General features: G+C 31.5%; 2 protein-coding genes and 8 pseudogenes across 4 annotated transcripts in view; all 10 read left to right on the top strand.

The window, feature by feature from the left end:
- Positions 1-6,901: 6,901 nt before the first annotated feature.
- On the top strand, positions 6,902-8,886 carry LOC149516333 (beta-galactoside-specific lectin 3-like; annotated as a pseudogene).
- A 5,311-nt stretch (positions 8,887-14,197) lies between these two features.
- LOC111292532 (abrin-b-like) lies at positions 14,198-15,934 on the top strand (annotated as a pseudogene).
- Positions 15,935-19,201: 3,267 nt separating this feature from the next.
- Positions 19,202-21,181, top strand: LOC149516334 (abrin-b-like; annotated as a pseudogene).
- Positions 21,182-25,900: 4,719 nt separating this feature from the next.
- On the top strand, positions 25,901-27,972 carry LOC149516335 (abrin-b pseudogene; annotated as a pseudogene). Its single transcript, XR_016345518.1, has one exon. The product of XR_016345518.1 is annotated as an abrin-b pseudogene (transcript).
- A 4,614-nt stretch (positions 27,973-32,586) lies between these two features.
- On the top strand, positions 32,587-34,677 carry LOC149516336 (beta-galactoside-specific lectin 3-like; annotated as a pseudogene).
- Positions 34,678-39,749: 5,072 nt separating this feature from the next.
- LOC149516337 (abrin-b-like) lies at positions 39,750-41,789 on the top strand (annotated as a pseudogene).
- A 9,102-nt stretch (positions 41,790-50,891) lies between these two features.
- Positions 50,892-53,382, top strand: LOC149516338 (abrin-b-like). The gene has a single exon (XM_089767260.1). The coding sequence runs from the start codon at positions 51,187-51,189 to the stop codon at positions 52,957-52,959; it is 1,773 nt and encodes a 590-aa protein (XP_089623386.1). The 5' UTR covers positions 50,892-51,186; the 3' UTR covers positions 52,960-53,382.
- A 2,038-nt stretch (positions 53,383-55,420) lies between these two features.
- Positions 55,421-57,580, top strand: LOC111292315 (abrin-b-like). The gene has a single exon (XM_022884623.2). The coding sequence runs from the start codon at positions 55,543-55,545 to the stop codon at positions 57,346-57,348; it is 1,806 nt and encodes a 601-aa protein (XP_022740358.2). The 5' UTR covers positions 55,421-55,542; the 3' UTR covers positions 57,349-57,580.
- An 8,710-nt stretch (positions 57,581-66,290) lies between these two features.
- Positions 66,291-68,646, top strand: LOC111292752 (abrin-b-like; annotated as a pseudogene).
- The window catches only part of LOC111292553 (abrin-b-like), a 14,576-nt pseudogene continuing 10,542 nt past the window's right edge, over positions 68,056-72,089 (top strand). The window contains exon 1 of the transcript XR_016345455.1: positions 68,056-68,159. The product of XR_016345455.1 is annotated as an abrin-b-like (transcript). The remainder of the gene's footprint in view (positions 68,160-72,089) is intronic.

Genomic DNA, 72,089 nt, shown 5'->3' on the forward strand with positions numbered 1-72,089 from the left:
GTTATTGTTTTGTGTTTATTAAGAACTAGTAAAATCCATTCAAATTTTAGAAACTAGTGTGATCTATTGCGTGGGAGAAGATGGGTATTTATACTCGTAATGGAGTTTTAAATGACTAAAGCAATAGAGATATAATGAAAACTCTACCTATATAAACATAGAAGTGGTGTCGCTTTAACAAAAAAAATTAGGGTCACTCTTATAAATGTTTATGAATAAGATAAGCATATGACCATAATAGTGCTAAAAGTGGTTATAAACCTTTGATAGAAGACTAAATAAGTATTATGTGTGTTATATCTTCAATTCTAACACTGTAAATTTAGATTTAATTTGCAAACACTATCAACTTCGTTAGAATTCTAAGAAATATACGCTAAGTTTAAATCGAGAAATATATTTTTGTATTCATAATATTTTTTTGTGTGAAAAGTTAAAAATTAAGCACCAACATTTCAAACTAGTAGGAGATTGTTGGTAGTTTAAAATATGATGCATCTTACATTTGATAGAAAGATTTAATTATTGATGAATAAAATTAATTTTTGTATTAATTTTATTAGTATTATAAATAATTTTGTTTGAATAGAAATAATTATCATATGACAAATGCTCATAATTATTTAAATATAAATATATTATTATTCATAAAGGTTATGATTATATAAAAAGTCTAACAATCTGAATAGAAATTTATGTCTGTTCATTTATTATAAATAAATCTTTTAGTATAATCATTTTTACTATTTCTTATTAGAGAGTTTAAGTTTTTGTTGTATCTTAAAAATATAATTATCTTTAAAAAAATATTTTTCACACCTCAAAATTAAAATTATTTTATATTATTTTTCATCTCTTATTTATTTTTTCTAACATTACAAATAATCTTTCAATCGTAGTTTTTACGCAATTTAAATAAGATGTCTTAATTAAAGTGTATGGACCATAACATGATCCTTGCATTTAAGCACAAATTTTCAATTATAGCATCTGGTTGTTGGTGTGTACATGAGGATTATTATCTATTTAACTAAAAAATTTAAAACATTCTTAAAAATTGACTATAATGTAAGGAAAATAAAGGACTAGGACAAAAATTGAAAGTTGTAATTGCTTAAATAAATGCAAGAATTTATATAAAAAAATTGATAGAATTCAATTGGATTGTAAAAAGTTACTGATTATAGATGGCTAGTGTTAGTCTAAATTAACGGCGTTTCTTAAATTGCTAAATTTTAAAATGATTGGCTATTAATTTGAAATAATTAAAAGGTTGGGATTTAATTTAAAATAGGGCAAAGGTTCGTTTTTTTTTTTTTTTTCAATTTATCCTTTTTTTTGTGAAAAGTTGACTGATTTTAAATGTAATCTAATATATATATATATATATATATATTATATTACAACATATAAGATTACATGATTAAAATTACTTATGTAGATGTTTAAGTGAATAATCTCTTTTAATGACACATTAGATAATATTTATATTATTTCATTTATCAAATAAATTTTTTTAATAAATTAGTTAAATTCAATATTTTGGATAATTATTTAAATTGAAGTCAATATCTATCTAAGATTGAAAATTTTGCATAAGATTTGAATTCAAATATATTAAATCATAATTTATCTTTTTTTTAATTTAATGGCAATTCTAAATATATATACTTAATGAAATTTTATTTTTTGTCAAATAATTCTATTTAATGAATTATTTAAATTTAATATTTTTAGATAATTATTTAAATTCAAATCAAAATCTATCAAAAATTAAAAATTATTTAATAGATTATTTAAATTTAATACTTTTAGATAAGTTAATGAATTATTGACTAGAAGCATGTATTTTTATATTATATTATAACATACAAGATTACATGATTAAAATTGCTTATGTGAATGCCTAGGTGAATAATCTCTTTTAATGATATATAGGATAATATTTATATTATTGCATTTATCAAATAAATTTTTTGAATAAATTATTTAAATTGAAATCAATATCTATCTAAGATTAAAATTTTTGCATAAGATTTGAATTCAAATACATTAAATCATAATTTATCTTTTCTTTTTAAATTTAATGGCAATTTTAAATATATATACTTAATCAAATTTTATTTTTTGTCAAATAATTCTATTTAATAAATTATTTAAATTTAATATTTTTAGATAATTATTTAAATTCAAATCAAAATCTATCAAAAATTGAAATTTATTTAATAGATTATTTAAATTTAATACTTTTAGATAAGTTAATGAATTATTGATTAGTAAGTATGTATTTTTAAAGTAATAAAAGCTTACATCTTTATATGAAAATATGAGACATTTAAATGTTGATAAAAAAGTTAGATAAAAATATGTTTTTACTTTGAAAACAAATATAATGTTTTATTTATGTTCTAATTCAGATATTTTATATTATATATTAGGTTAATTTATTTGTTTCTCTTTAGTCCATAAGTTTTTTTAATTTTGCTTAGATTGATTATAATTAACTTTTTGTATTATATAGTTTTTTTGTTTTATTTATTTCTTCAATGTTTTTATTCTCTGTTAATTTATTAACGTATTTATTTTTGTTATTGTATATATTTAATCTTGACAAATTAATATGTAAATTTATATTTTCTATTTTCTTTTGCTCTTTTTATTATTGAATTTCTTTGTCTATAATAGATGATATGAAAATAATAATTATCACTACCATATCTAACTCACAAAAAATACTATCAATTATATTAGAAATAATTAAAAATAAAAAAAATATTTCAAAAAAAAGTTTATAAGCATAACATAAAGAATTATTATTCCTTTTTATCTAAAAAATAACTTTATTTTGTTAACATATATAGAAATAATTGTTAGTCCAATATATTTGTGTAATAATTACTTGAAGTATATAAAAAAAAAGAATTAATAAAAAGCAAATAATTATAAAAAAAAAATAATTATGATTTGTTGTTTAATCAAATATATATATATATATACCACCTAATCAACATTATGATAAAAACAATTATTAATCTTAACTATTTAAATATTGATTATTGATTTTTTATCAAATAAAAAAAAACAGTAGCAAAATTTTTAGTATTTAGCAAATAAATTGAAGACAATATTTTTTAATAAAAAAAATATTTTTATAATTCTTGAAAATTTACAAAAGTTTAAACTTTGCTTAGATTAACAATATCATTTATAATATATTATGTATAAATTATCATTTAATGTAACTTAACATTTATAAATATATAATTATATATTAGATAAATAATTAAAAAATAAATTTAAAATTATGAAAATTTTAATAAAAAATTTCGTACATGTACGGGTTAAAAAAGCTAGTTTATAATATGAATGACCACCAAATGTTGTGAGTTGTGACCTTGTAATAAGGTACTCATTAAGCTTCATTAAATAACTTGGACATTCTAATTGTGTCAATGTCGTATTGCGGGGCTAAATCTATGCAAAATAAAGACTTGGTTACTTCAGTTAAATATTAAAGGACTGAACTGACCATCAACTAATTTGGGAAATAGGCACAAATTTATTGCACAAGTAATATAAAAATTGCTACTTAGGATTTTATTGTTAGAAATTTAACAGTTTAATTTACTAGTTGAAGCTCACTTTTTGTGCTAAATTTTTTTTACCACTCAAACATTTTCATTTCGGAAGATAAAAGTGAAACTTCTATTGAATTTATCTTTTTTCTCTACATGCAAACAAATCCAGTCTCTGCACTTCGGAGAGTCCATTACGCCATGCTTCTTCAGCCTTCCATGAATGCTGCAATCACATTCCCAATATAACTTGAATAGGGAGATTTTACAAATTCTGCGGCACTAATTCAAACTACATATGGGGTCTTGATTAGTAGCTAAACTCTATCAAAACACAAAGTGAGTTATTTTACTTTAAAATGACAATTGGGCTTTAATACTATTTTTCTTTGCTTTGTTGGGTGCCTTGTTGCTTGTGCGATACTAGGAAAGACCCGTTTTGTTTGATGAGCTTTTGAAGCTCAAAAGGCACGACAAATTCCGACCTGTCCAACAACAATCCATTTAAGAAAGGCTTTTTCAGCTTTTGATACATATCTGTTTTGGCCCATTTTGTTTCACAATCTTCATCCAGCACTAGCTGGACGGGACCTAATTCATGGTGCAACGGGCATTGTCCAAAACTCCAAGAGCTGTGCGTTTGCGGTCCTTTCTCATAAACGGGCCTAATCCATTTTCTGTAGTGACCCAAATATTTTACTGTGACTCCATCCAACATTCGTTTATATGCAAAGCTTCCCTGTATTATTTTCGTACGGCATGGCATGGCATGGCATGGCAGGGCGCGGCGAGGCGAGGCGTTGCAATGCGTGCACGCTTGTTGAATGGAGTAGCATTCCAGTTGACTGTTGAGCCATTTTGGGAAATGGGGCCTGAACTTACAGTCTTTTCAAACCAAAGTGGGACGTGCCCACTTTGAAGGTTACTGCAATGCAAGTTTGCAAAACCAACAAAAGCATGAATATCATGAAAATAACTTTGATAAGAATAGCATGAATATCATCCAATTGTACGGTGTCCATGGAATTGGGTACATCACACGCCAAAATAGTGAGCACGATTATTTCACGGTTTGAAAGCTCTGAGCTTTTTCTATTGAAATCGTTATTCATTAACAACTTCCAAACCATGCCCCAAGAAACGGTTCGGCAACTGTGCGGTCCAACGAGTTTTGAACCTTAAATCAAAATTTAGAAGCACGTGCGATAACTGCGATAGCCACTAACGGGGTCTTGGTTTTGTCATTTTTCTTTTGAGCTTCACCGGTTACAATTACACTCAACATAAGTAACTTTTAGATCCAACGATAAAGAACGGAGCCATGAAATCATACGGTCTGTGTGAGAGGACCTCACAGGACTGCACCATAATAAACCTCACTCTAGTCATCACCCCACGAATAATTGATCACGATAATTTCCTGGTTAGAAAGCTCAATAATTGGATTTTTTTTTTTGTCTATTGGGCGAATAACAAAATGGTGTGGTCCTGTAAGAATATTTATTATTTGATAAGGAACAACAATTTATGTGGATTTCATGCTTTGAAAGCTCAATAATTTCATTACATACTGCCAAGGAAAATTTATTAGGAATGGCCGATTTCTATCAAGTTTAAGTGAAAAGAATCGGAGTTCTATCAGTGGCTTTCAGCCCTTACCGACTAAAATCATACACGCCCACTTACAAATGCATGTTGAATTTTCTTCACAATTCCTCCTCATTGGCCCAACCGATCAGATGGGTTCATAGTGCTTAGGATTGCCAGATGGCTGGGTTATAATTACAATATAAACTATAAACTCAAAAAAGATCTTAAAATTAAAATCTAAAACTGCTAGAAAGTATTAAAAAATCTACACAAAAAGTTTAGATAAATTGGATTTTACAAAATTAAACCTGGAAAAGAAAAGTAATTAATTAAACTAGAAAAAAATGATATAATATATTTTTTGTCCTTTAATTTGATTTGATTATTATTATTTATTATGTTTCATTAGGTCATTTAATTTAAATTAAAATTTTATTGCATTTACTAAAAAAAAGTAAAATTTTTTAAAAAAAGCAATAATCATAATAAAATTATATTGCATTTACTAAAAAAAAGTAAAAATTTTTAAAAAAAGCAATAATCATAATAAAATTATTGTTGAAACCTCCTTAATATCATAAATTTTTTAGGAAATTTGTAGTAACTTTTTTCAAAAATATATAAATAATACAATAGTAAGAGACATAAGAATTATTCCATCGTATTAATTAATTTGAAAAATCAATAAAGAGGAATATAAAAAAATAAAAATAAAACATATTAAGCAGGGTGAAATATGAAAAAAAAAAAAAAAAAAGAAAAAGGATAATAGTATAAATGACATGGTATAATTTTTAAAAAAAATTACAAAATGACAACTTTTTTAAAGAAAGCTTATTAGGTTAGGAGATATTTTAAAAATTCCATCAAGGTGTGGAAAGAATTTAAAAATATTGTATTTGCTATTAAATAAAATTGACAAATGATCAACATAAAAAATTAAAAAAAGAAATAAATAATAAATAAAAAAATTAATAGTAATATATCTATATTTCAAGTGCTAATTATATTCACTGCATTCTATTTAACTTTATATCTCTTTAATTAATGCTTGCCCAAGCAGGAAACGGAGCTTTAACAGTAGCAAGAGTTTCATGTTTTTCTCTTTACTTCAGTCCAGTGCTTCTAGGTAATGCCACCATCTATCTTCATGGTTGATATTGATTGCCTTGAAAAGGCTTCGATTCAATTGCTGAAATATTTAGTTCATGATAATTCCCTACATGCTGCAGGCAATTATTATTCTTTGGTAATTCTTAAAAGAACTGTAATACTTCCTTGTCCCTTTGGCTATCAATTGGGTGCTCAATATGAATTCTTGGCCGAGATAGGCTTAGAGAAATTGTTGGAGAGGTGGATTTTGTTCACATTTACAGGGAAACTAACTCTTTTACTGGTTCCTTTGACGAAAAAGGGTGGTGTTGTTGTTTCCTCTGTATTATTTCACGCCTGTCTATGAATGCTATTGGGTGATTTGGACTTGAAAGTGAGGATTAGTCATCGCCACAACTTGGATAAAATTTACTTAAAATCTCGTAAAATTCGTGAAATTTTTTATTAAAAATAAATAAATAAAAATTTTAATAAAAAATCACATTGATTAAGATGATTTAATGCTTTGAAAGCTCAATAATTTGAGTTTTTTCTATTGGGTGAATCAATAATTTCAGTACGTACTGCAAAGGATAATTAATTTATTAAAAACGACCGATACCTATCAAGTTTATGTGAAAAGAATCAAAGTTCTATATATTGTTATAAAAGGTGCTCTCCTCTAATAAAGCAAAGCACCTGCAAAAATTTCTCTACCTACTCTCGTCTTCCACCAAATAAAATACTTCCATAAAAACTTTCTTGCACTGTGTGAAATGAAAGTTTCCCCGTATCAACAAAAAATGAAGGTTTGGGTTGTATTGGCTGTATGGGTTTTTTGGATATCCATTGTTGAACCACAGTGCTGCATCGCTGCGACAGAAAAAGAACACAACCTCAAGATTTACAAGCCGGGATTCACCACTAACGGTGCCACCAGAAACTCGCATATGAGGTTTATGGCGCATCTAAGCGGAATATTAACAGTCCGTGGAGATATAAGTGGAGACATACCAGTGTTGCCTCCCCCATCTGCGCAGCCTACTGATCCCGAGCAATATCTTCTGGTGGAACTCTCAAATGGGTACCAAACCGTCACATTAGCTTTGAATATCAGTAATGTGTATATCTTGTGCTATCAACCAGGTGGAAGTGGACGCTCCTACTTCTTAGAGATGTTCCCATTGATGCGCGTAGTGTTTTTTTCCCAAACACTCAGAGAGAGTCTCTTCCATTTACTGGCATATATAGGGCACTTGAAGATGCTGCAGAAGTGGGTGATAGAAGGGAAATCCCTCTGGGAATTGACGAGCTACGCCAACATATTGAGAACATGAATTATCTCCAACCCAGTTCCTCTAGTCGCCCCATCGCTAGAGCCCTTATAGTTTGTATCGAGATGGTTTCAGAAGCTGTGCGATTCAGAAACATCCAGCAAGAAATACTTGCAGTTGCAGAGCCTCGTGCAGATCGAATTTATGGAATGTTTTATCCAGATAGTTTACTGACGGAGTATAAAACTAACTGGGAGCACATCTCCTCTGCCATCCAATCTGCAACAGATGGAATCTTCACAAGAGCAGTCCGTTTAGTATATGAGGGCCAAGAATTGGTTTTGAGCACCTTGAGTCAAGTGCGTTTCATTATTGCAATAATGCCATTAACATGCAGAAACACAGGAGCTAATCTGGAGCTTTTGCGCATGCCAGCATCAATATCATCGTATGAGTTTTCTTCTTTGTTGCCTATGGCTATGAGATCCATTGGCCTGGAAGACAAAGGTGACATTTGTGAAAAAGCATTAGCGCCAACCTTGCATATTACTGGACAAAATGGTCTCTGTGTTGATGTATACCAGGGAAGCTACCACAATGGAAACAAAATAATCTTATGGGAATGTGGACAAAATCAGGCCAATCAATTATGGACGTTGAGAACAGATGATAGCACAATTCGATCTGGTGGAAAATGCTTAACTACTTATGGATATAGCTCCGGAAACTATGTGATGATCTATGATTGTGACACCGCTGTGTCTGATGCCACCAAATGAAAAATCTTGAGCGACGGAAGCATAAGAAATCCCAGATCTGGGCTAGTCTTGACGGGAAGTAAGGATAGCTCAGGCATGATTAATCTGGTTGTAGATAACAACTTTTATGGTTCTAGGCAAGCTTGGTATGCCAGTAATAATACGAAGCCATCAGTGACCACCATTATTGGTTAAAATGGTCTGTGCTTGCTGGCAAGTGGAAGTCGGGTGTGGTTGGAAAAATGTATGAGCAACGATGCCGAACAACAATGGGCAGTATACCCAGACGGAACCATCAGGCCTCAGAAGAATCGTAATGGTTGTCTCAAGTATGCAAATGCAGGTGGGGACTTAGTTACCGGGGGAACATGCGATGGATGGATTGAGGAAAGGTGGCGATTTCAGAGTGATGGCACCATTTTGCATGTGGTGACTGAACAGGTGATGGATGTAAAAGATACTAGTGCCACCCTTACTGAGATTACGGTCCATGATTACAGCGATGAACGAGCAAGCCAAATTTGGTTTCAGGTGTAGCTGTGAAAGTGGAGGCACTACTAGCATATGCATAAGCATGCACTAGTATCCTTTGATGTATTGACATTACAGGGCATTAGGCTTGTAGTAGCATTCTTTTTCATATTTAGCGTCATTTGTCTGACAAACGCTGCTAAAAGTGTCGCTTATACCTGGATAAGAAAAAATAACGGTAATTTTTAAAAAATGTTGCTAAGTTTTATCATAAAACGTCGTAAGTTTTATCATAAAATGCTATTAAATATAGAGACGTTTATAGTATAAAATGTCACTAAATTTAGTGACGTTTATAGTAGAAAGCACCGTTACATTTTAACATTTAGAGGTATTTTTAGGTATAAATGTTGCTAAATTAAGAAATTTATTTTTTAAAATTTTTTTTAATATTGATTATTATCATTAAATAAAAATATTTAAAAAATAAAAATAAACTTAAATTCATAAACTGAATATTATAAATACATAATTTGTTCCAATATGGATGGAATATAAAGTTTAATAAATGCAATAACATTCAAATTATTTTAGTACATTAACCAAAAATTTAAAATATATATAATTAATGACTGCATATATTTGAAATACTACCATTTGATGAAAGATTTTTCTTACCTTGATCACTACCATATTCAGTTGTTGAAGGTTTTTATGCACAACGAATCCTTTCAAGTAAGATTAAGTCGTTTCATCAAATACCATGATCTGAAAAAATAAATAAAACAAATGCCAGGATGAGATGAAAAAAAAAAAAAACATAACAAACTACTTCAGAATGGTTTCCTAAGGATATTATGAATGAATCAATAAATTTATGTTAACAAGTAACAATTTTTTAGTAATTTAAAAAATATTTTGTTGAAAAAAAAATAGACCTAAAGTTTTATTCGTGTTTGTAACTAAACTCAATATTCAATTTCAAGTTTTTCAGAGAAAAATCTTATTTTTTTACTTTTTGTTTTATCTTGAATTTTTCTCCCTAACGAAACAAAACCAAACTAAGAATTGCAATAACAAAATAAATTGATAAAAAAAGAAAAAAAGTGGCTAAACACTGGAAATTGCTAATATTGAAATTGAGCTTACCAATAGAGCTTGAACAGCGGTAGAAAAGCAACAAATCAAATAAAAAATTTAGGAATTTGACCTAATAAATCAGACAGAAAGTTTAAGAATTTAATCCAAATTGCAAGAAAGTTAACTTGAAATTTACAAAAATAAAAGGAAAAAAGATGAAAATTGGCCACAAAATGATTGAAACTTAGGCAGAAAATGAGATGAAAGCAACCTAAAATGAACAAAAATGAAAGAAATGAGTAGGGGAAAGAAGTGCAAAAATGGGGTTTCGTGGGTTTGAAATTTAAGAAAAATTTAGCAGTAGAAAAGTATGATTATTGAATGTATTTTTTACTAAAAACACCTCCAATAATCCCTTTCAATTATTTTTTTAAGATTATTCAAGACATTTCTACAAAAAATGCCTTTAATAATCCTCTCCATTTTTTATGAGAAGATTATTGAAGGCATTTCAGGCAAAAAAATATTTTCAATAATCTTCTTAAATTTTGATAAAAAAATTATTGAAGGCGTTTTTGACTAAAAATGCTTTCAATAAGCCCTTTCAATTTTTTAGAAATAATTATTGAAGGCGTTTTAGGCAAAAAAACGCCTTCAATAATCCTTTTCAATTTTTTAGAGGAGATTATTAAAGGTATTTCAAGCAAAAAATGCATTCAATAATCTTCTTAAATTTTGATAAAAAGATTATTTAAGGAATTAGAGGGGATTATTGAAGGCCTTTTAGACAAAAAACACATTTAATAATCCCCAATAAAAAAGTATTGGGGATTATTGAAGGAGTTTTTTTGCAGAAAATGCCTTCAATAATCCTCTTATAAATTTCAAATAAAAAACGCATTCAATAATGCTTTTTAATTTTTTAAAAGGGATTATTGAAGGCATTTCAGGCAAAAAATACTTTTAATAATCTTCTTACAATTTTAATAAGGAGATTATTGAAAGCATTTTTGACCAAAAATGTAAAAATGCTTTTAATAATCCCTTCTAATTTTTTAGAGAGGATTATTGAAGGCATTTTTTTGTGCCTTCAGTAATCCCTTCCATTTTTTATGAAGGGATTATTTAAGAAGTTTCAAGCCAAAAATACATTCAATAATTTTCTTAAATTTTTATGAGTAAATTATTTAAGGTGTTTTAGTGAATAAACGCCGTTAATTTCTATTTTTAGTAGCATTTATAACTACAAATATCTCTATTTGAATATTTAATGGCGTTTTGATAAAAAATGCTACAAGTTTTATAAAAATACGAAATTTAATGATGTTTTTAAGTGAAACGCTACTAAAAAAATGCCACTAATTTTTCATTTTCTTGTAGTGTGAATAAATAAATGTTGGATGTAAGCATTACTAAATAAATAAATGTTGAAATAAAAATAAACTATTAAAGTCTACATATGAGTTTCTTATGGCTTTATATTGAAGTTGGGTATCTCCACTTATTAATTAATTAGTTTTAAGTTAGATGTTAAAATAATATTAAAGCTCATGTTATGTTCTATTGTTATTATTTGTTATTATTGTGTGTTATCTCTTTCAATGCATATGTAATGAAGCCTTTTAATGTGATATTATCTCAAATCTGATAAGTATTAAGTGTTTTTTTCACTTTTTTATTAAAGTTAAAACTATTTATTTATTATCAATTGATTTTATTTTTGATGCTTGACATAACTGCTATGGCCTTTCTCCTTCACAGCAAGACACTACAAAGTGCCTTCGGGGCTTATCATGATTTACTCATTAATTTTATACATGATCTTTCAATTATAGCCTCCGGGCCTTATAATGATCATGCATTTTATGCATGATCTTTGAACTCATATACTTAAACATTTACTCTGTTATGAGAACTATTAAAGAATGAATACTATTGAAGTTTTAGTAAGGACTCAACGGCAAGAAGTCCTTTTTTTAAGAAAATTTCAACATCTAGAATCAGTGTAACCCATTGGAATCAATATCAATTAGCATCCATATTATCCCTGAAGTCCAAAGAAAGTTGAAATCAAAATATTAAATAGTTCTAACGATCTCAAACAAAGGACAGAATTAGTTATCCATTTTACATGAACAGACTACAATATCTCTAAAGCAAAGGACAAACAACTAACAAGTCCTTTTTGCAAATAAACCTGCATATATAATGCAAAAGGCAAGGCATGTTCAAGCATTAAACAGTTCACCAGCGACCATAATTGTCCACATAACAAGTAGAGTGGATCATAGGGTTAACCTTTCGCGGTGGCCTAGAGTTGAAAAAATCATACGGAGGAGGCACCAGTGGTGGAGGCGGTGGGCCCGAAAGGATGATATGGAGGTGCTGATGGCCTTCCAAGCGGAGGATATGGCTCAAAGGGTCGATAGTATGGCCTAGGACCAGCGTATTCAGGCATAGGTGTCCTAGAAAATTGCCATTTGTATGGTCTATTCACCATTAAGGGTTTCCCTAAATTGATTATTCCATCCATCTTCTCTTTTGCTCCTCCACTTTTCTTACAAAACAAACGCACAAACCATTTCTTGCCTTCACTGTTTGTGCTTTGCTTGTAGATGGTGAGATCAGGATGTTACCAAGTGATGTTGTCATTGCTTTTCTTCGCTGCATGTTATTCACAGTAACATGACTATGTGATGATTATCATCATCAGAATAAAAAATATAGAGCATCAGAACGACACAACAGTCTTTGTCCATTTTGGCATGTAAATCATGATCAAAACTATCAATACCTTTGGTAGCAATGCCCTGGAACATCCTGCTGAGGGGACTTTAGGAAGGGCCAAAGCTCTGCAATTTTGCCCCATTTTCAATTTTCTTTACTATAGTCATTGGGTTTACTTTTACCGAAACTTTTACCACTCCTTTGGAATCATAGACGACTGACTCCAGTCCTAGTTGTAAGCAATCGAGATTGAAAAACAAGTTTCCAACGCATTAATTAATTCTAAAAAAATCAAATAAGAGGAATATAGAAAAAAAAATAAAAATGAAACATATTAAACGGGTGAAATATGCAAAAAAATAAAAAGGATAATGGCATAAATGACATGGTATAATTTTTAAAAAAATTACAAATGACAACTTTTTTAAAGAAAACTTATTAGGTTAGGAGATACTTTTAAAATTCCATCAATGTGTAGAAAGAATTTTAAAATATTTTATTTTCTATTAAATAAAATTGACAAATGATCAACATAACAAATAAAAAAAAAAGTAAAAGGGAGTACAATAAATAAAATATTAAAAGTAATATATCTATATTTCAAGTGCTAATTACATTCATTGTATTCTATTTAACTTTATATCCCTTTAATTAATGTTTGCCCAAGTAGGGAAACAGAGTTTTAACACTAGCAAGAGTTTAATATTTTTCTCTTTACTTCTGTCTAGTGCTTCTAGGTAATGCCACCATCTATCTTAATGGTTCATATTGATTGCCCTGAAAAGGCTTCGATTTAATTAATTGCTTAAATATTTTGTTCATGAAAATTCCCTATATGCTTCCGGCAATTATTATTCTTTGGTAATTCTTAAAAGAATTGTAATACTTCCTTGTCCCTTTGGCTATCAATTGGGTGCTCAATATGAATTCTTGGCCTTGGAATCAATGGAAAGTCTTGGCCGAGATTGATAGGCTTAGCGAAGTTGTTGGAGAGATGGATTTTGTTCACATTTACAGGGAAACTAACTCTTCTATTGATTCCTTTGACGAAAAAGGGTGGTGTTGTTGTTTCCTCTGTATTATTTCACGCCTGTCTATGAATGCTATTGGGTGGTTTGGACTTGAAAGTCAGGATTGGGAGTTGTAATGTGTGAAAGCTTTCCTTTCTTGTTAGGACTTTAGGAGGAAGCTTAATTATTGTCAATGTAACTGTCATCATTCTTATCCCAAAAGCTTTTTCCATTTTGAAATCGTTATTTGTATTAACATTACATACTGCGACATAATAAACTTCACACTCGTCATCAACCCAACTAACATTGATCAACATGATTTAATGCTTTGAAAGCTAAATAATTTGAGTCTTTTCGATTGGGTTAATCAATAATTTCAGTACGTACTGCGAAGGAACATTAATTTTTTAAGAACGATAGATACCTATCAAGTTTAAGTGAAAAAAATCAAAGTTCTATATATTATTATAAAAGGCGCTCTCCTCTAGTTAGAATCACGCGGAAAGCAAAGCACTGCAAAAATTTCTCTACCTACTCAATTCTTTCACCAAATAATATACTTCCATAAAAATTTTCTTGCACTGTGTGAAATGAAAGTTTCCGTGCATCAACAAAAAATGAAGGTTTGGGTTGTGTTGGCTGTATGGGCTTGCTGGATATCCATTGTTGAACCACAGTGCTTCAAAGCTGTGACAGAAAAAGAACCCAAGCTCACGTTTTACAAGGTGAGATTCACCAATGAAGGTGCCAACAGAAGCTCGTATATGAGGTTTATTGGGCATCTGCGAGGAATATTGATAGAACGTGCCGATAGAACCGGAGACATACCAGTGTTGCCTCCCCCATCTGCGCAGCCTACTGATCCCGAGCAATATCTTTTGTGGAACTCTCAAATGGGTACCAAAACGTCACGTTAGCTTTGAATGTCAGTAATGTGTATATCTTGGGTTATCAAACCAGGTGGAAGTGGAAGCTCCTACTTCTTTAGCGATGTTCCCACTGATGCACGTAATGCTCTTTTCCCAAACACTCGGAGAGAGTCTCTTCCATTTACTGGCAGATATGGGGTACTTGAACGTGCTGCAGGAGTGGATACTAGAAGGGAAATCCCTCTGGGAATTAACGAACAACGCCAACATATTTATAACATGAATTATTCCCTACCCAGTTCTTCTCGTCGCCCCATCGCTAAAGCACTTATAGTTTGTATCCAGATGGTTTCAGAAGCCGTGCGATTGAAAAACATCCGGAAAGCAATACTTAAAGTTGCGGAGCCTTCTCCGGATGGAACTTATGGAGTGTTTCATCCAGATGGTTTAGTGATGGAGTATGAAAACAGCTGGGGAAAAATCTCTTCTGCCATCCAATCTGCAACAAATGTAATCTTCACAACGGCAATCCGTTTAGTATTTGATGGTCAAACTTTGGTTTTGAGCACCTTGAGACAAGCGCTTTTCATTATTGCAATAATGCCATTAGAATGCAGGAACAGAGGAGCTAATCTGGAGCTTTTGCACATGCCAGCATCATTATCATCATATGAGTTTTCTTCTTTGTTGCCCATGGCTATGAGATCCATTGGCCTGGAAGACAACGATGACGATTGTGAAAAAGTGTTAGCACCAACCTCGTATATTATTGGACAAAATGGTCTGTGTGTTGATGTATACCAGGGAAGCTACCACGATGGAAACAAAATAATCTTATGGGAATGTGGACAATATCAGGCCAATCAATTATGGACGTTGAGAACAGATGATAACACAATTCGATCTGGTGGAAATACTTAACCACTTACGGATACAGCTCCGGAAGCTATGTGATGATCTATGATTGTGACACGGCTGTCTCTGATGCCACCAAATGGAAAATCCGGAGCGACGGAAGCATAAGAAATCCCGAATCTGGGCTAGTCTTGACGGGAAGTAAGGATAGCTCAGGCATGATTAATCTGGTTTTGGATAACAACTTTTATGGTTCTAGGCAAGCTTGGTATGCCAGCAATAATACGAAGCCATCAGTGACCACAATTGTTGGTTATAATGGTCTGTGCTTGCTAGCAAGTGGAAGTCAGGTGTGGCTGCAGAAATGTGTGGGTGAAGATGCTGAACAGTGGGCAATATATCCAGACGAGACCATCAGGCCTCAGAACAAGGTGAAGACTTGTTACCGTGGGAACGTGCGATGGATGGATTGAGGAACGGCGGAGATTTCAAAGGGACGGCACCATTTTGCATGTGGTGGCTGAAGAGGTGATGGATGTGAAAGATACCGGTGCCACCCTTCCTGAGATTATGGTCAATGGTTATAGCAATCAATGACCTAACCAAATTTGGTTTCAGGTGCTGTTGTGAAACTGAAAGCACTACTGCAATATGCATGCACTACCATCTTTATGCATTGAATAAATAAACGATGGATATTGTAATCCAGCACCATACAAAATCTCTTCGGTAGTTGGCTTTGGTGCATACAAACTCGAAGACATGGCGGCGAGCAAATCCCAAGAACCTGAAACGCAATGCACGTTAAAAAGTATTACATATAGATTTGGGACTGAACACCAGCTTTACATGTACCAATGAAATAAACGTAAGTGCTATGGCCCTTTTGTCACGGGTTGAGACTTAAGCTCTGAACCCACACGGCTTCAAGATCCAAGTATTTACCTTTCGGCATTCAAAATCAGCCTGACCGTCATAGTTCACACCCTTATGAGATATTGTCCGCTCTAACTTTTCTGGCCTCACGATTTTATCCTACAAAAAGCACCTTACAAGGTTGAGATAGTGTAAATACCAATGGCCCTTCTATTATCACTTAGTTCCGTGACATTCTCCGGCACCCAACCTCGTGACACTCTCGTCACAGAGACTGACCACCCTGCCTACCTCCATCGAGATGCTTGACGTGGATCGAACGATTTAGAGCTGTCTCTGATACTATTTATCACGAGTCGAGACTTAAGCTCTAAACCCGGGCGACTCCGGGACCCGGGCATTCACCTTTTCGGCATACAAGATCAGTCTAACCGTCATGATTCACACTCTTGTGAGGTATTATCCGCTCTGGCCCTCCTAACCTCACGATTTTGTCCTACAAAAGACGCCTCACAAGGTTGAGATGGTGTGAACCCTTTTATACTCCAATAACCTTTCTATTATGTTCGATTTGGAATTCAAGACTCTCCTTTAAATCCGTGATACTTTCACCTCCACAACACGGCACTACAAACTACTTTATAAGAAAAATGTAAAGCTGTAATTTATGTTACTTTTATCCAGGAAAACTAATACGCCTGCCTGCACATTTACAATTTCATAAAATGGTGAAATCGAATTTCTTTTCCAAAATGAGAGAGATAAGGGGAGCACATTTGATATATTTTATAAATTTCATATTGGGTATATAACTTCTAGTCTCATTTAATTCGCCATGTACATGCCATGATTTTCAATGTAACAAGTTAGTTCATGTCCTTTCCAAGAACAAACAATGGCATAGAGAAAGTTATGTGTGTATTCTACGTATGCTTGAAGTTAAAAGAAACAAGGAAAGCAAAACTCAAGTTTAATTGGATAAGTGGTAGTAGAAGAAGTCTGATCACAAATAGTCTATAGTGAGAGAAAGAATATAAACACATGTTAATAACTTTCTCGGCTTTTGTCGCGTAGATATTATACACAGTTATTAAAAACTTTTAACTAGTTCTGTTTCGGCCCATTTGTGTTTCAGTCTTAATCAAGCACTTGACGATTGGGCCCTAGTTCGCGGTGCAATAGGCATCAACCAAAACCCCAAGCATTACGCATTTGTGGTCTTTTTGTACAAATGGGCCTAATCCATCTTCTGAAGTGGCCCAAATATTCAACTTGACTCCACCCAACATTTGGTCACATAAACGCATTGATTTCACCTCGTATTTCACTTGCAAGTTGCAAAAAAAAGCCAAGCTTCCATGTTTTATTTTCGCGCGGCGCGGCGATGCGCACGCTTGTGTCGAGTAAATCAAGGCACAAGGCTGAACTTCAGCCCTCACCAACCAAAATGGAACACGCCCACTTACAAATTCCTCCTCATGGCCGAATTGATCACATGTGTCCATGGGCTTAGGACTGGCAGATGGCTATAATATAAACTATAAACTCCAAAAAGATCTTAAAAATTAAATTCTAGAACTGAGAAAGTATTAAAAATTCTACACAGAAAATTTAGATAACATGGATTTTACAAGATTAACCCGGAAAAGAAAACGGGGCTTTAACACTAGCAAGCGCTTAAGTTGAGCTCCCTTTATGATCTAGTTTCATGTTTTTCTCTTTACTTCTGTGTAGTGCTTCTAGGTAATGCCACCATCTATTTTAATGGTTGATGATTGGCTTGACGATTCAATTGCTGAATTGTTTAGTTCATGATAATTCCCTACATGCTGCGGGCAATTATTATTCTTTGGTTCTTAAACGAATTGTAATACTTCCTTGTCCCTTTGGCCATCAATTGGGTGCTCAGTATGAAAACTCGGCCTTGGAATCAATGGAAAGTTTTTGCTGAGATTGATAAGCTTAGAGAAGTTATTGGAGAGGTGGATTTTGTTCATAAGTGTCGTTTTTTTCCCTGTTTTATTTTATGCATGGCTATGAATTCTATTCGGTGGTCTGAACTTGAACGCCAGGATTGGGAGTTGTAATGTGCGAAATCATTCCTTTCCTGATAGGACTTAGGAGGAAGCTTATCGTATTTTCTCTTTTCTTCTATTAAATAATATTATTGGCTGAGAAAAAAAAAAGCCTTGCGTATCCCTTTGAAAAAAAAAATTCGTGCGAGGCACATGGACAGGGCATGGAATTTACAAGATGAAGATTTTTTTGTTTGATAGGTTGCGAATACTACAGTAAACATGTATAAAACAAAGCGATAAAAGGGTTACTATCGTATTGATAATGTGTCAGGGCCCATAAAAAACGGAGCTACTTTGCAGGTTAAATAATTTGTTTAATTTCTGTTCTTGCTGTCATCATTCTTATCCCAAAATGATTTTTCCATTTTGAAATCGTTATTTATATTATCATTGGTCAAGAGGATTTCATGCTTTGAAAAGCTCAATAATTTATACATATATATATTTAATCTAAATCTAAAATAGATAAGTTATTTAATTTTTATATTAAAATAAGATATATTATATTTGATAATTTAAAATAAATTATTATAAATTATGTATTTAAAATAATTTTCACAAACAATCTTGATAAAATTAAAACTCAAAAATTTTTTATAAACAAAATAAACATTAATCAATTAAATATTTCGTGATCCATTTCATATATTTTATGCTTTAGATACTAAAATGGCTATCCAACGAGATAAAATTATCTAAATCAAAAGGATAGACTCATTTTTTATGTTATCAATAGGATCAATTATAAAAAGTCACACACTTAATTCCAAAAATACAAAAATAAAAAAATTTTACGTGGAACTACCAAAATAGAATAGGCTAAAAAAAATTCGAAACCATTTATTGTTAATAATGTACATACTGCATCATAATAAACTTCACTCTAGCCATTACACCAACCGACATTGATCAAGATGATTTCTTGCTTTGGAAAGCTCAATAATTTACATATTGCCAAGGAACATTAATTTATTAAGAACGGCAGACCCCTATCGAGTTAAGAGAAAAGAATCAAAGTTCTATAAAAGGCCCTCTCCTATTAGAATCACGTACAAAATCAAGCACTGCAAAAATTTCTCTACCTACTAAAGTCTTTCAACAAATAATATACTTCCATAAAAATTTTCTAAAGTTTCCTCGTATCAACAAAAAATGAAGGTTTGGGTTTTGTTGGCTGTATGGGTTTGTTGGATATCCATGGTTGAATCATGGTGCTGCATCGCTGCGGCAGAAAAAGAATACAAGCTCACGATTAACAGGGTGAGATTCACCACTAAGGGTGCCACCAGGAACTCGTATCTGATGTTTATGAAGGATTTATACAATGCATTGACAGATCGTGCAGATAGAAGCGGGGACATACCAGTTTTGCCTCCCAGATCTACGCAGCCTACTGATCCCCAACAATATCTTTATGTGGAACTCTCAAATGGGTACCAAACCGTCACATTAGCTTTGAATGTCAATGATGTGTATATCTTGGGTTATCAAGCAGGTGGAAGTGGAAGCTCCTACTTCTTTAGCGATGTTCCCACTGATGCACGTAATGCTCTTTTCCCAAACACTCGGCGAGAATCTCTTCCATATACTGGCAGATATGGAGCACTTGAAGCTGCTGCAGGAGTGGGTGATAGAAGGGAAATCCCTCTGGGAATTGATGAACTACGCCAACATATTGAGAACATGAATTATCTTCAACCCAGTTCTTCTCGTGGCCCCATCGCTAGAGTGCATATAATTTGTATCTAGATGGTTTCAGAAGCTGTGCGATTGAGAAACATCCAGCAAGAAATACTTGCAGTTGCAGAGCCTCGTGCAGATGGAACTTATGGAGTGTTTAATCCAGATGGTTTAGTGATGGACTATGAAACTAGCTGGGAAGACATCTCCTCTGCCATCCAATCCGCAACAGATGGAATCTTCACAACAGCGGTCCGTTTAGTATATGATGGTCAAGAATTGGTTTTGAGCACCTTGAGACAAGTGCTTTTCATTATTGCAATAATGCCATTAAGATGCAAAAACATAGGAACAAATCTGCAGCTTTTGGAAATGCCAGCATCAATATCATTATGAGTTTTCTTCTTTGTTACCTATGGCTATGAGATCCATTGGCCTGGAAGACAACGGTGACACTTGTGAAAGAGCTTTAGCACCAACCTCGCATATTACTGGACAAAATGGTCTCTGTGTTGATGTATACCAGGGAAGCTACCACGATGGAAACAAAATAATCTTATGGGAATGTGGATAAAATCAGGCCAATCAATTATGGACATTGAGGACAGATGATAACACAAATCCATCTGGTGGAAAATGCCTAACCACTTATGGATACAGCTTGAAACTATGTGATGATCTATGATTGTGACACGGCTGTCTCTAATGCCACCAAATGGGAAATCTGGAGCGACGGAACGATAATAAATCCTAGATCTAGGCTAGTCTTGACGGGAAGTAAGGACAACTCAGGCATGATTAATCTGGTCGTAGATAACAACTTTTATGGTTCCAGGCAAGCTTGGTATGCTAGTAATAATACGAAGTCATCAGTGACCACCATTGTTAGTTATAATGGTCTGTGCGTGCTGGCAAGTGGAAGTCGAGTGTGGTTGGAAAAATGTGTGAGCAACGATGCTGAACAACAGTGGGCAATATATCCAGACGGGACCATCAGGCCTCAGAAGAATCGTGATGGGTGTCTCAAGTATGCAAATGCAGGTGGGGACTTAGTTACCGTGGGAACATGCGATGGATGGATTGAGGAACGGTGGCGATTTCAGAGTGATGGCACCATTTTGCATGTGGTGAGTCAACAGGTGATGGATGTGAAAGATACCAATGCCACCCTTCTTGAGATTACGATCAATGATTACAGCAATCAACGAGCAAGCCAAATTTGGTTTCAGGTGCCGCTGTGAAAATGAAAGCATTACTAGCATATGCATGCTCTAGCATCTTTAGTTGTATTGAATCAATAAATGCTGAAATAAAAGAAAACCTAATGCCCTTTACCTTAACTGCAAAGCACTACAAAACTACTCCAGGTCTTATCTTGAACTACAATTTTATGAATGATCTTTCAATCACAACCTTTGAACCTTATTGTAATCTATACATTTAACATTTAATCTTTCTATTATAGCCTCCTTATTATGATCTACTCAAATTACGTAAGATATCTTAATAAGGCCTTTGGACCATAACATGATTAATGCATTAAACACAACTTTTCAATTATAGCATCTGGCAGTTAGTGTGTACATGAGGATTTGACTAAAATATAAGGAAAATGACAGATTAGGATAAAAATTGAAAGTTGTATTTGCTTAAAGAAATGAAAGAATTTATAAAAATTGATAGAAATAAATTGGAATTGTAAAATGTTTACTCATTATGGATGGCTGGTGTTTGTCTAAATTAAGGGCGTTTCTTAAATTTCTAAATTTTAAAAAGATTGGGTATTAATTTGCAAATAAGTAAAATGTTGGGATTTAATTTAAAATATGAGCAAAGGTTTTTTTTTTTTTTTTTTTTCAATTTACCTTATTTTAATGAATTTGAGTTTGGTCAAAAGTTGACTGATTTTAAATATAATTAATAGTACTATAATATCAATGACCACCAAATGTTGTTAGTTGTGACCCTGTAATAAGGTACTCATTAAACTTCATTAAATGTCTTGTTTACTTCACCTAAATATAAAAAGACTGAATCGACCATCATTAAAGTTTTAGAACTAATTTGCGAAATAGGCACAAATTTATAGCACAAGTAATATAAAACTTGCTACTTATGATTTGATTGTTAGAAAGTTAACAGTTTAATTTACTAATTGAAAGCTCACTTTTTGTGCTTATTTGCCATTATTAAACAAGTGTTCCTGTAGGGCTACGACTTGTTTTGAAGAAAATTAGACTTGTTCCTGAATTGATGCACACAAATCCATTAATTGTAACGTGTAAAGTTACAATTTTCCATAAATAAGCATTCACTCTTCCATCTTCGACCCTTTCTTTTTATGGAAAAATTATTGAAAAAAATCAGTTTTCCAAATGCCCTTTTAATTAGTAGCTAAACTCTATCAAAACATACAGTGAGTTAATTTATTTTAAAATGACAATTGGGCTTTAATACTATTATTTTTCTTTGCTTTGTGGGTTCCTTGTTGCTTGTGCGATTCTAGGAAAGACCCGTTTTGTTCGCCGAGTCTTTGAAGCTCTAAAGGCACGATAAATTCCGATCTGTCCAACAACTATCCATTTAAAATGGGCTTTTTGGGCTTTTTATGCATATATGTTTGGGCCCATTTTCGCTTCACAATCTTCATCCAGCACTAGCTGGACGGGCCCTAGCTCACTGTTCAATGGGCATCGTCCGAAACGCCAAGAGCTGTGCTTTTGTGGTCCTTTGGCATAAATGAGCCTAATACATTTTCTGTAGTGACCCAAATATTTTAGTGTAACTAGAGTTGATAACCCAATCTGTCCCGACCAATTTTGATTCAATCGATTTTATAAGATCGAGTTTTTTTATAAAAAATTGGGTTTTGAATTGGGTTAGGTAAGGTTAAGAAAAAATTGAAGTTGGATCGAGTTCGAGTTTTAGATAAACTCGATCTGATTTAATATTATATAAAAAATTATTTTTAATTTTTATTTATATATATTTATATAATTATATATTTAAATATTTTATATTTAAAAAATAATATTTTATTAATTTCGAATCGAATTGAATATAATTTATATAATATCGGATCGGGTTCGAATATGAAAAAAAAAATTTTGAATCAAATTTAAATTTAATAAATATAAAATCAAATCAAATTTAAGATTAATAAAAATTCATCTTGATCCGACCTATCGTCGACTCTAAGAGTAACTCCTTCCCACATTCGTTTATATGCAAAGCTTCCCTGTATTATCTTTCGTACGGCATGGCACGGCGAGAAGCGGCGGGGCGATGCAATGCATGCACGTTTGATGAAAACAAGCAAAACAAGCAAAGCTTCCCTGTATTATATTCGTACGGCATGGAACAGTGCGACGCGGCAATGCAACGCGTGCACTTTTGTTGAATGGAGTAGCAGTCCAGTCTATTGTTAGCCTTTTTGCGAAATGGGGGCTGAACTTCAGTCTTTTCCTGCCAAAGTGGGACATGCCTACTTTGAAGGTTACCACAATGCAAGTTTGCAAACCAACAAATACATGAAAATCATGAAAATAACTTTGATAGCATGAATATCATCCAATTGTACGGTGTTCATGGAATTGCGTACATCACACGGTTTGAAAGCTCTGAGCTTTTTCTACTGAAATCGTCATTCATTAACAACTTCCAAACCTGTCGTTCGCCAACTGTGCGGTCCAACGAGTTTTGAACCATAATTCAAAATTTAGAAGCACGTGCGATAACTGTAACAGCCACTAACGAGGTCGTCACTTTTCACTTGAGCTTCACCGGTTACAATTACATTCAACACAAATAAGTTTTAGATCCAACGATGAATAACAGAGCCACGAAATCATACGGTCTACGTGCGAGGACCTCAAAGGACTGCACCATAATAAACCTCACTCTAGTCATCACCCGAAGAACCATTGATCACGATGATTTCCTGGTTTGAAAGCTCAATAATTGGAGTTTTTTTTCTGTTGGGCGAATAACAAAATGGTGTGGTCCGGTAAGAATATTTATTATTTGATAAGGAACAACGATTTATGTGGATTTCATGCTTTGAAAGCTCAATAATTTCATTACATACTGCCAAGGAAACTTTATTAAGAATGGCCGATTCGTATCAAGTTTAAGTGAAAAGAATGGTAGTTCTATCAGTGGATTTCAGCCCTTACCAACCAAAATGAGACACGCCTACTTACAAATGCATGTTGATTTTTCTTCACAATTCCTCCTCCTTGGCCAAATCGATCACATGGGTCCATAGTGCTTAGGATTGGCAGATGGCTGGGTTATAATTATAATATAAACTATAAACTCAAAAAAGATCTTAAAAATTAAAATCTAAAACTGCTAGAAAGTATTAAAAAATTTACACAGAAAATTCAGATAACGTGGATTTTACAAAATTAAACCTGGAAAAGAAAAGTAATTAATTAAACTAGAAAAAATGATATATTATAATTTTTGTCCTTTAATTTGATTTGATTATTATTATTTATTATGTTTCATTAGGTCATTTAATTTAAATTAAAAATTTATTGAATTTACTAAAAAAAGTAAAAATTAGCAAAAAAAGCAATAATCATAATAGAATTATTGTTGAAACCTCCTGAATATTATAAATTTTTAGGAAATTTGCAGTAACTTTTTTCAAAAATATATAAATAATACAATTAGAAGAGACATAAGAATTATTCCATCGTATTAATTAATTTAAAAAAATCAATAAAGAGGAATATAGAAAAAAAATAAAAATAAGACATATTAAGCAGGGTGAAATATGCAAAAAAAAAATAAAATTAAAAGGATAATAGTATAAATGACATGGTATAATTTTAAAAAAATTACAAATAACAACTTTTTTAAAGAAAACTTATTACGTTAGGAGATATTTTTAAAATTCAATCAACGTGTAGAAAGAATTTAAAAATATTGTATTTGCTATTAAATAAAATTGACAAATGATCAACATAAAAAATAAATAAAAATAATAATAAATAATAAATACAAAACTTAAAAGTAATATATCTATATTTCAAGTGCTAATTATATTCATTGTATTCTATTTAACTTTATATCTCTTTAATTAATGCTTGCCAAAGCAGGAAACGGAGCTTTAATAGTAGCAATAGTTGCATATTTTTCTCTTTACTTCAGTCCGGGGATTCTAGGTAATGCCAACATCTATCTTCATGGTTGATATTGATTGCCTTGAAAAGGCTTCAATTCAATTGCTGAAATAGTTAGTTCATGATAATTCCCTACATGCTGCATGCAATTATTATTCTTTGGTAATTCTTAAAAGAACTGTAATACTTCCTTGTCCCTTCGGCTATCAATTGGGTGCTCAATATGAATTCTTGACCGAGATTGATAGCCTTAGAGAAGTTGTTGGAGAGGTTGATTTTGAAATTCTTATTTGTATTAGCATTACATAGTGTGACATAATAAACCTTACATTACTCGTCACCGCAACTAGCATTGATTGAACAAAATTTACATAAAATTTTATAATTGAAATTTAAAAATTTTTTTATTAATAATGAATAAATAAAAATTTTAATAAAAAATTCACATTGATTAAGATGATTTAATGCTTTGAAAGCCCAATAATTTGAGTTTTTTTTCTATTGGGTCAATCACTAATTTCAGTACATACCCCGAAGGATAATTTGAGTCTACGTGAGAGGACCTCACAGGACTGCACCATAATAAACCTCACTCGAGTCATCACCCCAAGAATCATTGATCGCGATGATTTCCTGGTTTGAAAGCTCAATAATTGGAGTTTTTTTCTCTTGGGCGAATAACAAAATAGTGTGGTCCAGTAAGAATATTTATTATTTGGTAAGGACAATGATCACTTGGATTTCATGCTTTGAAGGCTCAATAATTTCATTACATACTGCCAAGGAAAATTTATTAAGAATGGCCGATTCCTATCAAGTTTAAGTGAAGAGAATCCAAGTTCTATTGTTATAAAAAGCGCTCTCCTCCCATTAGAATCACGTAAAAAGCCAAGCAATTCAAAAATCTCTCTACGTACTTAAGTCTTTCACCAAATATTCTTTCCCTAAAAATTTTCTTGTAATGTATGAAATGAAAGTTTCGTTGTATCATCAAAAAATGAAGCCGTGGGTTGTGCTGGCAGTATGGGCTTGTTGGATGTCCATGGTTGAACCACAGTGCTGCATCGCTGCGACAGAAAATGAACACAAGCTCACGATTAACAAGGTGAGATTCACCACTCAGGGTGCCACCAGAAACTCGTATCTGATGTTTATGAAGGATCTGTACAATGCATTGACAGACCTTGCAGATAGAACCGGAGACATACCTGTGTTGCCTCCCCGATCTGCGCAGCCTACTGATCCCCAACAATATCTTTATGTGGAACTCTCAAATGGGCGCCAAACCGTCACATTAGCTTTGAATGTCAGTAATGTGTATATCTTGGGTTATCAAGCAGGTGGAAGTGGAAGCTCCTACTTCTTTAGCGATGTTCCCACTGATGCACGTAATGCTCTCTTTCCAAACACTCAGAGAGAGTCTCTTCCATTTACTGGCAGATATGGGGCACTTGAAGATGCTGTAGGAGTGGGTGACAGAAGGGAAATCCCTCTGGGAATTGAAGAATTACGCCAACATATTGAGAGCATGAATTATCTCCAACCCAGTTCCTATAGTCGCCCCATCGCTAGAGCCCTTATAGTTTGTATCCAGATGGTTTCAGAAGCTGTGCGATTCAGAAACATCCAGCAAGAAATACTTGCAGTTGCAGAACCTCGTGCAGATGGAACTTATGGAATGTTTTATCCAGATGGTTTACTGATGGAGTATGAAAATAACTGGGGACACATCTCCTCTGCCATCCAATCTGCAGCAGATGGAATCTTCACAAGCGAAGTCCGTTTAGTAGATGGTGGTCAAGAATTGGTTTTGAGCACCTTGAGACAAGTGCTTTTCATTATTGCAATAATGCCATTAACATGCAGAAACACAGGAGCTAATCCGCAGCTTTTGCGGATGCCAGCATCAATATCATCATCTGGATTTTCTTCTTCGTTGCCTATGGCTATGAGATCCACTGGCCTGGAAGACAACGGTGACACTTGTGAGAGAGCGTTAGCACCAACCTCGCATATTACTGGACAAAATGGTTTGTGTGTTGATGTATTCCAGGGAAGCTACCACAATGGAAACAAAATAATCTTATGGGAATGTGGACAAAATCAGGCCAATCAATTATGGACGTTGAGAACAGATGATAACACAATTCGATCTGGTGGAAAATGCTTGACCACTTATGGATATAGCTCCGGAAACTATGTGATGATCTATGATTGTGACACCGCTGTGTCTGATGCCACCAAATGGAAAATCTTGAGCGACGGAAGCATAAGAAATCCCAGATCTGGGCTAGTCTTGACGGGAAGTAAGGATAGCTCAGGCATGATTAATCTGGTTGTAGATAACGACTTTTATGGTTCTAGGCAAGCTTGGTATGCCAGTAATAATACGAAGCCATCAGTGACCACCATTATTGGTTATAATGGTCTGTGCTTGCTGGCAAGTGGAAGTCGGGTGTGGTTGGAAAAATGTGTGAGCAACGATGCCGAACAACAGTGGGCAATATATCCAGACGGAACCATCAGGCCTCAGAAGAATCGTGATGGGTGTCTCAAGTATGCAAATGCAGGTGGGGACTTAGTTACCGCGGGAACATGCGATGGATGGATTGAGGAACGGTGGCGATTTCAGAGTGATGGCACCATTTTGCATGTGGTGACTGAACAGGTGATGGATGTGAAAGATACTAGTGCCACCCTTCCTGAGATTACGGTCAATGATTACAGCGATGAACGAGAAAGCCAAATTTGGTTTCAGGTGTAGCTGTGAAAGTGGAAGCACTACTAGCATATGCATAAGCAAGCACTAGTATCCTTTTTTGTATTGAATAAATAAATGCTGGATATAAGCATTTGTACTGAATAAATAAATGTTGAAATAAAAATAAACTGTTAAAGTCTACATATGAGTTTCTTATGGTTTTATATTGAAGTTGGATTTCTTCACTTATTAATTAATTTGTTTTAAGTTAGATGTGTAAAATGGTATTAGAACTCAAGTTATGTTCTATTGTTATTATTTGTTATTATCGTGTGCTATCCCTTTCAACTTATATGTAATGAAGCCTTTTAATGCTATATTATCTCAAATCTGATAAATATTGAGTGTTTTTTTTTTTACTTTTTTATTCAAGTTAAATCGATTGATCTATTATCAATTGCTTTTATTTCTAATGCTTGACATAACTGCTATGACCTTTTTCCTTCACAACAAGACAGTACAAAGTGCCTTCGGGGCTTATCATGATTTACTCATTAATTTTATGCATGATCTTTCAATTATAGCCTTTGGGGCTTATCATGATCATGTATTTTATGCATGATCTTTGAACTCATATATTTAAACATTTACTCTGTTTATGAGAACTATTAAAGAATGAATACTATTGAAGTTTTAGTAAGGACTCAATGGCAAGAAGTCCCTTTTTTTGAGAAAATTTCAACATCTAGAATCAGTGTAACCCATAGGAATCAATATCAATTAGCATCCTTGTTATCCCTGAAGTCCAAAGAAAGTTGAAATTAAAATATTAAATAGTTCTAACGATCTCAAACAAAGGACAGAATTAGTTATCCATTTTACATGAACAGACTACAATATCTCTAAAGCAAAGGACAAACAGATAAAAAGTCCTTTTTGGAAATAAACCTGCATACATAATGCAAAAGGCAAGGCATGTTCAAACATTAAACAGTTCACCAGCGACCATAATTGTCCACATAACAAGTAGAGTGGATCATAGGGTTAACCTTTCGCGGTGGCCTAGAGTTGAAGAAATCATACGGAGGAGGCACCAGTGGTGGAGGCTGTGGGCCCGAATGGATGATATGAAGGTGCTGATGGCCTTCCAAGCGGAGGATATCGCTCAAACGGTCGATAGCATGGCCTAGGACCACCGTATTCAGGCATAGGTGTCCTAGAAAATTGCCATTTGAATCGTCTATTCACCATTGAGGGTGTCCCTAAATTGATTATTCCATCCATCTTCTCTTTTGCTCCGTCACTTTTCTTACAAAACAAACAAAGAAACCATTTCTTGCCTTCACTGTTTGTGCTTTGCTTGTAGATGGTGAGATCAGGATGTTACCAAGTGATGTTGGCATTGCTTTTCTTCGCTGCATGTAATTCACAGTCATTATCTTGAACATGACTATGATGATGATCATCATCATCAGAATAAAAAATATATAGCATCAGAACGACAACAACAGTCTTTGTCCATTTTGGCATGTAACTTATGATCGAAACTATCAATACCTTGGGTAGCAATGCCCTGGAACATCCTGCTTAGGGGACTTTTGGTAGGGCCAAAGCTCTGCATTTTTGCCCCATTTTCAAGCTACTTTACTATAGTCATTGGGTTTATTTTTACTGAAACTTTTACCACTCCATTGGAATCATAGACGACAGACTCCACTCCTAGTTGTAAGCGATAGAGATTTCAGGAAAAACAAGTTTCGTATAAACAAACTAAAAAATAAATAAAATTAATTGTAATTTCAACCCTGCTCTTTATATCTCAACTTTTTCTTCCTTTCTTTTGCATTTTATTAATTTCATGAGTCGTTTGAAGTAAATTAATATGGAATTTATCACACTAAATGCAAAAAAGTTTAACTTATTAGTTAAAAAATTAAATCAAAATTTTGTATTTATTACTTGAAATTAAAGTCATAATATTTGATAATATAAATACGTATGTAAATATTTTAATAATGAAACGCATATCCCGTCTTAACATAATTTTGAACAGATGAAATTTATAATAAAATGAAAAAATTATTAATCATTATCATTATTCAACGATCTAGCCATATTTGGTTTCAGGTGCTGTTGTGAAACTGAGAACACTACTGGAATATGCTTGCTTTAGCATCTTTATGCTTTGATGCATACAAACTCGAAGACATGGGGGCGAGCAAATCCCAAGAACCTAAAATGCAATATGTTGTTGCTCACTGTGCGGTCCTTAGGCATAAATGGGCCTAATCCATTTTCTGTAGTGACCCAAATATTTTACTGTAACTCCGTCCAACATCGTTTATATGCAAAGCTTCCCTGTATTATTTTTCGTACCACATGGCACGGCGAGGCGCGGCGGGGCGATGCAATGCATGCACGTTTGTTGAAAACAAGCAAAACAAGCAACCACTAGGAAAACAGGCAAAGCTTCCCTGTATTATATTCGTACGGCATGGCACAGCGCGACGCGGCGATGCAAAGCGTGCACTTTTGTTGAATGGAGTAGCAGTCCAGTCGATTGTTGAGCCATTGTGGGAAAGGGGGGCTGAACTTCAGTCTTTTCCAGCCAAAGTGGGACATGCCTACTTTGAAGTTTACCACAATGCAAGTTTGCAAACCAACAAAAACATGAAAATCATGAAAATAACTTCGATAGCATGAATATCATCCAATTGTGCGGTGTCTGTGGAATTACGTACATCACAGGGCAAAATAGTGAGCACGATTATTTCACGGTTTGAAAGCTCTGAGCTTTTTCTATTGAAATCGTTATTCATTAACAACTTCCAAACCTGTCGTTCGCCAACTGTGCGGTCCGACGAGTTGTGAACCATAATTCAAATTTTAGAAGCACGTGCGATAACTGTAACAGCCACTAACGAGGTCTTGGTTTTGTCATTTTTCACTTGAGCTTCACCGGTTACAATTACATTCAACACAAATAAGTTTTAGATCCAACGATGAATAACAGAGCCACGAAATCATACGGTCTACGTGAGAGGACCTCACAGCACTGCACCATAATAAACCTCACTACAGTCATCACCCCAAGAACCATTGATCACGATGATTTCCTGGTTTGAAAGCTCAATAATTGGAAATTTTTTTCTGTTGGGCGAATAACAAAATGGTGTGGTCCAGTAAGAATATTTATTATTTGATAAGGAACAACGATTTATGTTGATTTCATGCTTTGAAGCTCAATAATTTCATTGCATACTGCCAAGGAAAATTTATTAAGAATGGCCGATTCCTATCTAGTTTAAGTGAAAAGAATGGAAATTCTATCAGTGGATTTCAGCCCTTACCAACCAAAATGAGACACGCCTACTTACAAATGCATTTTGATTTTTCTTCACAATTCCTTCTCCTTGGCCGAATCGATCACATGGGTCCATAGCGCTTAGGATTGGCAGATGGCTGGGTTGTAATTATAATATAAACTATAAACTCAAAAAAGATCTTAAAAATTAAAATCTAAAACTGCTAGAAAGTATTAAAAAATTTACACAGAAAATTTAGATAACGTGGATTTTACAAAATTAAATCTGGAAAAAGAAAAGTAATTAATTAAACTTGAAAAAATGATATAATATAATTTTTATCCTTTAATTTGATTTTATTATTGTTTATTATGTTTCATTAGGTCGTTTAATTTAAATTAAAAATTTATTGGATTTACTAAAAAAAGTAAATTTTAACAAAAAAAGCAATAATCATAATAAAATTATTGTTGAAACCTCCTTAATATTATAAATTTTTAGGAAATTTGTAGTAACTTTTCAAAAATATATAAATAAAACAATTAGAAGAGACATAAGAATTATTCCATCGTATTAATTAATTTTAAAAAAAATCAATGAAAATGAATATAGAAAAAAAAATAAAAATAAACAATATTAAGCTAGGTGAAATATGCAAAAAATAAATAAATAAATAAAAGGATAATAGTATAAATGACATGGTATAATTTTAAAAAAATTGCAAATGACAACTTTTTTAAAGAAAACTTATTAGGTTAGGAGATATTTTTAAAATTCTATCAATGTGTAGAAAGAATTTTAAAATATTTTTTTTGCTATTAAATAAAATTGACAAATGATCAACATAAAAAAAATAAAAATAAATAATAAATAAATAAAATTAAAAGTAATATATCTATATTTCAAGTGTTAATTATATTCATTGTATTCTATTTAACTTTATATCTCTTTAATTAATGCTTGCCCAAGCAGGAAACGGAGCTTTAACAGTAGCAACAGTTTCATATTTTTCTCTTTACTTCAGTCCAGTGCTTCTAGGTAATGCCACCATCTATCTTCATGGTTGATATTGATTGCCTTGAAAAGGCTTCGATTCAATTGCTGAAATATTTGGTTCATGATAATTCCCTACATGCTGCAGGCAATTATTATTCTTTGGTAATTCTTAAAAGAACTGCAATACTTCCTTGTCCCTTTGGCTATCAATTGGGTGCTGAATTCTTGGCCGAGATAGGCTTAGAGAAGTTGTTGGAGAGGTGCATTTTGTTCACATTTACAGGGAAACTAACTCTTTTACTGGTTCCTTTGACGAAAAAGGGTGTTGTTGTTGTTTCCTCTGTATTATTTCACGCCTGTCTATGAATGCTATTGGGTGGTTTGGACTTGAAAGTGGGGATTAGTCATCGCCACAACTTGGATAAAATTTACGTAAAATCTCATAAAATTCGTGAAATATTTTATTAAAAATAAATAAATAAAAAATTTAATAAAAAATCACATTGAGTAAGATGATTTAATGCTTTGAAAGCTCAATAATTTGAGTTTTTTCTATTGGGAGAATCAATAATTTCAGTACATTATAAAAGGTGCTCTCCTCTAATAAAGCAAAGCACCTGCAAAAATTTCTCTACCTACTCTAGTCTTCCACCAAATAAAATACTTCCATAAAAACTTTCTTGCACTGTGTGAAATGAAAGTTTCCCCGTATCAACAAAAAATGAAGGTTTGGGTTGTATTGGCTGTATGGTTTTTTTGGATATCCATTGTTGAACCACAGTGCTGCATCGCTGCGACAAAAAAAGAACACAACCTCAAGATTTACAAGCCGGGATTCACCACTAACGGTGCCACCAGAAACTCGCATATGAGATTTATGGCGCATCTGCGCGGAATATTAACAGTCCGTGGAGATATAAGTGGAGACATACCAGTGTTGCCTCCCCGATCTGCGCAGCCTACTGATCCCGAGCAATATCTTCTGGTGGAACTCTCAAATGGGTACCAAACCGTCACATTAGCTTTGAATATCAGTAATGTGTATATCTTGGGCTATCAACCAGGTGGAAGTGGAAGCTCCTACTTCTTTAGAGATGTTCCCATTGATGCACGTAGTGTTTTTTTCCCAAACACTCAGAGAGAGTCTCTTCCATTTACTGGCATATATAGGGCACTTGAAGATGCTGCAGGAGTGGGATAGAAGGGAAATCCCTCTGGGAATTGACGAACTACGCCAACATATTGAGAACATGAATTATCTCCAACCCAGTTCCTCTAGTCGCCCCATCGCTAGAGCCCTTATAGTTTGTATCCAGATGGTTTCAGAAGCTGTGCGATTCAGAAAATCCAGCAAGAAATACTTGCAGTTGCAGAGCCTCGTGCAGATGGAATTTATGGAATGTTTTATCCAGATGGTTTACTGATGGAGGATGAAACTAACTGGGAGCACATCTCCTCTGCCATCCAATCTGCAACAGATGGAATCTTCACAAGAGCAGTCCGTTTAGTATATGAGGGTCAAGAATTGGTTTTGAGCACCTTGAGTCAAGTGCGTTTCATTATTGCAATAATGCCATTAACATGCAGAAACACAGGAGCTAATCTGGAGCTTTTGCGCATGCCAGCATCAATATCATCATATGAGCTTTCTTCTTTGTTGCCTATGGCTATGAGATCCATTGGCCTGGAAGACAAAGGTGACACTTGTGAAAAAGCATTAGCACCAACCTTGCATATTACTGGACAAAATGGTCTCTGTGTTGATGTATACCAGGGAAGCTACCACAATGGAAACAAAATAATCTTACGGGAATGTGGACAAAATCAGGCCAATCAATTATGGACGTTGAGAAGAGATGATAACACAATTCGATCTGGTGGAAAATGCTTAACCACTTATGGATATAGCTCCGGAAACTATGTGATGATCTATGATTGTGACACCGCTGTGTCTGATGCCACCAAATGAAAAATCTTGAGCGACGGAAGCATAAGAAATCCCAGATCTGGGCTAGTCTTGACGGGAAGTAAGGATAGCTCAGGCATGATTAATCTGGTTGTAGATAACAACTTTTATGGTTGTAGGCAAGCTTGGTATGCCAGTAATAATACGAAGACATCAGTGACCACCATTATTGGTTAAAATGGTCTGTGCTTGCTGGCAAGTGGAAGTCGGGTGTGGTTGGAAAAATGTGTGAGCAACGATGCGGACCAACAGTGAGCAGTATATCCAGACGGAACCATCAGGCCTCAGAAGAATCGTGATGGTTGTCTCAAGTATGCAAATGCAGATGGGGACTTAGTTACCGTGGGAACATGCGATGGATGGATTGAGGAAAGGTGGCGATTTCAGAGTGATGGCACCATTTTGCATGTGGTGACTGAACAGGTGATGGATGTGAAAGATACTAGTGCCACCCTTACTGAGATTACGGTCCATGATTACAGCGATGAACGAGCAAGCAAAATTTGGTTTCAGGTGTAGCTGTGAAAGTGGAAGCACTACTAGCATATCCATAAGCATGCACTAGTATCCTTTGTTGTATTGACATTTAAGGGCATTAGGCTTTTAGTAGCATTCTTTTTCATATTTAGCGGCATTCGTCAAAAATTCTACTCAAAGTGTCGCATATACTTGCGTCAAGAAAAATAACGATATTTTTAAAAAATTACCACTAAGTTTTATCATAAAACGTCATTAAATATAAAAATATTTATAATATAAAATGTCACTAAATTTAGTGACGTTTATAGTAGAAAATATCGTTATATTTTGACATTTAGAGGCATTTTTAGGTATAAACGCTGCTAAATTAAGAAATTTATTTTTTAAAATTTTTTTTTAATATTAATTATTATCATTAAATAAAAATATTAAAAGAAATAAAAATAAACTTAAATTCATAAACTGAATATTATAAATACATAATTTGTTTTAGTATGGATGGAATATAAAGTTTAATATATGCAATAACATTCAAATTATTTTAGTACATTAACCAAAAATGTAAAATATATGAAATTGATAATTGCATAGATTTGGAATATTACCATTTGATGAAAGATTTTTCTCTCCTTGATCACTACCATCTTCTGTTGTTGAAGGTTTTTATGAACAACGAATCCTTTCAAGCAAGATTAAGTCGTTTCATCAAACACCATGATCTGAAAAAATAAACAAAATAAATGCCAAGATGAGATGAAAAAAAAAAAACATAATAAACTATTTCAGAATGGTTTCCTAAGGATATCTTGAATGAATCAATAAATTTATGTTAACAAGTAACAATTTTTTAGTAATTTAAAAAATATTTTGTTGAAAAAAAAATAAACCTAAAGTTTCATTCGTGTTTATAACTAAATTCAATATTCAATTTCAAGTTTTTCAGAAAAAAATCCTATTTTTTTACTTTTTGCTTTATCTTGAATTTTTCTCACTGACCAAACAAAACCAAATTCAGATTTGCAATAACAAAATAAATTGATAAAAAAAGAAAAAAATGACTAAACACTGAAAATTCTAATATTGAAATTGAGCTTACCAATAGAGCTTGAACAACGGTAGAAAAGCAACAAATCAAACAAAAAATTTAGGGATTTGACCTAATAAATTAGACATGAAGTTTAAGAATTTAATCCAAATTGCAAGAAAGTTAACTTGAAATTTGCAAAAATGAAAGGAAAAAAGATTAAAATTGGCCACAAAATGATTAAAACTTAGACAAAAAATGAGAATAAAACAACCCAAAATGAGCATAAATGAAAGAAATGAGTAGCGAAAAGAAAAGCAAAAAGGGGCTCTCGTGGGTTTGAAATTTAAGAAAAATTTAGCAGCAAAAAAGTATGATTATTGAAGGTATTTTTCGTTAAAAACGCCTCCAATATTCCCTTTTCATTATTTTTTTAAAGATTATTCAACAAAAAATACCTTTAATAATCCTCTCCATTTTTTATGAAAAGATTATTGAAGGCATTTCAGGCAAAAGACGTCTTTAATAATCTCTTTAAATTTTGATGAGAAGATTATTGAAAGCGTTTTTAACCAAAAATACCTTCAATAATCATTTTCATTCTTTATGAAGGATTATTGAAGGCGTTTAGGCAAAAAAATACCTTCAATAATCCCTTTCAATTTTTTAGAGGGGATTATTAAAGGTATTTCAAGCCAAAAAGACCTTCAATAATCTCTTTTAATTTTTTAGAGAGGATTATTGAAGGCGTTTCAGGTAAAAAATATCTTCAATAATCATCAATAAAAAAGTATTGGGGATTATTAAAGGAGTTTTTTTTATAAAAAATACCTTCAATAATCCTCTCATAAATTTCAAACCAAAAACGCCTTCAATAATCCTCTCTAATTTTTTAGAAAAAATTATTGAAGGTGTTTCATGCAAAATATTCATTTAATAATTTCCTTAAAATTTTAATAAGGAGATTACTGAAGGCATTTTTGGCCAAAAAAAAAATAAAAACGCTTTTAATAATCTCTTCTAATTTTTTAAAGAAGATTATTGAAGGCATTTTCTATAAAAAAAAAACGCTTTCAGTAATCCTTTTCATTTTTTATGAATATATTATTGAAGACGTTTCAAGCCAAAAACTCATTCAATAATCTCTTAAATTTTTATGAGTGAATTATTTAAGGCGTTTTAGTGGATAAATGCCTTTAATTTCTATCTTTAGTAGTGTTTATAACTACAAACGTCACTATTTGAATATTTAGTGACGTTTTAATAAAAAACATCACAAGTTTTATAAAAATATGGAAGCTAATGACGTTTTTAAGTGAAACGCTGCTAAGAAAATGTCACTAATTTTTCATTTTCTTGTAGTGTGAATAAATAAATCCTGGATCTAAGCATTACTAAATAAATAAATATTGAAATAAAAATAAACTATTAAAGTCTACATATGAGTTTCTTATAGTTTATATTGAAGTTAGGTATCTCCATTTATTAATTAATTAGTTTTAAGTTAGATGTTTAAAATGATATTAGAGCTCAAGTTATGTTCTATTGTTATTATTTGTTATTATTGTGTGTTATCCCTTTCAATGCATATGTAATGAAGCCTTTTAATGTGATATTATCTCAAATTTGATAAGTATTGAGTGTTTTTTTTTTTTACTTTTTTATTAAAGTTAAACCTATTTATTTACTATCAATTGATTTTATTTCTTATGCTTGACATAACTGCTATGGCCTTTCTCCTTCACAGCAAGACACTACAAAGTGCCTTCGGGGCTTATCATAATTCACTCATTAATTTTACACATGATCTTTCAATTATAGCCTCCGGGCCTTGTCATGATCATGTATGTTACGCATGATCTTTGAACTCATATACTTAAACATTTACTCTGTTATGAGAACTATTAAAGAATGAATACTACTGAAGTTTTATTAAGGACTCAAAGGCAAAAAGTCCTTTTTTTAACAAAATTTCAACATCTAGAATCAGTGTAACCCATAGGAATCAATATCGATTAGCATCCATATTATCCCTGAAGTCCAAAGAAAGTTGAAATCAAAATATTAAATAGTTCTAACGATCTCAAACAAAGGACAGAATTAGTTATCCATTTTACATGAACAGACTACAATATCTCTAAAGCAAAGGACAAACAAATAACAAGTCCTTTTTGCAAATAAACCTGCATATATAATGCAAAAGGCAAGGCATGTTCAAGCATTAAACAGTTCACCAGCGACCATAATTGTCCACATAGCAAGTAGAGTGGATCATAGGGTTAACCTTTCGCGGTGGCCTAGAGTTGAAAAAATCATACGGAGGAGGCACCAGTGGTGGAGGCGGCGGGACCGAAAGGATGATATGGAGGTGCTGATGGCCTTCCAAGCGGAGGATATGGCTCAAAGGGTCGATAGCATGGCCTAGGACCAGCGTATTCAGGCAGAGGTGCCCTAGAAAATTGCCATTTGTATGGTCTATTCACCATTGAGGGTTTTCCTAAATTGATTATTCCATCCATCTTCTCTTTTGCTCCTCCACTTTTCTTACAAAACAAACGAACAAACCATTTCTTGCCTTCACTGTTTGTGCTTTGCTTGTAGATGGTGAGATCAGGATGTTACCAAGTGATGTTGTCATTGCTTTTCTTCGCTGCATGTTATTCACAGTCATTATCTTGAACATGACTATGATGATGATTATCATCATCAGAATAAAAAATATATAGCATCAGAACGACAACAACAGTCTTTGTCCATTTTGGCATGTAAATCATGATCAAACTATCAATACCCTTGGTAGCAATGCCCTGGAACATCCTGCTGAGGGGACTTTAGGAGGGGCCAAAGCTCTGCAATTTTGCCCCATTTTCAATTTTCTTTACTATAGTCATTGGGTTTACTTTTACCGAAACTTTTACCACTCCTTTGGAATCATAGACGACGGACTCCAGTCCTAGTTGTAAGCAATAGAGATTGAAAAACAAGTTTCCAACGCATTAATTAATTCTAAAAAAATCAATAAGAGGAATATAGAAAAAAAAATAAAAATGAAACATATTAAACGGGTGAAATATGCAAAAAAATAAAAAGGATAATGGCATAAATGACATGGTATAATTTTTAAAAAAAATTACAAATGACAACTTTTTTAAAGAAAACTTATTAGGTTAGGAGATATTTTTAAAATTCCATCAATGTGTAGAAAGAATTTTAAAATATTTTATTTTCTATTAAATAAAATTGACAAATGATCAACATAACAAATAAAAAAAAAAGTAAAAGGGAGTACAATAAATAAAATATTAAAAGTAATATATCTATATTTCAAGTGCTAATTACATTCATTGTATTCTATTTAACTTTATATCTCTTTAATTAATGCTTGCCCAAGTAGGAAACAGAGCTTTAACACTAGCAAGAGTTTAAGATTTTTCTCTTTACTTCTGTCTAGTGCTTCTAGGTAATGCCACCATCTATCTTAATGGTTCATATTGATTGCCCTGAAAAGGCTTCGATTCAATTAATTGCTGAAATATTTTGTTCATGAAAATTCCCTATATGCTTCCTGCAATTATTATTCTTTGGTAATTCTTAAAAGAATTGTAATACTTCCTTGTCCCTTTGGCTATCATTTGGGTGCTCAATATGAATTCTTGGCCTTGGAATCAATGGAAAGTCTTGGCCGAGATTGATAGGCTTAGCGAAGTTGTTGGAGAGGTGGATTTTGTTCACATTTACAGGGAAACTAACTCTTCTATTGATTCCTTTGACGAAAAAGGGTGGAGTTGTTGTTTCCTCTGTATTATTTTACGCCTGTCTATGAATGCTATTGGGTGGCTTGGACTTGAAAGTCAGGATTGGGAGTTGTAATGTGTGAAAGCTTTCCTTTCCTGTTAGGACTTTAGGAGGAAGCTTAATTATTGTCAATGTCACTGTCATCATTCTTATCCCAAAAGCTTTTTCCATTTTGAAATTGTTATTTGTTACATACTGCGACATAATAAACCTCACACTCGTCATCAACCCAACCAACATTGATCAAGATGATTTAATGCTTTGAAAGCTAAATAATTTGAGTTTTTTCTATTGGGTGAATCAATAATTTCAGTACATACTGGGAAGGAACATTAATTTATTAAGAACGACAGATACCTATCAAGTTTAAGTGAAAAAATCAAAGTTCAATATATTATTATATAAAAGGCGCTCTCCTCTAATTAGAATCACGCGGAAAGCAAAGCACTGCAAAAATCTCTCTACCTACGCAAGTCTTTCACCAAATAATGTACTTCCACAAAAATTTTCTTGCACTGTGTGAAATGAAAGTGTCCGTGCATCAACAAAAAATGAAGGTTTGGGTTGTGTTGGCTGCATTGGCTTGCTGGATATCCACTGTTGAACCACAGTGCTTCAAAGCTGTGACAGAAAAAGAACACAAGCTCGCGGTTTACAAGGTGAGATTCACCACTAAGGGTGCCACCAGAAATTCGTATCTGATGTTTATGAAGGATTTGTACAATGCATTGACAGTCCGTGCAAATATAACTGGAGACATACCAGTGTTGCCTCCCCCATCTGCGCAACCTACTGATCCCGAGCAATATCTTCTGGTGGAACTCTCAAATGGGTACCAAAACGTCACATTAGCTTTGAATATCAGTAATGTGTATATCTTGGGTTATCGACCAGGTGGAAGTGGAAGCTCCTACTTCTTTAGCGATGTTCCCATTGATGCACGTAATGTTTTTTTCCCAAACACTCACCGAGAGTCTCTTCCATTTACTGGCAGATATGGGGCACTAGAAGCTGCCGCAGGAGTGAGTGATAGAAGGAAAATCCCTCTGGGAATTGACAAGCTACGCCAACATATTGATAACATGAATTATATCCAGCCCAGTTCTTCTGGTGGGCCCATCGCTAGAGCACTTATAGTTTGTATACAGATGGTTTCAGAGGCTGTTCGATTGAGAAACATCGAGAAAGAAATACTTGCAGTTGCAAAGCCTCGTGCAGATGGAGCTTATGGAGTGTTTTGTCCAGATGGTTTATTGATGAAGTATGAAAACAACTGGGGAAGGATCTCTTCGGCCATCCAATCTGCAACAAATGGAATCTTCACAACACCAATCCGTTTAGAATATGATCGTCAAACTTTGGTTTTGAACACCACGAGACAAGTGCTTTTCATTATTGCAATAATGCCACTAAAATGCAGGGACAGAGGAGCTAATCTGGAGCTTTTGCACATGCCAGCATCAATATCATCATATGAGTTTTCTTCTTTGTTGCCCATCGCTATGAGATCCATTGGCCTGGAAGACAACGATGACGATTGTGAAAGAGTGTTAGCACCAACCTCGTATATTATTGGACAAAATGGTTTGTGTGTTGATGTATACCAGGGAAGCTACCACGATGGAAACAAAATAATCTTATGGGAATGTGGACAAAATCAGGCCAATCAATTATGGACGTTGAGAACAGATGATAACACAATTCGATCTGGTGGAAAATGCTTAACCACTTACGGACAGCTCCGGAAGCTATGTGATGATCTATGATTGTGACACGGCTGTCTCTGATGTCACCAAATGGAAAATCCGGAGCGATGGAAGCATAAGAAATCCCGAATCAGGGCTAGTCTTGACGGTAAGTAAGGATAGCTCTGGCATGATTAATCTGGTTTTAGATAACAACTTTTATGGTTCTAGGCAAGCTTGGTATGCCAGTAATAATTCGAAGCCATCAGTCACCACAATTGTTGGTTATAATGGTCTGTGCTTGCTAGCAAGTGGAAGTCAGGTGTGGCTGCAGAAATGTGTGGGTGAAGATGCTGAACAGTGGGCAATATATCCAGACGAGACCATCAGGCCTCAGAAGAATCGTGATGGGTGTCTCAAGTATGCAAATGCAGGTGGGGACTTAGTCACTGTGGGAACGTGCGATGGATGGATTGAGGAACGGTGGCGATTTCAGAGCGATGGCACCATTTTGCATGTGGTGACTGAACAAGTGATGGATGTTAAAGATACTGGTGCCACCCTTCCAGAGATTACGGTCAATTATTACAGCGATCAACGACTAAGCCAAATTTGGTTTCAGGTGCCGATGTGACAGTGAAGGCACTGCTAGCATATGCATCTGCATGCCCTAGCATCTTTAGGTGTATTGAATAAACAAATGCTGGATGTACCGTTTACGCATTTGTATTAAATAAATAAAGGCTGAAAAGTGAAAATTATCTTATACGCCAACAATGAATAAAGTTATTTTTAAATGTGCAATATTGCTTTTAGGGTCCATTTAAAGGAATGATAAAAATGATTTTTGTGATATTAAAAATAATGATGGTGACATTAAATATTGTAACAATAAAACTAAAATTAATAATAAAATATATTTTTAGATGAAAAAATATCGATGATGATAAGATAAAAAAATAATTATTAGAGATATTAATTTAAAAATAAAATAAAAATTATTTTGATGCTTATTTTAATTTTATTTAACATTTAAAATATTAAAAAAAATTAGTTATTTAAAGATAAAAAATAATGAGTAGAAATTTAATGTTATTTTTAAATTTACTAAAATTATATTAATCTTAACAAATTTATTAGTATAGATAAAACTGGAATAAAAAAATGTTGCTAGGCAAAAATGTCCAGTGGCTCCCACCAACAAAAAAGTTTCTTTCGCACCGATCCCACGTAAGCATAATCCCATCATAATGTTCCGATCTAAAGAATCAACTGTGACGCAATTGCATTAAAAAAAAGTGCTAAATTGCATCGTGCCATTGCTACAATGAAATCTAAATCCAGCCTTATTAGGCTTGCCTACTTCTTTGGATTAATAAAATTTTGATTTATCCAAAAGAGAAAATTTTGAACTCTACAAATTAGAAAATTAACAAGTATTTTATTAGACTATGTTTATGAAAATTAAATAAAAAATAAATATTAAACTATCATCTATAAACTTTTTATCTCTTTTAAAATTTTAAAACTTGATCGTTAATGTATAAAAGTAATTCTGAAAAAAAAAAATTGCATAATCAATCTTATATTATCATCAAAAAAATTTATATAAAATAACAACTCCACATCAACATATATTTTTTTATTCAAATCATATCATATAATCATATTAATAAAAAAAATTAATCATTTATTACAAATCATATGCATAAATTTATTAAAATTAATATTTATAATTTAATTATGACATGTAATGTATAATAAATAGTTGATCTTTTTTAATTGTATGATTACATGATATAATTTGAATGAAAATGATATATGTTGACATGAAATAATTATTTCATACAACATTTTCTCTATCCTTATGTATAATACGAAATGTTAGGAGCAAAATGTGGAGCCTCAAATAGAATTAAGATGTTTTCAAACAAGAAAAAGAAATAGAATTAAGACTATCATTTCAATATTGCTTCACATATAATATCTCATTAGGCTATTTATTCTTTTCTTTTAATTATTTATTCTTTTAATTTCTAAAAATTAAAAATAATTATGAAATCATATTTCTATTTTATAAAAGATTAATCAAAAACTACTAAATATTTAATTTTCAATAACATACCCAGTAAATTTTATCATAAATTTAGTATTTAAAATTTTCAAAACTAAAAATTTAGTACTTAAATTTTAATATTTAATTTGTTAAATTTATAAAAAAAAAACACTTTAGTGAATAGAATCCTTCACAAGAAAACAAAATTCACAATTAAATATTTTAACTTTTATTGTGTCATCCACTTTAAAATCTCTAACTAATACTATTAATTAATTTGCTGATATAACATAAATATCTAATAAAATACTAGCAAATGTAAAAAAATCTAATGAACATTATATCATTAATGTCACTCAGCATTAAAAAAATTAAAAATTTTCTCAAAAATTATTTTTTTTTTTAAATAAAAAAAATCCACGGGAATTTCACATAGCTCAGTCATGATTAATCTGATAGTAAATAACAACTTTTATGATTCAAAACAAGCTTGGTATGCCAGTAATAATACGAAGCCACCAGTGGCCTTGTTGGTTACAATGGTCTACGCTTGCTGGCAAGCAGAAGTTGGGTGTGGTTGGAGAAGTTTGTTAGCAACGATGCTGAACAACAGTGGGCAATATATCCATAAGGTGCCATCAGGCTTCAAAAGAATCGAGACAGGTGTCTCAAGTATGGAGATGCAGGTGAAGACTTGTTACCGTGGGAACGTGCGATGGATGGATTGAGGAACGGCGGCGATTTCAAAGCGACGGCACCATTTTGCATGTGGTGACCGAAGGGGTGATGGATGTGAAAGATACCGGTGCCACCCTTCCTGAGATTATGGTCAATGGTTATAGGAATCAATGACCTAACCAAATTTGGTTTTAGTTGCTGTTGTGAAACTGAAAGCACTACTGCAATATGCATGCACTACCATCTTTATGCATTGAATAAATAAATGATGGATATTGTAATCCACCACCATACAAAATCTCTTCAGTAGTTGGCTTTGGTTCATACAAACTCGAAGACATGGCGGCGAGCAAATCCCAAGAACCTGAAACGCAATGCACATTAAAAAGTATTACATATAGATTTGGGACTGAACACCAGCTTTACACATACCAATGAAATAAACGTAACTGCTATGGCCCTTTCACCTCCACAACACGGCACTAGAAACTGCTTTATAAGAAAAATGTAAAGCTGTAATTTATGTCACTTTTATCCAGGATGACTAATACGCCTGCCTGCACATTTACAATTTCATAAAATGGTGAAATCGAATTTCTTTTCCCAAATGAGAGAGATAAGGGGAGCACATTTGATATATTTTATACATTTCATATTGGGTATATAACTTCTAGTCTCATTTAATTCGCCATGTATGTACGTGCCATAATCTGCAATGTAACAAGTTAGTTCATGTCCTTCCCAAGAACAAACAATGGCATGGAGAAAGTTATGTGTGTATTCTACGTATGCTTGAAGTTAAAAGAAACAAGGAAAGCAAAACGCAAGTTTAATTGGATAAGTGGCAGTAGAAGAAGTCTGATCACAAGTAGTCTATAGTGAGACTTTGCAAGAATATATACAAATGTTAATAACTTTCTCCGCTTCTGTCGCATATCTATTATACACAATTGTTAAAAACTTTTAACTAGTTCTGTTTCGGTCCATTTTTGTTTCAGTCTTCATCAAGCACTAGACCGATGGGCCCTAGTTCGCAGTGCAACGGGCATAGTCCAAAACGCCCAGCACTGCGCATTGTGGTCCTTTTGTACAAATGGGCTTAATCCATCTTCTGAAGTGGCCCAAAAATTCAACTTGACTCCACCCAACATTTGGTCACATGCACGCGTTGATTTCACCTTGTATTTCACTTGCAAGTTGCAATAAAAAAGCCTGGCTCCTATGTTTTATTGTCGTGCGGCGCGGCGATCGGCACGCGTGTGTCGAGTAAATCAAGGCACGAGGCTGAACTTCAGCGCTTACTAACTGATATAGGTACATGACCACTTACAAGTGCACGTTGAATTTTCTTTGCATCTAGTTAGTTATTCGTAAGATGTATGAATTATTTTATTTAATTAATTATTTTTAATTGTAATTAAAATTTTTTATTTTTTTAGGAAATTTAGTTTGTAATGTTGTAAGTTAAAAGTTACCTATCATTTAATTTAATTATTTGTTATCTATTTAATAAAGTAATCATAAATAATTTATGTGTGTAAAAAAATTTATCTTTATAATGACATGTAAGATCATTTTTAATTTTATCTTATTTATCAAATAAATATATTTAAAAAACTATTAGTTATTCAAAATTTTAAAATTTAAAAGAAAGACAAAATCATATATATCTAATTATTTATACTTGAAATTAGTTTATGGTTAAAATACAATGGATAAAATCTTATAAATTATGGTTAATTATAAGGTTTTTTTAAAAAATCACAAATTATTTTTTTAATTTTAATTTTTTTCTTACCAAATAATCTCATACACTTTAAGTAGGATAATATTATTTATCATATGAAAAATAAATAATTTTATATCAATTAAATATTAGAAAGTTAGTTAAATAAATTTAATTTAATTTAACTAATTAAAATAAATTAAGAAAATACATATTTTTAAATTCATATTCATGTTTGATTAATGAATGTTTTTCAAAATTCAAGCAAAGGAAATTAAAAAAAAAAAACACATAAATGGACTATAATTAAATATAATTTTTTAACTTTATTAGGAAGTAAACCGGTTCGTTAATTGGATTTATGATTTTATGCATAACTTTTTAAGTATGGATTCAAAATATTATTATATTAAAAAATTATTTAATTTTAAATTTAAATTATATTTAATATGATAAAATTTTAATATTTTAATAATAAATATAAATTGAATAGGTGATTTGAGTTAAACTTGAAATAAAATCTAAATTTTGAAAATGTTTATAACTGGATGCCATCAAATTCATAGACACTTCTTAATTTTTTAAATTCATATTTTTTTTAAAATTATATTTAAGAAAATATCAAGTGCTTACTAAATAAGATTTGATTTGAAAAATAAAAAAGAATGAAATCAAATTGGATTTCAAATATTCCTAACTTTTTTATAAATAAAAAGAGTATTATAACTTTGAAGAGGAAGAAGTATAGCATATTATAAATTTTTATACGAAATCATAATTGATGCGCTAATTATATTACATTCATAAAATATGATTTCAAAACTCAATTAGTTCGTGTTATTTGTAACAATATTTTGATATAAATAGTATGTTCAAATCAATGTAATTAAGCAAATTATTAATGAAAGTATTTTTTTCATATTGTAAGAAAGCTAAATTAAGAGAAAAAATATTATTTGATTAAGTGAAGAGTTAAATATAAAGAAAAAAAAGTTTATAGATAATACCTACAAAATAAAGGAAAAAAATATTTTCTGTAACTTTACACCTTATAATATATGAAAAAAGAAAGCTAATTGAAAGAAAAAATATTATCTAATTAAGTGAAAAATCAAAAGTAAAGAGAAAATGTCTGGAAATAGCATCTACAAAATATAAGAATATATATGTTTATATAATTTTACATCTTGTAATATATATTAAAAAAAGTCAAAGTTAAAGACTATGTGTTTACTATAAATATCTATAAAAGAAAAGATAAATGCTTCTATAACTTTCACTTTTTAATATAAAAAGAAAAGGAGTTAACACAAAAATGGAGAACAATGACCAAAAAAAAAATCAAATCGATGTTAAAGAATGATATTAAACAATCATTTATAAATTATTAGATTAAATTTGTTCCTTTCAAAGAATGAAAGATTATCATGAAATCTGTTAAGATAAAATTATATTTGATATTTTTAAAATTTAAGATATATATAAAAAATTAATTTTAAAAAATAAAAAATAAATGTTATTGTTCTGATTGAAAATGTTATGTGAAGTTTTTTATACTCTATGGGCAAACTTTACAATTATTAATATTATAAATTTAATTGTAAAGGCAACAAAAATATAAACATTCCAAAATATAATACTAATTACAAATCAAGAACAATTATGCTTTTCCACTCGCTATTTGGTCATTTAGTACTAATTTCATGTCTAGACCTATACATATAACTAATTATTAGAAAATTAAATTTTAAAAATAAAAAGATATATTTAAAGGTGTATATGACAAATAAAGATGATTTTTTTTTAGTAAAAAGAAAAACTTAGGATAATTTAAAATTTTCAAATAAATATATATTAAAAAGATTTGGATAACCCAATAATTTTTTAAATAAATTTATTTAATCCATAAATAAAAAATAAGAATTAATTTTAATTATTTAAATAAAATATTACCAAAATAAAAAATAATAATTTTATCTCTGTTAACTTTTAATATGAGATGGTGATCCAAGATGAGGGTGAATTGGATCTCTTCAAATTATTTTCAAACAAATAATTTCAATATAATTGAATGAAAATTAAACCAATAAGCATTTTTTATAAAAATATAATGCAAACAATAACAATTAATGAACTTAAAATCAAATATAAACAATAATAAATTGTAAAAAGATAGAGATAGAGAAATCAAATACAATGATTTATAGAAGTTCAGTCATTCTCTACAAAGCACCTACGTCATCTCTTTTAGTTATCCACACAAAGGCTTCAATCAACTAATTAAAAAAAAATTCTTACAAGATACAAATCTATCTTTTACTAAATCTCTATATTTTTTTTTAAAACTTAGATAGTAACCTCTACCCTTACAATATCAAGAGGATATCCCATCTCTTACTTACAAGATAATCTAAATAATTTTTGCAAACTAAAATACCTCGCAAAATTGAGTATTTGCCTAATGAAGTACAAAGAAAATGATGAATGAAAATACAACAATATTTTGGATACAAGAAATACAAAAGATATTGAATTTAAGCTCTAAAACTTTTAATTTATTTGAGAGAATAAAAATATGACTTGTTTGATCTTGCTCTCTTGATTCATCAACATTCTTGATGTGTTGGAATGGCTAATATATAGAGAAAATGAGAAGCTAACCGTTGGAGATACTTGGGAGAAGAGAATAGCCATTGAATGCTTGAAAAACTAGTCATTGGACACATCCTAGGCATGATCTGATTGATCCCTTCCATGAGGGGATCGATTGGTTCGTGTTTTGTACCAATTCACACTTGAAAATAGCCTACCCAATCGATCCCTTTCTGTAGGGGATTGATTGGTTTAAAAAGGTGATCAATTGCCTACACAAGATGATTGATCCCTTCTTCATGCACGAGCACAAACTTGTATTTTATAAGAAAAATCAATTGATCCCTTCTCTGAAGGGATTGATCCTGTCCAAGCTGGGTGGTTGTATCCTGTTTTGTACTCTACTCACTAATTTGATCATATCTTGAGTTATATAAATTCAAGTTACAAACTGTTTGAAGATTTAGAAACTAGACTTAAAGGGCTTTCTATCAATATAAAGTCATCACCAAATTCATTGTGTACAAATTATAGTAAATTTTTAAATCTACCCTTTGTACAATTTTTAGATAACTATAGAGTGTTTAGTAAAAATTCAAAATCTTTTCTTAGAAAATTTGGATGTTGATTTTGTTTGATCCATTAGAAAGTAGACTCAAAGAGATTTTTGACCATTTAAAATTCAAATATTAAAACTTTGTGAATTAATACAAAAAAATAAAAAAATTTTAATGTTGAAAAACTTTGTTTTTGTAAAACAACTTTCTTAAGTTAACCTATTTCTCAAAATCAATATTATCAAAATTGTATTAAGTTCAAAATGAATAAGTTCACTTTAAAAACAACACTTAGACTTTCATTTAAGCTCAAATAAAAAAAATGTTTAATGATACTTTTGATTTGAGAAATAAGAAAACATAAAAAAAGTTATGTTTAAACTTTAAAAATCATATTATTTATTTAGTATCAAAATATAAAATTTAAAAACATGTACTAAATAAATCTTTTTCAAAATCTTGATTAAGCATATTTGGCTTAATGTTTTGTCATTTCAAAATAAAGATCAATTCAAGGCTAACAATCCCTTTAATTATTTTAAATCTAAATTGGTTTTTCATTTAAATTTTAAAAGTTTTGGATAATTAAATAAATTTTGAAATTTATTTTTTGATAAAGAGTCTAAAATTTTAAAAACTATATCTTATATATCATTATAAAGAGAAATTTTAACAATTTTCTTAAATGTCAAAAAAAAAAATTATTTACATAAGTATCTACATCAACAAATCTTATCTGGTAACCATATATATTGTAATGTAATATATATATTCGATTGCTTCCCATTTGCCGAATTGATCACATTTGTCCATAGGGCTTAGGATTGGCAGATGGCTGGGTTATAATTATAATGTAAACTATAAACTCAAAAAAGATCTTAAAAATTAAATTCTAGAACTGAGAAAGTATTAAAAATTCCACACAGAAAATTTAGATAGCATGGATTTTACAAAATTAAACCTGGAAAAGAAAACGGGGGTTTAACACTAGCAAGAGTTTAAGTTGAGCTCCCTTTATGATCTAGTTTCATGTTTTTCTCTTTACTTCTGTCTAGTGCTTCTAGGTAATGCCACCATCTATTTTACTGGTTGATGATTGGCTTGACGATTCAATTGCTGAATTATTTAGTTCATGATAATTCCCTACATGCTGCAGGCAATTATTATTCTTTGGTTCTTAAACGAATTGTAACAACTTCGTTGTCCCTTTGGCCATCAATTGGGTGCTCAGTATGAATTCTCGGCCTTGGAATCAATGGAAAGTCTTTGCTGAGATTGATAAGCTTAGAGAAGTTATTGAAGAGGTGGATTTTGTTCATAAGTGTTGTTGTTTTCTCTGTTTTATTTCATGCATGGCTATGTATGCTATTCGGTGGTCTGAACTTGAAAGCCAAGACTGGGAGTTGCAATGTGCGAAATCTTTCCTTTCCTGATAGGACTTAGGAGGAAGCTTATTGTATTTTCTCTTTTCTTCTATTAAATAATATTATTGGCTGAGAAAAAAAAAACTTGCTTATCCCTTAAAAAAAAAAATCGTGCAAGGCACATGGACAGGGCATGGAATTTACAAGATGAAGATTTTTTGTTTGGTTGGTAGGTTGAAAATATTGCAATAAACATGTATAAAACATAGCGATAAATGGGTTACTATCGTATTGTTAAATGTGTCAGGGCCATAAAAAACGGAGCTACTTGCAGGTTAAATAAATTGTTTAATTTCTGTTCTTACAGTCATCGTTCTTATCCTAAAATGCTTTTTCCATTTTGAAATCGTTATTTATATTATCATTGCTCAAGATGATTTCATGCTTTGAAAAGCTCAATAATTTATATATATTTTTTGTAATCTAAATATAAAATAGATAAATTATTTAGTTTTTCATTTTAAAATAAGATATAATAATTTAAAATAAATAATTATAAATCATATATTTAAAATAATTTCAATAAATAAACATTAATAAAATTTAAACTCAAAATTTTTTTATCAAAAAAAATAAACTTTAACTAATTAAATATTTCTGCATCCATTTTATATATTCCATGCTCCATATACTAGAATGATTATCCGACAAGATAAAATTATCTCAATCAAAAGGGCAGATCCATTTTTTATATTATCAATAAGAGCAATTATAACAAGTAACATACTCATATTCTGAAAATACATAAACGAAAAAATTTTCGCTGTCGAACTACCAAAATAGAATGGGCTAAAAAAATCCGAAACCATTTATTGTTAATAATGTACATACTGCATCATAATAAACCTCACTCTAGTCATTACACCAACCGACATTGATCAAGATGATTTCTTGCTTTGGAAAGCTCAATAATTTACATACTGCCAAGGAACATTAATTTATTAAGAACGGCAGACCCCTATCGAGTTAAGTGAAAAGAATCAAAGTTCTATATATTGTTATGAAAGGCCCTCTCCTATTAGAATCACGTACAAAGAAAAGCACTGCAAAAATTTCTTTACTTACTAAAGTCTTTCAAGAAATAATATACTTCCATAAAAATTTTCTAAAGTTTCCTTGTATCAACAAAAAATGAAGGTTTGGGTTTTGTTGGCTGTATGGGTTTGTTGGATATCCATGGTTGAACCACGGTGCTACATCGCTGCGGCAGAAAAAGAATACAAGCTCACGATTAACACGGTGAGATTCACCACTAAGGGTGCCACCAGGAACTCGTATCTGATGTTTATGAAGGATTTATACAATGCATTGACAGATCGTGCAGATAGAAGAGGAGACATACCGGTTTTGCCTCCCAGATCTACGCAGCCGACTGATCCCCAACAATATCTTTATGTGGAGCTCTCAAATGGGTACCAAACCGTCACATTAGCTTTGAATGTCAGTGATGTGTATATCTTGGGTTATCAAGCAGGTGGAAGTGGAAGCTCCTACTTCTTTAGCGATGTTCCCACTGATGCACGTAATGCTCTTTTCCCAAACACTCAGAGAGAGTCTCTTCCATATACTGGCAGATATGGGGCACTTGAAGCTGCTGCAGGAGCGGGTGATAGAAGGGAAATCCCTCTGGGAATTGATGAACTACGCCAACATATTGAGAACATGAATTATCTTCAACCCAGTTCTTCTCGTGGCCCCATCGCTAGAGCCCTTATTGTTTGTATCCAGATGGTTTCAGAAGCTGTGCGATTGAGAAACATCCAGCAAGAAATACTTGCAGTTGCAGAGCCTCGTGCAGATGGAACTTATGGAGTGTTTTATCCAGATGGTTTAGTGATGGAGTATGAAACTAGCTGGGAAGACATCTCCTCTGCCATCCAATCTGCAACAGATGGAATCTTCACAACGGCAGTCCCTTTAGTATATGATGGTCAGGAATTGCTTTTGAGCACTTTGAGTCAAGTGCTTTTCATTATTGCAATAATGCCATTAAGATGCAGAAACACAGGAGCTAATCTGCATCTTTTGCGCATGCCAACATCAATATCATCATATAGGTTTTCTTCTTTGTTTCCTATGGCTATGAGATCCATTGGCCTGGAAGACGAAGGTGACACTTGTGAAAGAGCTTTAGCGCCAACCTCGCATATTACTGGACAAAATGGTCTCTGTGTTGATGTATACGAGGGAAGCTACCATAATGGGAACAAAATAATCTTATGGCAATGTGGACAAAATCAGGCCAATCAATTATGGACGTTGAGAACAGATGATAACACAATTCGATCTGGCGGTAAATGCTTAACCACTTATGGATATAGCTCCGGAAACTATGTGATGATCTATGATTGTGACACCGCTGTGTCTGATGCCACCAAATGGAAAATCTGGAGCGACGGAAGCGTAAGAAATCCCAGATCTGGGCTAGTCTTGACGGGAAGTAAGGATAGCTCAGGCATGATTAATCTGGTCGTAGATAACAACTTTTATGGTTCTAGGCAAGCTTGGCATGCCAGTAATAATACGAAGCCATCAGTGACCACCATAATTGGTTATAATGGTCTGTGCTTGCTGGCAAGTGGAAGTCGGGTGTGGTTGGAAAAATGTGTGAGCAACGATGCTGAACAACAGTGGGCAATATATCCAGACGGAACCATCAGGCCTCAGAAGAATCGTGATGGGTGTCTCAAGTATGCAAATGCAGGTGGGGACTTAGTTACCGTGGCAACATGCGATGGATGGATTGAGGAACGGTGGCGATTTCAGAGTGATGGCACCATTTTGCATGTGGTGACTGAACAGGTGATGGATGTGAAAGATACTAGTGCCACCCTTCCTGAGATTACAGTCAATGATTACAACGATCAACGACCAAGCCAAATTTGGTTTCAGGTGTTACTGTGAAAGTGAAAGCACTACTAGCATATGCATATGCATTGTGTTACGGACCGTGCGCCGACTTAAGTATATTGATGGTAATTCTTACCTAAAATCGCACTATTACTAGGCTTAAACTTTTGGTGGCCCGTGACATATGCATAATCCTTTTTGTATTGAATAAATAAATGCTGGATCTAAGCATTTGTGCTGAAAAAATAAATGTTGAAATAAAAGTTGCAAGTTGCAACCCACTACGAGGAGAAAACAACCAAGCTTCCCTGTTTTATTTTCGTACGGCGCAGCGATGCGCATGCGTGTGTCGAGTAAATCAAGGCATAAGGCTGAACTTCAGCCGTTTCCAACCAAAATGGGACACGCCCACTTACAAATGCATGTTGAATTTTCTTCACAATTCCTACTCATGGCCGAATCGATCATGGGTACATAGGGATTAGGATTAGCAGATGGCTGGGTTATAATTATAATATAAACTGTAAACTAAAAAAACATCTCAAAAAATAAATTCTAGAACTGCTAGAGAGTATTGAAAAATTTACACAGAAAATTTAGATAACATGGATTTTACAAAATTAGACCTGGAAAAGAAAAGTAATTCATTGAACTAGAAAAAATGATATAATATAATTTGTTGTCCTTTACTTTGATTTGATTATTATTATTTATTATGTTTCTTTGGGTCATATAATTTAAATTAAAATTTTATTGGAATTACTAAAAAAAGGTGAAAATTAACCAAAAAAAAAACAATAATCATAATAAAATTATTGTTGAAACGTCCTTAATAATATAAATTTTTAAGAAATTTGTAGTAACATTTTTCAAAAAAATATAAATAATACAATTGGAAGAGACATAAGAATTATTCCAACGCATTAATTAATTCTTAAAAAATCAGTAAAGAGGAATATAGAAAAAAAAAATGAAACATATTAAACAGGGTGAAATATGCAAAAATATTAAAAGGATAATGGTATAAATGACATGGTATAATTTTTTAAAAATTACAAATGACAACTTTTTTCAAGAAAACTTATTAGGTTAGGAGATATTATTAAAATTCCATCAGTGTGTAGGAGATACTTGAAAAGGCATCGATTCAATTGCTGAAATATTTAGTTCATGATAATTCCCTGCATGCTGCAGGCAATTGTTATTCTTTGGTTCTTAAAAGAATTGTAATACTTTCTTGTCTCTTTGGCTATCAATTGGGTGCTCAGTATGAATTCTCGGCCATGGAATCAATGGAAAGTCTTTGCTGAGGTTGATAAGCTTAGAGAAGTTATTGGAGAGGTAGATTTTGTTCATATTTACTGAGAAACCAACTCTTTTACTGATTCCTTGACAAAAATGGGTGTTGTTGTTGTTGTCTTTTCTATTTTATTTCATGCCTGGCCATAAATGCTATTCGATAGTTTGGATTTGAAAGTTAGGATTGGGAGTTGTAATGTGTAAAAGATTTCCTTTCATGTTAGAACTGGTCTCTTTTCTTCTATTAAATAATATTATTATTTGAGAAGGAAAAACCTTTCTTGTCCCTTTCAAAAAAAAAAAAAAAAAGATTAGGGCATGGAATTTACAAGATGAAGACTTTTGGTTTGGTTGGTAGCTTGTAAATATTAGAAATAAACATGTGAAAAACATAATGATAAATGGATTATTATCTCAGGACCCGCAAAAAACCAGCGCTACTTGCCGGTCAAATAATTTGTTTAATTTCTATTCTCAATGTCATCGTTCTTATCCCAAATGGCTTTTTTTTTCCATTTTGAAATCGTTATTATATTAATATTTCATCACCCCAACCCCATCAAACGTTGATCAAGAAGATTTCAATCTTTTCATACCTTGAAAGCTCAATAATTTGAATTTTTCTTTTTTTTTTTCTATTGGGTGAAGTAAAAATGGTGCGGTCCAAAAATAATATTTATTAGTTAGTAACTAATAATGACCAGGCATGATCACCAGAATTTCATGCTTTGAAAGTTCAATAATCTGAGTTTTTTTTTTTTTTTTATTGGGTGAAGTAAAAATGGTATGGTTCAAAAATAATATTTATTAGTTAGTAATTAATAATAATCACGCATGATCATGAGAATTTCACGTTTTGAAAGTTCAATAATTTGAGTTTTTTTTTTTTTTCTATTAGGTGAAGTAAAAATGGTGCGGTCCAAAAATAATATTTATTAGTTAGTAACTAATAATGATGACGCATGATCACGAGGATTTCACGCTTTAAAAGCTTAATAATTTGAGTTTTTTTTTTTATTAATTGAATAAAAATAATGCGGTCTAAAAATAATATTTATTAGTTAGTAACTAACAATGACTAGGTAAAATCACGAGGTTTCTCGCTTTGGAAAGCTCAATAATTATATTCCATACCTGCCAAGGAACTTTAATTTATTAAGAACGGCCGATCCCCATCAAGTAAAGTGAAAAGAATCAAAGTTCTATATATTGTTATAAAAAGGCCCTCTCCTCCCATTAAAATCACATAGAAAGCCAAGCACTGCAAAAATTTCTCTACCTACTAAAGTCTTTCACCAAATAATATATTTCGATAAAAATTTTCTTACACTGTATGAAATGAAAGTTTCCTTGTATCAACAACAAATGAAGGTTTGGGTTGTGTTGGCAGTATGGGTTTGTTGGATATCCATGGTTCAACCACAGTGCTGCATCGCTGCGACAGAAAATGAACACAAGCTCACGGTTTACACGGTGAGATTCACCACTAAGGGTGCCACCAGAAACTCGTATCTGATGTTTATGAAGGATTTATACAATGCATTGACAGATCGTGCAGATAGAAGCGGGGACATACCAGTTTTGCCTCCCAGATCTACGCAGCCTACTGATCCCCAACAATATCTTTATGTGGAGCTCTCAAATGGGTACCAAACCGTCACATTAGCTTTGAATGTCAGTGATGTGTATATCTTGGGTTATCAAGCAGGTGGAAGTGGAAGCTCCTACTTCTTTAGCGATGTTCCCACTGATGCACGTAATGCTCTTTTCCCAAACACTCAGAGAGAGTCTCTTCCATATACTGGCAGATATGGGGCACTTGAAGCTGCTGCAGGAGTGGGTGATAGAAGGGAAATTCCTCTGGGAATTGATGAACTACGCCAACATATTGAGAACATGAATTATCTTCAACCCAGTTCTTCTCGTGGCCCCATCGCTAGAGCCCTTATAGTTTGTATCCAGATGGTTTCAGAAGCTGTGCGATTGAGAAACATCCAGCAAGAAATACTTGCAGTTGCAGAGCCTCGTGCAGATGGAACTTATGGAGTGTTTTATCCAGATGGTTTAGTGACGGAGTATGAAACTAGCTGGGAAGACATCTCCTCTGCCATCCAATCTGCAACAGATGGAATCTTCACAACAGCGGTCCGTTTAGTATATGATGGTCAAGAATTGGTTTTGAGCACCTTGAGACAAGTGCTTTTCATTATTGCAATAATGCCATTAAGATGCAGAAACACAAGAGCAAATCTGCAGCTTTTGGAAATGCCAGCATCAATATCATCATATGAGTTTTCTTCTTTGTTACCTATGGCTATGAGATCCATTGGCCTGGAAGACAACGGTGACACTTGTGAAAGAGCTTTAGCACCAACCTCGAATATTATTGGACAGAATGGTCTGTGTGTTGATGTATACGAGGGAAGCTACCACAATGGGAACAAAATAATCTTATGGCAATGTGGACAAAATCAGGCCAATCAATTATGGACGTTGAGAACAGATGATAACACAATTCGATCTGGTGGAAAATGCTTAACCACTTATGGATACAGCTCCGGAAGCTATGTGATGATCTATGATTGTGACACGGCTGTCTCTGATGCCACCAAATGGAAAATCTGGAGCGACGGAAGCATAAGAAATCCCAGATCTGGGCTAGTCTTGACGGGAAGTAAGGATAGCTCAGGCATGATTAATCTGGTTGTAGATAACATCTTTTTTGGTTCTAGGCAAGTTTGGTATGCCAGTAATAATACGAAGCCATCAGTGACCACCATTGTTGGTTATAATGGTCTGTGCTTGCTAGCAAGTGGAAGTCAGGTGTGGCTGGAGAAATGTGTGCGTAAAGATGCTGAACAACAGTGGGCAATATATCCAGACGAGACCATCAGGCCTCAGAAAAATCGTGATGGGTGTCTCAAATATGCAAATGCAGGTGGGGACTTAGTTACTGTGGGAACGTGCGATGGATGGATTGAGGAACGGTGGCGATTTCGGAGTGATGGCACCATTTTGCATGTGGTGACTGAACAGGTGATGGATGTGAAAGATACCAGTGCCACCCTTCCTGACATTACGATCAATGATTACAGCAATCAACGAGCAAGCCAAATTTGGTTTCAGGTGCCGCTGCGAAAATGAAAGCATTACTAGCATATGCATGCCCTAGCATCTTTAGTTGTATTGAATCAATAAATGCTGAAATAAAAGTAACCCTTATGCCCTTTCACCTTCACTGCAAAGCACCACAAACTACTCCAGGTCTTATCATGATCTACAATTTTATGAATGATCTGTCAATCACAAACTTTGAACCTTATTGTGATCCATACATTTAATATTTAATCTTTCTATTGTAGCCTCTTTATCATAATCTACGCAAATTACGCAAGATATCTTAATAAAGCGTCTGGACCATAACGTGATTCACGCATTAAACACAACTTTTCAATTATGGCATCCGACCGTTAGTGTGTGCATGAGGATTTGACTAAAATATAAGGAAAATGAAAGATTAGGATAAAAATTGAAAGTTGTAATTGGTTAAAGAAATGAAAGAATTTATAAAAATTGATAGAAATAAATTGGAATTGTAAAAAGTTTACTCATTATGGATGGCTAGTTTTAGTCTAATGTAAGGGCGTATCTTAAATTGCTAAATTTTAAAAAGATTGGGTATTAATTTTAAATAAGTAAAAGGTTGGGGTTTAATTTAAAATATGAGCAAAGGTTGTTTTTTTTTATTCAATTTACCTTATTTTAATGAATTTGAGTTTGGTGAAAAGTTGACTGATTTTAAATATAATTAATAGTACTTTAATATCAATGACCACCAAATGTTGTTGGTTGTGACCCTGTAATAAGGTACTCATTAAGCTTCATTAAATGTCTTGTTTACTTCACCTAAATATAAAAAGACTGAATCGACCATCATTAAAGTTTTAGAACTAATTTGCGAAATAGGCACAAATTTATAGCACAAGTAATATAAAATTTGCTACTTATGATTTGATTGTTAGAAAGTTAACAGTTTAATTTACTAATTGAAAGTTCACTTTTTGTGCTTATTTGCCATTATTGAACAAGTGTTCCTGTAGGACTACGACTTGTTTTGAAGAAAATTAGACTTGTTAATGAATTGATGCACACAAATCCATTAATTGTTACGTGTAAACTTACAATTTTCCATAAATAAGCATTCACTCTTCCATCTTCAACCCTTTCTTTATATGGAAAAATTATTGAAAAAATCAGTTTTCCAAATGCTCTTTTAATTAGTAGCTAAACTCTATCAAAACATAGTGAGTTAATTTACTTTAAAATGACAATTGGGCTTTAATTCTATTTTTCTTTGCTTTGTGGGTTCCTCGTTGCTTGTGCGATTCTAGAAAGACCCGTTTTGTTCGGTGAGTCTTTGAAGCTCTAAAGGCACGATAAATTCCCGATCTGTCCAACAACTATCCATTTAAAAAGGGCTTTTTCAGCTTTTTATGCATATATGTTTTGGCCCATTTTTGCTTCACAATCTTCACCCAGCACTAGCTGGAAGGGCCCTAGCTCACTGTGCAATGGCAACGTCCGAAACGCCAAGCGCTGTGCGTTTGCGGTCTTTTGGCATTAATGGGCCTAATCCATTTTCTGTAGTAAGCCAAATATTTTACTGTGACTCAATCCAATATTCGTTTATGTGCAAAGCTTCCCTGTATTATTTTTCGTACGACATGGCACGGCGAGGCGCGGCGGGGTGATGCAATGCATGCACGTTTGTTGAAAACAGGCAAAACAAGCAACCACGAGGAAAACAAGCAAAGCTTCCCTGTATTATATTCGTACGGCATGGCACAGTGCGACGCGGCGATGCAATGTGTGCACTTTTGTCGAATGAAGTAGCAGTCCAGTCGATTGTTGAGCCATTTTGGGAAATGGGGGCTGAACTTCAGTCTTTTCCAGCAAAAGTGGGACATGCCTACTTTGAAGGTTACCACAACGCAAGTTTGCAAACCAACAAAAACATGAAAATCATGAAAATAACTTTGATAGCATGAATATCATCCAATTGTACGGCGTCCATGGAATTGCGTACATGTTTTGAATAACTTTGATAGCAAAAATGAGACACGCCCACTTACAAATGCATGCTGAATTTTCTTCACAATTCCTCCTCATGGCCGAATTGATCACATGGGTTCATAGGGCTTAGGATTGGCAGATGGCTGGGTTATAATTATAATACAAACTATAAACTCAAAAATGATCTTAAAAGTTAAATTCTAGAACTGCTAGAAAGATTTAAAAATTCTACACAGAAAATTTAGGTAACATGGATTTTACAAAATTAAACCTGGAAAAGAAAAAGGGGCTTTAACACTAGCAAGAGTTTAAGTTGAGCCCCCTTTATGATCTAGTTTCATGTTTTTCTCTGTACTTCTGTCTAGTGCTTCTAGGTAATGCCACCATCTATTTTAATGGTTGATGACTGCCTTGAAAAGGCTTCGATTCAATTGTTGAATTATTTAGTTCATGATAATTCCCTACATGCTGCAGGCAATTATTATTCTTTGGTTCTTAAACGAATCGTAACACTTCGTTGTCCCTTTGGCCATCAATTGGGTGCTTAGTATGAATTCTCGGCCTTGGAATCAATGGAAAGTCTTTGCTGAGATTGATAAGCTTAGAGAAGTTATTGGAGAGGTGGATTTTGTTCATAAGTGTCGTTGTTTTCTCTGTTTTATTTCATGCCTGGCTATGAATGCTATTCGGTGGCTTGGACTTGAAAGTCAGGATTCAAAGTTGTAATGTGTGAAAGCTTTCCTTTCTTGTCAGGACTCGGGAGGAAGTTTATTGTATTTTAGTTTCTCTTCTATTAAATAATATTATTGATCGAGAGATAAATGGGTTACTATCTAATTGATAAACTAGTTTGCTATCCGGATTATTTTTATTTTATTTAAATTTAAATAAAAATATAAATTAATATTATAAATACTTATTTATGTTCAAGGTCAATCCAACCGATATTTATTATTGTTATTATTATTTTTATTAGCATTATTATTATTATTTTATTTTTATTAGTATTATATTACTATAGTATATTATATTATATTATCCTTATATTATATTATAGTATATTATATTATTACTACTACTACTATTATTATTATTATTATTATTATTATTATTTTCTTTACTGTTTAATTTGCATTTGAATAAGGAATTGGATCTCCCGAATCAGAAGGATCCAATCGCACATCAAGGATCATAATCCATAATAAAATCAAGTTGCTTTTAATTCAATCCAAATATATTACTAAAATCTAGTATAAAATTATGTTCGACAGAATTCAATATCAAGATTCAAGCTTAGATTAGTTTTATCCAATCCTTAAAATTTCTATTAAGGAGGCCTATAAATTAGATACAATTTGACAGAACAAGACATGATTAATTATTGAAGAAAAAGATTTTATGTTTAAAATTTTGAAAAATTTTCTGAATGCTAGGTTTCTGAGATTTTTGTGTTAAAGTTATGTATTCAAGGTTTTGGTGGTTTAAAAGTGTTTGGATTTTTTGTTTCTGTTTGAGTGTGTGAGTATTGAGATTTTGAATTTTTGGAATCAAGGTTGAGATTATGAAAAAATTTTAAAGAATTTGGAAAAAATCTGAAAAATTATAGGTTTGAGATGAATTTTTGAATTTTTCGATTGAGTTTTCCGATAGACTTTGAATATTTCAATGGGATTCAAGCTACTTTTTTAGAAATCGATGAAATTATCCAGTTTTCAATTGGTTTTTCTAAAAAGAGGTCAGAGCATTTGAGGCTAGAGAGAAAAGAGACTAGGGAGGCTAAAGAGAGAAAAGAGACCAAGGCTACTGAAGAGATAACAAGGGACTTGGCTTTTATAGCATCCCAAAATGATACCTTTTCTGCAAGCTCAGATCCAAGCATAACCCGAACAAGATCCCCATGCCACCCATGATTCAGCCTAACTTGATCGCAAGTTTTTTTTTTTTCTATTTTAATTGTATTTTAATTTTATTTTATTTTATATTTATATTTTTATTTTATTATCAATTTTTTATTTTACTAATTTTTGTTATTTATTTACTTTTGTTAAGTAACTTATTATTTATTATATATTCTACAAAAATTCTTTCTTTTTCTAGGAAAACAATAAAAAATAATTTAAAAAAAAAAATAAAAAAATCTTTTCAATAAATTCATGAATTCTACTAAACTATTAGAAAATTTTCGTAGATTTAAATTTTATAGAATCTACCAAACTATTGAAAAGTTTCATAAATAAATTTTAAAAAATAAAAAAAATAATTTTTATCTTCCAAACTATTAAAGAATTGCTTCATAAATTAAGTCTTAAACTATTGGGATATTTAATGAATTTTCTCAAAAGAATAAAATCTTTATAAATATTTTTAAATAAAATCTCACTAAACTATTGAGAGATTTACCTCAAAGTAAATCCTATCAAATTATTGAAATACTTTACTAATTTTTTTGAATAAAATATAATAATAAATTCGACGACAAAACTTTTTTAGGGTAGGACATTAGTCTCTTGAATACTTCTGAAATGAAAGAATTATCTTAAATTGCTATCAAATTATTGAAGAAATTTTAGGACTAATTTTTAATATTAAATATTTTGTTAAAATTTAAATATATTTAAAGCTTGGATAATTTGAAATCAAACTGGTACTATCCTTTTCATGCACACTGTTGGGGTGCTATAACCTTCTTCAACATAACCATGGTCTTTTGTCTTATCTTCAATGTAGCATAAGTTACATCTATTATTAATTTTCATTTTCCATTATCGTAACCTATCTTTCATTGGAAGCTTATTTAGAATAGTCATTCAGGTTATCAGGTAGCTTAATTCATTAGAAAGATGCCAAACTTCAATCAATTTCAGAAGATGGTTAATGTTTTATGGGAGAAGAATGGTATAATTGAGATCAAGTATGTTGGAGTTGTCTAAATATTCAACTGTGACTCCATCTAACATTTGTATACATACACATTTATTTCACCTTGTATTAAGAGTGAAAAAATAAAATAAATTAAAAATTGATTAGAAATTATAGTATTTGATTTGGTTCGAATTGATTTTTTTTTATTTGGTTCAAATTAGGTTTAGATATTAAATAAATATATTAAGTTTTGGATCAAATTTTGAATTAAAAAATTAAAAATTAATAAACATAAAAGTAAATATTTTTATTAATTTTTATATTTTTTAAATTTTTATAAAATAAAAATAATTATTTTATACCTAAATCTATTTAAATATATTAAAAATTATATTAAAAAATATATAAAAATTTAAAATTTAAAAATAAATAAATCAAAAAAATAAATTTTGAGTCAAATTCATATTAAATTTTATAATTTTATATTTTTTAATCTAAAATATCAAATCGAATTTAATCCAAATGTATCTCACTTATCTTATATTTGATATGCAACCGCCCACGAGAAAAACAAGTAAAGCTTCCCGGTATTATTTTCGTACGTCATGGCTGGGCATGATAAGGTGATGCAATGTGTGCACGTTTGTTGAATGAAGTAGCATTCAGTTGACTATTGAGCCATTTTGGGATATAGGGATCATACTTCAATTTTTCTAACCAAAGTGGGCTAAATGCTCAATTAAGAATATAACGTTTGCGTGATTTTCAATTAAAGATTTGAACTTTAATGTGGTTCAATGTAAGACATAACATTTTTGAATTTGGACAAATAAGGCTTTCTGTTATGACTGATTTACATGCGTAAAAAAAGAGTGAATTACTGTTTTACAATATAATTAATAGTAAAAATAGCCAAAAACTATGTCTTTTCCAGTTTTTCTTCTTAAGCAAACTTTGTTTTCTTGTTCTTTCTAACCAAAGAACAAATACTCATAAATTGGCATTTTTCTCCATTGATTTTATCGCCAATAACCACCATTGGTCTTCGTCCTTCACCAATAGTATAGCTTCTTCATGGTTGAAATCAAAATTTTTGGTTCAACCTTTATTTTATGTTCTTCTCTCTCTAAATCTCTAAAACAAAACCTAACTACTACTCAGAAAATGAAAAGCTCAAGAATCACAGAATCTTATTGTCAGAATTCGACGCCATTCATCATTCATTGTGTTGCTGATCGATCAGCATTTTTTTCTTTTTCTAACTCTATTTTAAAACCTATAAATTCTTAAAAAAATAAAACCCAAAAAAATCCCTTACTGAGAAATTCTCAAAAAGAATCAAACCCATAAGAAATTCTAAAAAAGAATTAAACAAAAAAAAAAACCCTTGCTGAAAAATTCGTAAAAAAAAATCAAATTCAGAAAAAACCCTTGCTAATGAATTCTAGAATCTTGCTGCTACGGTTGCTTCTGTGTATTGGAACCCCCTTATTGGATCAATTGCTTATTTAAGGCTAGTTGCTGATTATTGATCTTGCTAATGAATTTGCTTTATTGATTGCCTAGCAAAAGTTTTTTTCTTAGCCTAAAAAACTTCTCAAAACAATTGATTTACTGTGTATCATTTTTTCCCTTCATAGATTCAAAAACTTTGCCCAAATTTCTTGCTTTTCAATAGCTTTTGATTGTGAATTACTCCTATCCAGCCTTCCTTACTCGATTGTTCTAGGCTAATTGTTGTGTTTAATTTTGCTCTGTGCCTCTTTATTGATCATCAATTCTAACTATGTTCAATTTTTGTATTTTGTTCATTATAGTTAATGGGTTTAACGAAAAACGTTAATAGATAATAGACTTGATGGTGCGTGTAGCTGTAACTTAATCCTTATTTGAATAAATAAAAAAATGTTATATCCTACATTGAATCAAATTAAAACTGAAATCCTTAATTAAGTAACCACTCAAACCTTTAATCTTAAATTGAGCATTTAGCCGTCAAAGTGGGACACGCCTATTTATCAAAAAATAGATTTGATAATCTAAAATACAACACGATGATATAATACTATGATACGATACGAATATGATATAAAAATAATATACGAATGTGACATGACTTAAAATTTTAACAATAATTATATATAAATTTAACAAAATAAAATAAAAATATTTTATATTTTTGTGTCGATACTAATTATGATACGTAATTTTTATATAAAATATGATACAAATATATAAATTTTAATATTTTATATGATACGAATATATAAATTATCATGTGTAAAAAAACAAACTTCTCCAACGCATCATATGATAAATGCGTCATACTTGGTACCTCTAAATGAGGCATCCAGGCAAAAATGACAGACATACTGGCTGGTGAAATAATTTATTCTCTATTCATACTACATCATTCTTATCCTAACGAAGGTCCATTTGAAGGTTACTACAAACCACCATATGTGTGAATATTAGAGTTGACATCGGGTTGGGTTCGGGGTGAGCTTTGCTCGCCCCAAACCCGACTCGACTTTATGTGTTATCAAACTCGAATTCGACTCTACCCGAATTTTTTTTTGTTTTTTCATACCTGAACTCGATCACACCCGAAATTAATAAAATATTATTTTTTAAATATAAATATTTAAAAATATCATTATATAAATATATATAAATAAAAAATTAAATAATTAATTAAAAAATAATTTTTTATATAATATCGAATCAGATCGAGTGTACCTAAACTCGAACTTGACCCGTTCATAATTATTTCATAATCTTATTCGATCCGATCTGATCCAAAACTTACATTTCGAAAAAAAAAATCGATCTCATAAAATCAAATCAAATCAAAAACCATCGAAAATAAATTATATTACCGACCCTAGTAAATTTCACATGAAAATGAAATTAACTTTGACAAGGATAGCATGAATATCATCCAATTGTACGGTGTCCCTGAAATTGCGTACATTACACGGCAAAATAGTGAGCACGATAATTTCATGGTTTGAAAACCCTAAACTTTTTCTATTCAGAATCGCCAAGAATATTATAATTTGATTTTAATTAAATTGATTGATTAAATTAAATTAATTCAATTAATTGATAAGTTATAAAATTAATTTTAATCAATTAATGAAAATAATTTTGAAAGAATTTTGATTTTTAATTAATTTGATTTGAAAATAAAATTAATTAAAATTTTAATTGAAATACAATATAATTTAAATATAAAATAAAAAATATATGAAATTTACCATTTTATTTCATAAGTTGTTAGAATTTTATTATAAAACTTTGATATTTAAATATTTTATTAAATAATTTTATTTAATTTATTTAAAATATGAAAAAATTAAAATTTAATTTAATTTAAATATATTTATTTTTAATTAATAAAAAAATTAACCAAATCGATCGAATTAAATTTTATTGATTAATTTTGAAATTAATAAATTCAATTCAATTAATAAAAATAATATAATATAATTCAATTAATTTAATTTTAAATAATTTAATTCAAAAATAATCAAATCCACCAAATAAACACCTTTAAAATTGGTTATTGTAACATCTTCCAAACCTGTCATGCACCAAAAAACGGTTCTGCAACTGTGCGGTCTAATGAGTTTTTAACCCTTGGATCAAATTCAGAAGCAGGTGTGACAAATGTAGTAGCCACGAATGAGGTATTGGTTTTGTCATTTTTCTTTTGAGCTTCACGGTTACAATTACATTACAATTACATTCAACAGAAGTAGCTTTTAGATCCAACGATGAAGAACAGAGCCACAAAATCATTCGGTGTCTGTGAGAGGACCTCACAGGACTGCACCATAATAAACCTCACTCTAGACAACACCCCAAGAATCATTGATTACGATGATTTCCTGGTTTGAAAGCTCAATAATTGGATTTTTTTTCTACTGGGTGAATAACAAAATGGTGCGGTCCAGTAAGAATATTTATTATTTGGTAAGGAACAATGATCACGTGGATTTCATGCTTTGAAGGCTCAATAATTTCATTACATACTGCCAAGGAAAATTATTAAGAACAGCCAATTCCAATCAAGTTTAAGTGAAGTTCTATTGTTATAAAAGGCGCTCTCCGCCCATTAGAATCACGTAGAAAGCTAAGCAATCAAAAATCTCTCTCCGTACTTAAAGTCTTTCACCAAATACACTTTCCCTAAAAATTTTCTTGTGCTGTATGAAATGAAAAGTTCCTTTGTATCAACAAAATATGAAGGTGTGGCTTCTGTTGGCCGTATGGGCTTGTTGGATATTCATGGTTGAACCACAGTGCTGCATCGCTGCGACAGAAAAAGAAAACAAGCTCACGATTTACACTGTGAGATTCACTACTAATGGTGCCACCAGAAACTCGTATCTGATGTTTATGAAGGATCTGTACAATGCATTGACAGACCGTGCAGATAGAACCGGAGACATACCAGTGTTGCCTCCCCGATCTGCACAGCTTACTGATCCCCAACAATATCTTTATGTGGAACTCTCAAATGGGTACCAAACCGTCACATTAGCTTTGAATGTCAGTGATGCGTAAATCTTGGGTTATCAAGCAGGTGGAAGTGGAAGCTCCTACTTCTTTAGCGATGTTCCCACTGATGCACGTAATGCTCTCTTTCCAAACACTCAGAGAGAGTCTCTTCCATTTACTGGCAGATGTGGGGCACTTGAAGGTGCTGCAGGAGTAGTGGTAGATAGAGGGGAAATCCCTCTCGGAATTGACGAACTACGCCAACATATTGATAACATGAATAATCTCCAACCTAGTTCACATAGAAGCTCCATCGCTAGAGCTCTTATAGTTTGTATCCAGATGGTTTCAGAAGCTGTGCGATTGAGAAACATCCAGCAAGAAATACTTTCAGTTGCAGAGCCTCGTGCGGATGGAACTTATGGAGTGTTTTATCCAGATGGTTTAGTGATGAGGTATGAAAACAGCTGGAAAAAGATCTCTTCTGCCATCTATTCTGCAACAGATGGAATCTTCAATAATGCAATCCATTTAGTATATCATAGTCAAGAATTGGCGGTTTTGAGCACCGTGAGACAAGTGCTTTTCATTATTGCAATAATGCCATCATCAGCATGCAGAAACATAAGAGCTAATCCGCAGCTTTTGCGCATGCCAGCATCGATATCATTATATGAGTTTTCTTCTTTGTTGCCTATGGCTATAAGATCCATTGGCCTGGTAAACAACGATGACAATTGTGAAAGAGCGTTAGCACCGACCTCGCATATTACTGGACAAAATGGTCTGTGTGTTGATGTATACCAGGGAAGCTACCACAACGGAAACAAAATAATCTGATGGGAATGTGGGCAAAATCAGGCCAATCAATTGTGGACGTTGAGAACAGATGATAACACAATTCGATCTGGCGGAAAATGTTTAACCACTTATGGATACAGCTCCGTAAGCTATGTAATGATCTTTTATTGTAACTCGGCTGTCTCTGATGCCACCAAATGGGAAATCTGGAGCGACGGAACCATAATAAATCCTAGATCTGGGCTAGTCTTGACGGGAAGTAAAGATAGCTCAGGCATGATTAATTTGATTGTAGATAGCAACTCTTATGGTTCTAGACAAGCTTGGTATGTCAGTAATAATACGAACCCATCGGTGACCACCATTGTTGGGTACAATGGTGAGTGCTTGCTGGCAAGTGGAACTCTAGTGTGGCTGGAGAGGTGTTTGAGTAACGATGCTGAACAACAGTGGGCAATATATCTAGACGGGACCATCAGGCCTCAGAAGAACCGACTCGGATGTCTCAAGTATACAGATGAGATCTTAGTCACCGTGGGAACGTGCGATGGACGGAATGAGGAACGGTGGCGATTTCATAGCAATGGCACCATTTTCCATGAGATGACAATGGAGGTTATGGATGTGCTTGATTCTACAAACACCCCAGTTCAAGTTACGGTCGATTCTTACAGCGATCAACGACTTGGCCAAATTAGGTTTAAGGTGCCACTGTGAAAGTGAAACCGCTACTAGCATATGTATGCACTAGCATCTTTATTTCTAATGAATAAATAAATGCTAGATGTACCATTTACAGGGACGGCGATCTAATCCGTCTCCGATGGGTTTTGGTCAGACCCGATCCTATGGGTCAATTTTTTTTTCTTTAAATTCGAATTTCGGGTCGAATCGGGTAAAGTTAGGAAACAATCGAGATCGGGTCGGATTCAGGTTTGCTTAAAACCCGACCCGACCTGATATTATATAAAAAATTATTTTTTATTTTTTATTTATATATATTTATATAATGATATTTTTAAATATTTATATTTAAAAAATAATATTTTATATTTTAAAAAATAATATTTTATTAATTTTTGATCGGATCGAGTTTAAATATGAAAAAATAAAAAAAAATTCGAATAAAATTAGATTCAGATTTAATAAAGCATAAAATCGAATCGAGTTCGGGACGAGCAAAACTTACCCTGAACCTAACCCGATGCTAACTCTAACCATTTAGGCATTTGTATTGAATAAATAAAGGCTGAAAATTATCTTATATAATAACAATGAACAGAGTTCTACTTTCGAGTTAAGAGCTCCTCCCCTTTTTTCCTTTCAAGGCCTATGCCTTCCCCTTAACTTAAAAAAAAAAATTATAATACGTAGTTTGTTCATGTTTTAGGATCATTTAGATAGGCCTAAGAGTGGTTTTCATGAGATTGAAGATAATAATGGTAGTGAGATTAATTATTATAGTAATAAAATTAAAATTAATGATAAATATATGTTTATATGTAAAAAGCAAAGATTATTAGACATATTAATTTAAAAATAAAGTTGAAATTATTTTGATCATAGTTTAATTTTATTTAATATTTAAAATATTAAAAAAATAGTTATTTAAATTAGTTATTAGATAATAGTGATTTAAGCACAAACTTTATTTATTTAAATTTGTATGAATATTGATTTGGATAGTGTATTTTTTTTTATGATTTCTAAGATTTAGGATTTAATATTAAAAAACTATTTGAATTTTATATTTTATATATATGGGTAAAAGTGAGGTATGAGATATATTTTTCAGGTTTAAATTAGGATAAAACTTATATACTATAAAATATTTAGATAAATGTAAATTTTGAAATTTTAAAATTCTTAAAATTTGAATAATTGATTAAATAAAATTATTTAGAATTACTCTATATAGGTTGTCCACTTAAGCATCCATATAAACAAATCTTATCATATTTTTATATATGTTGCAATATAATATTATATATGATTTATGATATGATTTACTAAAATTATTTTTATTTTGATAAATCTAAGTGTATAGATAAATTTAAAATAAAAATATATTATTAGGACTAAAGTGTAAAATATGAGATGCAGTGAGCCATTACTACAGTGAGATCTAAATCCAGCCTTATTAGGCTTGCTTACTTCTTTGGATCAATAAAATTTGATTTATCCAAAAAGAAAAAAATTTGAACTCTGCAAATTAATGAATTAACAAGTATCTCATTAGACTATGTTTATGAAAATTAAAATATATATATATTAAACTATCATGCATCAACTTTTTATGTCTTTAAAATTTTAAAACTTCGTTGTCAATTTATAAAGTACTTCCTCCCAAAAAAATTACATGATTATTCTTACATTATCATTGCAAAGAAAATATTATATGAAATAGTTATTCAATGTTAACATATATATTTTTTATCCAAATCATATCATATAATCATGTTAATGAAAAAAGTTAATAATTTATTATAAATCACATGCATGAGTCTATTAAAATTAATATTTATTATTTAATTATCATATATAACGTATAATAAATAGTTGACCTTTTTTATTAACATGATTACATGAGATAATTTAAATGGAAATTATATATTTTCGTACAAAATTTTCTCTATTGTTGTATATAATACGAAAAGTTAGGAGTAAATTGTGGAGCTTTAGAAATAGAATTAAGGTGTTTTCAAAAAAGAAAAAGAAATAGAATTAAAACTATCATTTCAAATATTGCATTTATCCTTTTCTTTTAATTATTTTTTTTAATTTTTAAAAATTAAAAATAATTATGAAACCATATTTCTATTTTATAAAAGATTAATAAAAAAATATACTAAATATTTAATTTTCAAGAGCATACCAAATAACTTTTATCATAAATTTAGTATTTGAAAACTTTCAAAACTAAAAATTTAATACTTAAATTTTAAATTTTAAATTTTAAATTGTTTAATTTATAAAAAAAGCTTTAGTGAATAAAATATTTCACAATGAAATCATCATTCGATATGAGTTTTATTACAGTAAATTGGATTTTTAATAATTTTTTATTGTTTAATGACATTTTAAAAAGTAGATAAATTATTAAAATAATACATAAATTATCATATAATTAGTCCATTTAAAAGTAGAATGTATTTTATTATCTAATATATATATATATATATTATTACAAGATACAAAATTACCAAAAAATATGTGCTGATATGAATGCTTATGTGAATAGTTTTTTTTTATGACACATAGGATAATATTTATATTATATTATTTATCAAGTAACTCTATATAATAAATTATTTAAATTTAATATGTTTGGATAATTATGTAAATTTAATATGTTTGGATAATTATTTAAATTCAAATCAAAATTTATAAAATATTGAAAATTTTACATGAATTTTAAATTCAAATATATTAAATTATAAATTATCTTTTTTTTAATTTAATCATAATTCCAAATATATATAGGCTTAATAAACTTATATTTTCTTTCAAATAATTTTATTTAATAAATTATATAAATTAAATATTTTTGGGTAACTATTTAAATTCAAATAAAACTTTATCAAAAATTGAAAATTTTACATAAATTTTGAATTTAAATATATTAAATCACAATTTATCTTTTCTTTTCAAATTTAATTATAGCTTTACATATATATATATATATTATATGTATATGTGTAAGCTTAATAAATTTTTATTTGTTGAAATCAAAATCTTAAAATAAAAATAAAAAGCTCATAAAATGAGCATACATTTAAATTAGTTTTAACTAAGTAATAGGTATAGTTCATTATTTTTTTTTCTATTCTATTTTTTTTCCTCTATTTGTTTGTTTCTTCCAACCTTTTATTTGGTTTTATTTACATTATATAGTATATACACTTTGATTTGATTTATTCTTAAAAAGGTTGGTTCATATATATGTATATATATATATTTATATTTAGTTAAACTGAATATTTACTATACATAAGTATAAGATATTTAAATTATATATACATTCTCAATTTATATATTTAGTCAAATCAAAATCTATAAAATATTGAAAAATTTACATAAATTTTAAATTTAAATATATTAAATTATAAATTACCTTTCTTTTTTAATTTAATCATAATTTCAAATATATATAGGCTTAATAAACTAATATTTGTTGTCAAATAATTTTATTTAATAAATTATATAAATTTAATATTTTTGGGTAACTATTTAAATTCAAATCAAACTCTATCAAAAATTATAAATTTTACATAAAATTTGGATTTAAATACATTAAATCATAATTTTTCTTTTTCTTTTTAAATTTAATTATAACTCTACATATATGTGTGTGTGTGAGCTTAATAAATTTTTATTCGTCGAAATTAAAATCTCAAAATAAAAATAAAGGACTCGTAAACTAAGTACATCACCTTTTAATTAATGTTATTTTATTTGTTATTATTAGAATTAAAAATTGAAGAATACAATCTTTTTTTTATTTGACGATTATGAATTATGAGTTTTGATAGAAATAGACAAAAGCTATAAAGAATAATAACAACATCATACTCATAAATAAGTAAATTCATTTTATGCCTTTATTATTCTTTTTTTTTATTTTTTAGTTTTAAAAATAAGTT

Source organism: Durio zibethinus, chromosome 10, assembly GCF_047325235.1.
Source record: "Durio zibethinus cultivar Kanyao isolate XHJ-2024 chromosome 10, ASM4732523v1, whole genome shotgun sequence".
Classification (NCBI taxonomy): domain Eukaryota; kingdom Viridiplantae; phylum Streptophyta; class Magnoliopsida; order Malvales; family Malvaceae; genus Durio; species Durio zibethinus.

Coding starts and splice junctions, on each gene's coding strand:
- LOC111292315 (XM_022884623.2), top strand. CDS start 55,543: ATGAAAGTTTCCTTGTATCAACAACAAATGAAGGTTTGGGTTGTGTTG.
- LOC149516338 (XM_089767260.1), top strand. CDS start 51,187: ATGAAGGTTTGGGTTTTGTTGGCTGTATGGGTTTGTTGGATATCCATG.